This window comes from Aquarana catesbeiana, linkage group LG10 (assembly GCF_042186555.1).
Source record: "Aquarana catesbeiana isolate 2022-GZ linkage group LG10, ASM4218655v1, whole genome shotgun sequence".
NCBI lineage: Eukaryota > Metazoa > Chordata > Amphibia > Anura > Ranidae > Aquarana > Aquarana catesbeiana.
Window position 1 is genome coordinate 254,151,571 of NC_133333.1, and position 72,089 is coordinate 254,223,659.

The 72,089-nt window shown below is 45.3% G+C and overlaps 1 protein-coding gene across 1 annotated transcript; it reads left to right on the plus strand.

Moving 5' to 3' along the window:
- Positions 1 to 2,660: 2,660 nt before the first annotated feature.
- Positions 2,661 to 32,095, plus strand: LOC141109921 (uromodulin-like). The gene is made up of 9 exons (XM_073601174.1): positions 2,661 to 2,706; positions 3,153 to 3,248; positions 6,463 to 6,677; positions 10,408 to 10,550; positions 12,087 to 12,326; positions 24,034 to 24,190; positions 29,246 to 29,318; positions 29,831 to 29,869; positions 32,031 to 32,095. Exons 1-9 carry the CDS (start codon positions 2,661 to 2,663, stop codon positions 32,093 to 32,095), a joined length of 1,074 nt encoding a protein of 357 aa, XP_073457275.1.
- Positions 32,096 to 72,089: the final 39,994 nt, after the last annotated feature.

The window sequence follows — 72,089 nt, forward strand, 5'->3', positions numbered from 1 at the left end:
GCATTCATGATGGACTGAAGGCGGGATAGCCTATGTAAAGGTAAGCCAATGGGGAGGGAGTTTCAGTAGGTGAGAGATGACCGGGGAGTGAGTTGGTAGCTTTGTGGTGTCATTGGTTATGAAGGGTCATATTTTGGAGATGTTGCGGAGGTTGATTGGATGGGGGGCTGAAAGGAAAGTTTGGAGTCCAGAATTACACCAGATTTTTGCCACCAAAAAAAATCTCCAAAATGAAAAAAAAAACAGAAAACTGTCTTGCTTGAGTTGTAAAAAAGCAGAAATATTAGTTAGTTGACATTCTCAGAGCAGCTATACAGTACATTGTTGAAATGCCTCCAGGAAAATTCATCAATCAGTAATAATTGCTGTAAAATTGAACTATGACAGCTCGGGGCTAAATTCTGCCTGGGTGAGACTAATTTTTTCGCAACATAGATGCATTGCATTCCATCAGGTCCAATCAGTAGCTGAGTGATCGGTAATTGTACACAGACCCTCCACTGCAGTCCAACTTCATTTTCTAAAGGTAACAAAGTTCAACTGACAACTAACTTTGCTCACTTGTTGGAAGAACATCAAGTTGTTGGAAGCCTCTTGCAGACCCGGGACATTTCCACACCACATTTGTCTGTGAGTATAAAACTTTATCCCTAATTCTAAGTCATTTGCAGCTCCATGACAGACAATCAGAATGAAATTGTTATTTTCTAAAGTAGGCCATACAACTTACAATCTGATTGTACAATCTCCGTACAATCTTCTTAATGGAAGGAAATTTCATGAGAGAATAATGGAGACTGCCATTGGTCATTCAATAGCTGGCAGCATTGATCGAGTGGCAAAAAGCTAACAGGGTGGTTGTACAGAAGTTGATTGAGTTGGTTGGTTGAAGTAGATTGATTTCTGTACAAAAAAGTATTTAGTCAGCCACCAATTGTGCAAGTTCTCCCACTTAAAAAGATGAGAGGCCTGTAATTGTCATCATAGGTATACCTCAACTATGAGAGACAAAATGTGGAAACAAATCCAGACAATCACATTGTCTGATTTTTGAAAGAATTTATTTGCAAATTATGGTGGAAAATAAGTATTTGGTCTCCTACAAACAAGCAAGATTTCTGGCTCTCACAGACCTGTATCTTCTTCTATAAGAGGCTCCTCTGTCCTCCACTCATTACCTGTATTAATGGCACCTGTTTGTACTTGTTATCAGTATAAAAGACACCTGTCCACAACCTCAAACAGTCACACTCCAAACTCCACTATGGTGAAGACCAAAGAGCTGTCGAAGGACACCAGAAACAAAATTGTAGACCTGCACCAGGCTGGGAAGACTGAATCTGCAATAGGCAAGCAGCTTGGTGTAAAGAAATCAACTGTGGGAGCAATTATTAGAAAATGGAAGACATACAAGACCACTGATAACCTCCCTCGATCTGGGGCTCCACGCAAGATCTCACCCCGTGGGGTCAAAATGATCACAAGAACGGTGAGCAAAAATCCCAGAACCACACGGGGGGAACTAGTGAATGACCTGCAGAGAGCTGGGACCAACGTAACAAAGGCTACCATTAGTAACACACTACGCCACCAGGGACTCAGATCCTGCAGTGCCAGACGTGTCCCCCTACTTAAGCCAGTACATGTCCGGGCCCATCTGAGGTTTGCTAGAGAGCATTTGGATGATCCAGAAGAGGATTGGGAGAATGTCATATGGTCAGATGAAACCAAAGTAGAACTGTTTGGTAGAAACACAACTCGTCCTGTTTAGAGGAGAGAGAATGCTGAGTTGCAACCAAAGAACACCATACCTACTGTGAAGCATGGGGGTGGAAATAGCATGCTTTGGGGCTGTTTCTCTGCAAAGGGAACAGGACGACTGATCCGTGTACATGAAAGAATGAATGGGGCCATGTATTGTGAGATTTTGAGTGCAAACCTCCTCCCATCAGCAAGGGAATTGAAGATGAAACATGGCTGGGTCTTTCAGCATGACAATGATCCCAAACACACCGCCTGGGCAACGAAGGAGTGGCTTCGTAGGAAGCATTTCAAGGTCCTGGAGTGGCCTAGCCAGTCTCCAGATCTCAACCCCATAGAAAACCTTTGGAGGGAGTTGAAAGTCCGTGTTGCCCAGCGACAGCCCCAAAACATCACTGCTCTAGAGGAGATCTGCATGGAGGAATGGGCCAACATACCAGAAACGGTGTGTGACAACCTTGTGAAGACTTACGAAAACGTTTGACCTCTGTCATTGCCAACAAAGGATATATAACAAAGTATTGAGATGAACTTTTGATATTCACCAAATACTTATTTTCCACCATAATTTGCAAATAAATTCTTTCAAAAATCAGACAATGTGATTGTCAGGATTTGTTTCCACATTTAGTATCTCATAGTTGAAGTATACCTATGATGACAATTACAGGCCTCTCTCATCTTTTTAAGTGGGAGAACTTGTACAATTGGTGGTGACTAAATACTTTTTTGCCCCACTATATATATATATAATTTTTTTTTAATGGGTGTGTGTGTTACATAGTATATAGAAATAATGAATATTGGAACATACAGTATATAGAAGTTTTATTTTATTTTTTGAGTTATATTTTATGGGTTACTCATATAGGATGTATTTTCTAGGTTCCCTGATCACCATGAAGACAACACTTCTGCTCTCTGTACTGTGCGCTGTCATGGCGGGTGAGTGAAGTTTGTCTCCTTTTATCTTATAATATCACATCTGGAATACAGAGACAGCGATCGTTCCCCAGAAATTGGAGGGGCACCGTCAGGGACAGAGAAAGAACGAGGGAGATCTGTTCTCTAATTAAAGTGTATCTAAACACGAGAACAAAAATGTAACACTGTATATAGACCCATATTTCACCACACCCAGCCCTGCCTCCTGCTTTCTGGATTGGCAGCACTGCCTTTTGGTAATGAGCCCCTCCTACTGTGAGCTGCAATGCCTGGGAGGGGGAGCGTGTGAGACACAAATGATGGAGGATTTGGCTCAGGGAAGGTGAAGGAAGTTTTCTTTATAGTGAAAAGGATCTCGTATTACATAGTAACTGGATGTGAGATCTGTTTAGACCGCTACGCAGGAGCCTTTAGTGGTACTTGAATGTCTTTCTCTGTCTCTCCAGTGGCTGCGTCTATATCGTGTGGAACATGTGCTGATGATGAGCTTTGTGCCTCGGATACTACCTGCCAGTGCAATAACAGTCTCTATAGCAATACAGGTATAGTATTCTATAATACAATGGTCAGAATGGGGTTTGTACCTTTTAAAATCAAATGTTGCATGTTCCCATAAACCATATGAAGTTCATGTATCATACATAGTACATAGTATCAAAGTGTAACGGCCCATTCACTCCCAGAGGTTAAATGGATCACAATGGAGCGCCCCGGTGTGAATGAGCCCCCCAGGCTCGCCCCACATTTGATTGGTGGATAGCAGAGGTATAATCTGACCGTCTGCAGGCTGACTGCCACATAAACATGTACACTTGGATTGCTGTAAGTAATATGGAGGTGGGAGTGGAAGCCGTAGAAAGACCCCATTGATGTTGGCTTATCTTCTTCCAAAGAAACAATCATTGTTTAACGTTTGTGGCTTAGGGGGGTCTGTATAGGTGAACTCTTCTAAAGCACCTCTGTGTGCTTCCTATACCAGCCTTTCTCCACCCGGGCCCTGTAGAATGCCAGGGTTCCTCCCAGTGGAAGCTGGTGTTATTTTTTGGGCGGCAAACAACCACAACTGCCACCTAACCCCTCCCCCACAGCACGGCACATTACCCCCCCCCCACACACACCATTCGCTGCCCTTACACTGGATGCGAATGTTGAGAGCAACAGTGGCGGGCTCAGGGAAAGCTGCTCCGGTGTCCTTTCCTGGAGCAGCTTCCGCTGTGCGTCTCCTCCCTGCTCCTCCCGGCGCTAGGCGTCCAATAGGATCGCCTGACGTTTCGGTCAAGTGAGAAACGGGTTTCATACCCGCTTCACGATTGGCTGGGAAGGAGGATCAATGTTGCAACATCAAATATTCATTCGCTGTTGCAACACACCTGGGTGGGCTCCGGATGCATCCTCTGCGACCCGATCCCACCCTATTTTGAAGCCTATTAGAGCCTCTGGCTCTAATCGGGTGCTTTAAAAAAAAAAACCCTGCCCCTGTAATTCACGCGCCCATTGCCCTAAAAGGAGTCGGACACATGAATGGGGGGCCGCCATGGCGGCTGTGCTATGCACAAATCTATCCACTGTATAAAGAGGGTGGTGAGGAGAGAGGGGGCCGAGCCTGGGCACCCCTAATAGATGGGCTGCCACTGGTTCCTTCTGACTCTCACTAACTCTCTACTAACTTCAATGATTTTTTTTTCCAGCTCTCTGTAAAGGGAATATTCTGTCCACTGACCATCAATGTAAGGGCTTCCTTCTCCCACTGACCACCAATGTAAGAAGACACTACTACACTGACCACCAATGTAAGGGGGCACTACACTGACCACCAATGTAAGGGGGCACTACACTGATCATCAATGTAAGGGGGGCACTACACTGACCATCAATGTAAGGGGACACTACACTGATCATCAATGTAAGGGGGCACTACACTGATCATCAATGTAAGGGGGCACTACACTGACCATCAATGTAAGGGGGGCACTACACTGACCACCAATGTAAGGGGGCACTACACTGACCACCAATGTAAGGGGGCACTACACTGATCACCAATGTAAGGGGCACTACACTGATCATCAATGTAAGGGGGGCACTACACTGATCATCAATGTAAGGGGGCACTACACTGACCATCAATGTAAGGGGGGCACTACACTGATCATCAATGTAAGGGGGCACTACACTGATCATCAATGTAAGGGGGCACTACACTGATCACCAATGTAAGGGGACACTACACTGATCATCAATGTAAGGGGCACTACACTGATCATTAATGTAAGGAGACACTACACTGATCATCAATGTAAGGGGGCACTACACTGACCACCAATGTAAAGGGGGCACTACACTGACCACCAATGTAAAGGGGGCACTACACTGACCACCAATGTAAGGGGGCACTACACTGACCATCAATGTAAGGGGGCACTACACTGATCATCAATGTAAGGGGCACTACACTGATCATTAATGTAAGGAGACACTACACTGATCATCAATGTAAGGGGGCACTACACTGACCATTAATGTAAGGAGACACTACACTGATCATCAATGTAAGGGGGCACTACACTGATCATCAATGCAAGGGGGCACTACACTGATCATCAATGTAAGGGGGCACTACACTGACCACCAATGTAAAGGGGGCACTACACTGACCACCAATGTAAGGGGGCACTACACTGACCATCAATGTAAGGGGGCACTACACTGACCACCAATGTAAGGGGGCACTACACTGACCACCAATGTAAGGGGGCACTACACTGATCATCAATGTAAGGGGCACTACACTGATCATCAATGTAAGGGGGCACTACACTGATCATCAATGTAAGGGGCCCTACACTGATCATCAATGTAAAGGGGCACTACACTGATCATCAATGTAAGGGGGCACTACACTGATCATCAATGTAAGGGGGTACTACACTGATCATCAATGTAAGGGGGCACTACACTGATCATCAATGTAAAGGGGCACTACACTGATCATCAATGTAAGGGGGCACTACACTGATCACCAATGTAAGGGGGCACTACACTGATCATCAATGTAAGGGGGCACTACACTGATCATCAATGTAAGGGGGCACTACACTGATCACCAATGTAAGGGGGCACTACACTGATCATCAATGTAAGGGGGCACTACACTGATCATCAATGTAAGGGGGCACTACACTGACCATCAATGTAAGGGGGCACTACATTGATCACTAATGTAAGGGGGCACTACACTGATCATCAATGTAAGGGGGCACTACACTGATCATCAATGTAAGGGGGCACTACACTGATCATCAATGTAAGGGGGCACTACACTGATCATCAATGTAAGGGGGCACTACACTGATCATCAATGTAAGGGGGCACTACACTGATCACCAATGTAAGGGGGCACTACACTGATCATCAATGTAAGGGGGCACTACACTGATCATCAATGTAAGGGGGCACTACACTGATCATCAATGTAAGGGGCGCTACACTGACCATCAATGTAAGGGGGCACTACACTGACCATCAATGTAAGGGGGAACTACACTGATCATCAACAATCAATGTACTGTATGTAAACTGGAAGTTTTATTGGGATTTAACTCTGACTCTATGGCAGCTTTCTCCCCAGTCCCTGGTCACTCTTGCCACCCTAAACTGGGTATATATAGAAAACCCCTATAGTGTATAATGTACATCAATCACGTCATCGTCACCTTCTCATCCCAGAAATGCTGAAGGATTTTACTCTTTTTTCAGGAAGCCTTCCATCTCCAAATCTTACTTGTACTGGAGCAAAGTTCAATATACAAGTGTCAAAATGTTGGTTGGAAGCAAACGGTTATAATACGTCTGATATAAGGCTGAACAGCACCAACTCCGAGTGTTTCGCAGTAAGGGAGATTGTGGATGGAACATCGGAGATGACCCTTCATCGTCCATTGATAACCTTCGACTGTAACACTGAAGCTGTGGTAGGTTCTCCTGACACGGTCTGACTGTTTGTTATACAAGAGAAGTATTAACAGATACATTAGAGTATGTATAGACAAAAATGTTCTATGTTAGGTTTTGAATGGAATAGAGAAGGCTTAGCACCTTTGTCAAGTTTTTATTGTTGTCTTTGTCCTCAGAAGAGTGTTTTATCCTCTACATAAGTGGTTCTCACCTGGGGGGTTGAATGATGATTTGCCAGGGGTCACCAAGTCCTGGGCTGTCCCTGGAGCCTGTGGCCGCCCAGCAGGGCTGTCCCTGGAGCCTATGGCCGCCCAGCAGGGCTGTCCCTGGAGCCTGTGGCCACCCAGCAGGGCTGTCCCTGGAGCCTGTGGCCACCCAGCAGGGCTGTCCCTGGAGCCTGTGGCCACCCAGCAGGGCTGTCCCTGGAGCCCGCGGCAGCCCACTCAGCCTCTTCGCAGCCACCCATTCAGTTCATGGCATGGTTGGGGGGCAGAGACTAGAGGTCAGCTGACTGGTGAGGAATGTGAAGTGGGAGGGGCTAGAGGAGACCCGATCTCCTGATTTCGGCATAGGTGTCACCGCTACGAGACACCACAAAGTCGGAGACACAGTGAGTAACACTACCTGTGATTAGAGTTGCCATTAAAAGTCCCCACTACAGTTCTCTGATCAGCAGATGACCTTGATCAAGAGCACCTAAGTTGGCTGATCAGAACTCCCCCCCCATTGCCACTTATCCCAACTCCCCGCCAGCACTGCCACTCATCCCATTCTGCCACTCACCCATTCCCCCTACCCCCCACCAAAGAGAAGGAATAAAAATAGAGAAGACATGGAAGGGAGAGGAAGAGGGGGAGGAACAAAGAAAAAGGGAGACAAAGAATAAGAGAAAGAACAAGAAAGATGGCTAGAGAGAGGGATGAGGGGAATAAAACAAGAAATTAGGATAGAGAGATAAAAGGGAAAGAAAGGAGAACATAGAAAGTGGTATTTCCTAAAATCTACCATGAGGGGCTTTAATACTGTATGAGTGGAAGGGACTCAGGGAGCTCTAAATGTCCATGAGTTAGGGGTGCAAATTACTTGCCTTGCCTTGGGTGCTGACAACCCACATTACTAAAATAATTTAACTGTTAGGGGTCCCCACAACTTGGGAAATTTTATCAAGGGGTCACGGCACTAGAGGGGTGAGAACCACTGCTCTACATAGTTTTTTTTTTTACCTTTTGCTACCATTAAAGTAGTGTGGCAAAGTCCCGGGTCCCTTGAGGCCTAATAGTGACCTCGAGAGTTATGGAATAGCTGACATCCTTCTGTGTAGAGTGGGTTACAAGGCATGGTGGGTGTAATGCAAGGTAGATTGATGGGCGCCAGACACTTTTTGAATGCACAGAGATTTATTGTCTCTTGAACAGAACTGTGGGAGAGAGGGTTGGGGCCAGGGTACCCTTAGGTAGATACAAAAGAATTGGCAGACTCCGAGACTTCTATAGGCAGACAGCTATACAGGTGAAGGCCTCCAGCTGGACACCACTTCTGTATAGGTAGGACCGCTGTCTCCTATGTCAACAATCTTGTAGCTGTTTCTAATGGTAGTTGTATTCAACTATTGGCAACACAAACAGTTCTCCTTACCCCACAGTCACTCACTGCGGATCTTCGAGCAGCAAACTCCCAGTCTCTCTCACTAGACTTCAGATCCAATAGCCACTGGATCCCCTGAGCTCTTCCACTTTTAGCACTCAGTATCTTCCTCAAGCGTCACCCCCACTTCCCTGCTGGGTCCCTGGCTTGGCACTCACAGATACTCTTCAAACTTCACCCCCGCTGGCACGCTAGGTCCCTGGCTTGGCACCCACTCAAGCGTCACCTCTGCTGTCCCGCTGGGTCCCTGACTTGGCACTTGCTGAAGTTTTCCCATTTCTTCTCCGTCCCCGGTTGGCGAGAAGTCTGCTCTGGTACTGGCCTCAGCTTACTCACAGTGGTCTCCGGTAACAAGGTGGATGGTCCCTTAGTGGCGACAGTTTCCCCTCTACCTCCGACCACCACAGGTTCCCCGGCCGGCGGGACCGTTACTTCTGGTTGGACAACAAGCCAGCAGTCCCAACCCTATGTTGCTCTCCTGCTTCTAGATAGGCCCTCAGACAGCCTAGCAGCCAGATGTCCCCAGGATAGTCCTCAGGCTTACGGCCTAGCAGCCCGGGGCAGCACAACACACGTCCACCCAGACAGCTGTCCGGGTGGCACAGAACCCCGATCACCTGACTCCACCCAAATAAATAGGCTCTCCCAGCAGGCTAAGGAACTTAAAAGAAACCCCTGCCATATAGCTGTGACATCCCTGTCGTTCATAACCGCTTACCGACCGCCGCATGTACATATACGTCGACACAATGGCATGGACAGGCAAATGGGCGCACAGGTACGTCCCTTTAAATTTGCCGCCGTGCCATTGCGTGCACGCCGCCGGCAGCGCACTCGCCCGCCGCAAGCTCTGTGAGTGTGATTGCGGGTCCCGCAGACTCAATGGATACCCGCGATCGTCTCACGGAGAGGTAGCACGGGGAAATGCTGATGTAAACAAGCATTTCCCCGTTCTGCCTAGTGACACTGACACTGATCACAGCTCCCTGTAACCGGGAGTGGTGATCAGTGTCATGTCACACATAGCCCCTCCCCCCAGAGTTAGAATCACTCCCTAGGACACACTTAACCCTTACAGCGCCACCTAGTGGTTAACCCCATTCACTGCCAGTCACATTTACACAGTAATCAAGGCATTTTTAATCGCACTGATCGTTGTATAAATGTGAACGGTCCCAAAATAGTGCCAAAGTGTCCGATGTGTCCGCCATAATGTCGCAGTCACGATAAAAATCGCTGATCGCTGCCATTACTAGTAAAAAAATAAAATATTAATAAAAATGCCATACAAATATCCCCTATTTTGTAGACTTTTGCGCAAACCAATAAATAAACGCTTATTGCGATTTTTTTTTACCAGAAATTTGTAGAATACATATCGGCCTAAACTGAGGAAAAAAATGTTTTTTTTTTTATATATTTTTTGGGGAGATTTATTATAGCAAAAAGTAAAAAATAATGCGCTTTTTTAAAAATTGTTGCTATTTTTTTGTTTATAGCGCAAAAAATAAAAACCGCAGAGGTGATCAAATACCACCAAAAGAAAGCTCTATTTGTGGGGGAAAAAAGGATATCACTTTTGTTTGAGAGCCACGTCGCACGACCGCGCAATTGTCGGTTAAAGCGACGCAGTGCCGAATTGCAAAAAGTGCTCTGGTCTTTGACCAGCCAAATGGTCCGGGGCTGAAGTGGATAATCTGTCCTTGGTATGCCCTTGTCTTATCCAATGTCACCAGCTACAGCGCCACCTAGTGACAGAAGATAGAATTGCAGCAATTCCATAATTAGGAGATCAATTGATCTCCTGACAATTGGCCAAGGCAACTTTCGACTGGCAACTAAATTTGATAGCAGCCCTGCCTAAACTTTAGGGTGCTACATCAGTGATAAAGTTTAAGAATATTTTTTTATAATTAATAAATTCATAGCATTCTTAAATTCATAGCATGAATCTATCCATTATTCATATAGAGGGGTGGCGTGGAGAGAGGGGGCAGAGCCCGGGCGCCGCTAATGGGCGGGCCTCCACTGATGTGCAGTTTACTGTATGGCGGTAAGTTTACTAACCCTGATTAATGACTTCTGCGCTTTTTCTCTCTACAGACGAACTCATCCCATGTCACATACACAAATCACCTGTATATTTTTGCCAAGAAGTTCTCAGACCAAATACGAGATGATTTTGTCATGGATATTTCCTGCAGTGAGCCACTAAATTTGAACGCCAGTCCTAATGTGACACTTGGGTAATTATTATTACATCCTGTAACTTTGGTCTTTCAAAGATCCACGCTGGCTTTCTTTTAGGTTTGGTTTACACTACTGTAATGTGATTTTGACTCTATTTGTGGTGCGATTATATAGTGCAACGCTGATGGTTCCATTTTGAATGTGTGTTTGCATATTCTGTGGGGCCAAATCGCACCAAAGTATGCGCACCATTGCAAGCAATGTTATTTCCATTGTCATGCGATTTAGTGCATGGTGCATCTGAAATCACATCAGTGTGAAGCAGGCCTTATGATACTGGATCCCATTACTTAGCCTTGTATCCTTTAGCAATACTTTAAGCAACTTCCCTACAGGAGAAATGCAAATGAAAGGAAAGTACTTACTGGTTGAAGACCATAATCCCTTCTTAAAGTGGACCTTCAGTCATTTTTTCATCTTTCCATCTATTAAATTTTCTGCTCTTGTTGTTGGTTTAACTTTGGATAGTAAAACATTTTTTTTCTGCCTGTAAATTCCTTATACAGCCCACTTCCTGTTTCTTGTCTGGTCATTAGCCTAGGCCTACTACATCATGTACAGCTCTCTCACTCTCACTCTGGTGAGAGTTTGCCAGGAAGGGAGGAGGGATGAGTCATAAGAGGGCCAATGAGAGCTGCAGAGCTGGAGGTGTGTCTGTGTAAATCCAGGAAGTGAACAGGCAGCAGCTTTAGCTGCCCACAGTTAAAATGGTTGCAGCCAGACTCAGTGGATGGAGATTTCTGCAGAAAATTTGGCAAGTACAGAATCACGGTATATGTAAAGAAATATGCAAAGTGGTTGGAGGGAAGCTTCAGAATGGTAAAGATGTTTTTATAACAAATTATGTAAGCAGACTGCAGTTCCTCTTTAAATATAGACACAATATTGGCCTTATGTCGGGTCTTAATAAACTAAAAACAAAACCTTAGATATAACTGAGCTCAGCTCTCTGAGGACACATGGGTGTAGGCCATCTGGGCCAAGTGTTTCCAAGTGACCCTGTCAAATTGAGAGGAAATGTCCCTGCGATAGAAGAGTTTTTTTAACCCTTGTCTACTCCCTTCCTTATGCTTTAGTGCTGCAGCCAGGGCTGCTGATAGAAATCACGGGGCCCCCTACAGCCTGACAAGAACCCCCCCCCCCCCCCTCCGAAAATATCAAATCATATTTTTTTGCTAAAATGCAACTCCCATGATACTATGTTTTGCAGCCATGGCAGAAATTATACCTGCGTTGAACAGGACCCATTCAAGTGAATAACGTCACAAAGGCCACAGTGGCCATGGATAGATTCATGCTATGCATTTTGAAACCTTTGTGGTGCACTGGAAATCCTCATTTTGTATATCAGCTTCGCCTCCTCCACCAGTATACACAGAGCTGAAGAAGAGATCTAATAGATTTGCTTGTTCTTTATCCTCAGTGCAAATATCTCAGTTCTGTGTACACTCTGTATAATAACATAGATGCATGACCACATACCTACAAGGGTTTCTAGGTAGGTGACCTTCTGTTGTGTGTTTATTTTCCAGGCCCGCAGCAAAAAATGGCCTTACAGCAGATGGAAGTTATACGGTCCACATGACGGCCTATAAAGATAACCAGTTTATTACCCAGCTCTCAGATTCCGACACCCTGTATGTAGGGGATACTATCTACATTGCAGTGGTCATACCAGATCTGGATGCCAACACCTTCCATCTCAAAGTGGCGAGTATTTATGCCTCTCCGACCGATCCAAGCTCCAGCAAGTACTATCTTCTTCAGGACGGGTAAGTACACAGTACACTGGGTTAGCAATTCTGTGTGTTCTTTGTACACTTTGACTACAGAAATAATTCACTAAATGGCCAGAACAATATATCACCTTAACCACTTATGTTACATAGTAGGTGAGGTTGAAAAAAGACACAAGTCCATCAAGTCCAACCTATATTGCCTTGTTAGCAGCAGCTTGGCATTGCATGCCATTGCTGAGCCTATCATCTATTAGGACCCCCAGATCCTTTTCCATCCTAGATTCCCCCAGAGGTTCTCCCCCCAGTCTATAGATTGCATTCAGATTTTTGCTACCCAAATGCATTATTTTACATTTTTCTACATTGAACCTCATTTGCCATGTAGTTGCCCATCCCATTCGTTTGTTCAGATCTTCTTGCAAGGTTTCCACATCCTGCGGAGAAGTTATTGGCCTGCTTAGCTTAGTATCGTTCGCAAATACAGAGATGTACCACTGTATGTTTCTGAACAGCAGATCGGTGACCATTTATTTACCCAGAGCCATTTATAAACATAATAACATAAAATAGTTATCGGGTGGCCAATCAACCAGGTGATCTCTGCGTACACAGCGGTCACTAGATGGCTGGGTAGGCAGATACACTGTGTTCAACCGATCCAAGGGGCTACGTATCATGTTATTGTTGTAATTGATCATCACATATAATAAATATAGCATATCAATGAATGCATGCCATGTACATTTCAGCTATTACTGTATATATACAGTCTCTCACAAAAGTGAGTACACCTCTAACATTTTTGTAAATATTTTCTTCTATCTTTTCATGTGACAACACTGAAGAAATGACACTTTGCTACAATGTAAAGTAGTGAGTGTACAGCTTGTATAACAGTGTAAATTTGCTGTCCCCTCAAAATAACAACACACAGCCATTAATGTCTAAACCGCTGGCAACAAAAGTCAGTACACCCCTAAGTGAAAATGTCCAAATTGGGCTCAATTAGCCATTTTCCCTCCCCGGTGTCATGTGACTCGTTAGTGTTACAAGGTCTCAGGTGTGAATGGGGAGCAGGTGTGTTAAATTTGGTGTTATCGCTCTCACTCTCTCATACTGGTCACTGGAAGTTCAACATGGCACCTCATGGCAAAGAACTCTCTGAGAATCTGAAAAAAAGAATTGTTGCTCTACATAAAGATGGCCTAGGCTATAAGAAGATTGCCAAGACCCTGAAACTGAGCTGCAGCACGAGGGCCAAGATCATACAGCGGTATAACAGGACAGGTTCCCCTCAGAACAGGCCTCCCATTGGTCCACCAAAGAAGTTGAGGTCATGTGCTCAGCGTCATATCCAGAGGTTGTCTTTGGGAAATAGACGTATGAGTGCTGCCAGAATTGCTGCAGAGCTTGTAGGGGTGGTGGGGGGTCAGCCTGTCAGTACTCAGACCATACCCCGCACACTGCATCAAATTGGTCTGCATGGTTGTCGTCCCAGAAGGAAGCCTCTTCTAAAGATCATGCACAAGAAAGCCCCCAAACAGTTTGCTGAAGACAAGCAGACTAAGGACATGGATTACTGGAACCATGTCCTATGGTCTGATGAGACCAAGATAAACTTATTTGGTTCAGATGGTGACAAGCGTGTGTGGGGACAACCAGGTGAGGAGGACAAAGACAAGTGTGTCTTGTCTACAGTCAAGCATGGTGGTGGGAGTGTCATGGTCTGGGGCTGCATGAGTGCTGCCGCCACTGGGGAGCTACAGTTCATTGAGGGAACCATGAATGCCAACATGTACTGTGATATACTGAAGCAGAGCATGATCCCCTCCCTTCAGAGACTGGGCCGCAGGGCAGTATTCCAACATGATAACCACCCCAAACACACCTCCAAGACCACCACTGCCTTGCTAAAGAAGCTGAGGGAAAAGGTGATGGACTGGCCAAGCATGTCTCCAGACCTTAACCCTATTGAGCATCTGTGGGACATCCTCAAACAGAAGGTGGAGGAGCGCAAGGTCTCTAACATCCACCAGCTCTGTGATGTCATCATGGAGGAGGGGAAGAGGACTCCAGTGACAACCTGTGAAGATCTGGTGACCTCCATGCCCAAGAGGGTTATAGCAGTGCTGGAAAATAAAATATTGACACTTTTGGTCCAATTTGGACATTTTCACTTAGGGGTGTACTGACTTTTGTTGCCAGCGGTTTAGACATTAATGGCTGTGTGTTGAGTTATTTTGAGGGGACAGCAAATTTACACTGTTATACAAGCTGTACACTCACTACTTTACATTGTAGCAAAGTGTCATTTCTTCAGTGTTGTCACATGAAAAGATAGAAGAAAATATTTACAAAAATGTGAGGGGTGTACTCTTTTTTGTGAGATACTGTGCGTGTGTGTGTGTGTGTGTGTGTGTGTGTATATATATATATATATATATATATATATATATATATATATATATATATATAATATATGGGACACAACATGTCACATGTTGTTCATCTATAACAATTGCATACTGTATATAATTCTATTCAGCTATATGTGGCTGTGGGGTACATGGCTAGGGTGGCATAGGTTGGGTTTCTTTCAATAAAGTGGGTTTCTTTGATTAAGTGGGCACTTCCGCTCTGCCTTATCTGAACATCTCTTCTCTGTCCCTTCACAGGTAATCTTTGTATCTATGCTGTTGTTTTTCCCATCCACCTGTGGGCAGGGCTTAAGGCGCCCTAGTGGATACACTGTGGAACTGCACTTGTTAATCTAAACCATAGGTAGGAGCCGTGGTCATGCAAAATCAACATTAAGGCGATACTCCACACTTAAAAGTGAGCAGTACACTTGCACAGTTAGCACTTTGTAATCCGAGGTGAAACTTCTCACACTGTTAATACTAAGCCTTCGGACACAACCTCTGTTAGAGAACACCACTCCCTAGGTTTTGTACCACAGAGCATATGCTAGTCTCAACTCAGCAGTCCCCTCACCTCCCTCCCATTTGCAATGTCCCATATGTTACTACTGGACACAGGAAACACACTTTTCCATATTATTGTACTTGTTCTGCTCCCGAGGCCTCACTCCATAATTCTTGTGATTCCCAGGCTGGGTCCGTAGGTGCTCTCTGTCATGGTGTCAGTCCTAGCATGTGGGGAAGCTAGTAAAGAGGCCAAAAATAACAATTACCAGAGCATCCGTCACCTCTGTCATGTTACTCGTCTCCCGACTGGTTGGTTTGTAAGTAGGTGCTTCTGAACGGTTAAAGCTTTTCTTTTCTGTCATACTGACTCATGTCTGGTTCATCAGGTTATCTGTTTGTGTACAAGACCAAATGTTACAATTTATCCTTCTTCAACATTTGTTCTTGGTCTACCTGCTAGGATAGTGCCTCTGGAAAGTAAGGGTTAACACTGCTGGGCAGGTTTTCCGCTCTTTTAGAAGTTTACCACCCCCTGAAGATCATACCATACAAAAGGGGCTCACCTAGTGCCCCAGGAGCTTGGTTTGGGAAAAACTGTCAAGATGTAGCTGTTACTTTGTTAGTGGTCTGTGCCCCCATTTGGGGGCCCAGTCAGGGTTCTCTATGGTGTTTTGGAACATGAGGACTACATGGACTTGTAGGTGCCAATCATGGACTTACAGCCTTTTAAGAATTACCACCAAATAATGGATGCTAAGGGATTATTTGCTACCTCTGTGGATTTAGTGCCTAAATTGACTCTTGCCTTAAATTGACTACTTTATGAACTTTGCTCCTAAATTAGGTATGGTTACTTCATGAGCACTTAGAGAACTCTGTACAGGAATGTGTGTGAAGATGCTGTTTAAGAACTGCTCCTTTGTTACCCTTAACTACTACAGTAAAGATATTTGTTGTTCCTTTAATCTGCCTAGTCTGAAGTCTCTCAAGGGGTGCATGCATGGTGTATCAAAGAACAGGGCTTACATCAGGGGAGTAGAGAGTTAGAGGAGATACAGTACATAAAGTCCAGCATGTAGGATGCTGTCTAGTGTAAGCTATATTGCCATTGCTAGGGACAACCATATTTGTATAATTTGCTAATGGCAACCAACCAGCCAGGGAATGGGTGACAGGCAAGGGTGACGGTCACTCTGGTAGTGAAGGGGTGGTATGCTTAGCCCCTTCACTAGCAACTGGCTCCCCACATACTGAGACTAACCTAGCAGCACAGAGTGCCTAGGAACTTAGCCAGGAGTCACTGGAGATAGAAATGTAGTGAGAACTTGGGAGGAGAACAAACATGTAGCTACAGTAGAAGTTTGTCTTCTGTATGCAGTAGTAACAGGTGGACATGTCACTGGGAGTGAGATGACAGGAATTGTTGTGTTGGTGGAGACTGGCACAGGCTCTGCGGCATCCAGAGTGCTTAGAGTTAACAGAATAATAAGTTGGCCACGAGTAACAAAAGAGTTAACAGTGTAAGTTACTACTCGCTTCTAAGTCTGGAGTTGTACCTTAATTTTTTAATTCACATGTCCAAAAATCTCCTGCTTAGTGTATAGGCATTAGCGAGTGCAGTTCCGCCCACAGGCTGCTTCAGCAAGTGACATAAATACAAGAAGAACACTTCTAGATAGGTTGCTAGGACGTTGGGTAAATCTAGTTATTTTTTCTTCCTGACAAATTCCACTTGTCTGGGTGGGGGTGGCTACCCCTCCCTACAGAAGTTCTACTGATTCAAGCGGATGTTCATTGAGGTCCCTTTGAGGGCATACATCTGAGAGAATCTCTGACACCCCAAGACTTCAGCTAAAGACTTCACCTTCACATGCACAGCCTCACTAGAACGTATCTGGAAAAAGCGGATTGGCCTCCCCTGGCCTCATGGGTACTGACTTTATTACAAGATCCTGGTGACTGTGTACTTTTGGGATAGCTGGATCAAATAGTTCCTCTCCCAAGGGTTCCTTACTACTAACCTTCCCTAGTCATTGATGAGGGAGAACTCCGTCATAATTATCTGTGCTGCAGTCTACCTTTACTTGTGCTGAAAAGTACCTCACTATCCTCACTGTGAGATTACAGACTGCATTATCCTAACAATTACCTTACAGTACCCAGCTGTGAGAAATAGACAGTGCCATTTTTCCTAAAGAGAAGAGTGTCCTTTATCTACTGTGTGCTTATGTATTTGGAGTATCCCATACCACCCCAAACCATATCTTGCTACAAGTTCTATAAGCAAATACACTTTAAAAAGACACTGAATGGACTGTTGCTTTGTGCCTGGCTGTGTAAGGGCTTGGACTTGAACCTGGGGATTCTGCTGTGCATGGCAATGACTCTTCTCGCTGAACTACATGAGATGCTGGTCAGCACCCTATCTGATCCATTGGACAACCCTGCTTTGTGTCTTGCCTTTTACTGAACCTTGAACTCTTTGCTCCTCTCATCAACTTCCTGATTTAAGCCCTATCACTTCCTGTTTGTCAGATTTTTGTGCTCTCTCCAGCCAATATCTTGTTCTTGTCTTCCCTGCTGCCATCCATATTTTTGCTTGCTCATCGACTACGCTTCTGCCTAATCCCAACTTGCAACCACTTGTTACCTACCTTTGACTTGTTTACTGACTACCCTTCTGTTTGATCCCAACCTGCTACTGTATATCTGCTACTGGACCCTGGCTTGCTCACCTCCTGGTGGGGCGATCCTAAGGACCACAACCTGGTACTAACACGCAGCAAAACCCATCTCCACCATCAGGAGCTCTAGTGGACACCAGTTAGTGCTTAGACTCCACACGTCAAATGAGCCCACGACATCCGCCAGGGTGACCTGCTTGTATGCCTATCCTGCTGGTCGGTGGGAGTCCCCCTACTGCTATAGCTACTGGCCTCCAAGCCTGACCCCTGATCCTGATAGGCTGCCTCTGCACAGTGTAGGGAAAGAACCTGCTAAATGCAGTGACTCCTACGGGGGTAGCGTTGCAATAGCTATATTGCCTTCTCTGGACAGCATTCTTCTCGTTAGACTCTGTACTGTGTCTTCTCTAGCCTCTCCAATGATGTAAACTCTGTTCTTTTGTTACACCTTACATGCACCTTTCGAGAGACTTCAAACCAAGCAATTTTGATGAACAATATAAATCTTTTACTGAAGTAATTAAAGGCAACGACAGACAGTTCTCAAATACATCTCCCATACTCTTTCCTGTACAAAGTTCTCTAGTGCCCCCAAATAGTGCTCCACAAGGTAGTCATACCTTAGTCTATACTCAGTCACTCTCAAGACAAGAGAAAATAACAGGCAGTAAATCCACAAGAGGTAGCAATAATCCCTTAGAGTCCAGGAGTTGGTAATAATCCACAAAAGGCAGTAAGTCCAGCAACCATTTGCTTAAGTCCATAGACAGGGCCATCTTTAATATTGATTGGACCCCAGTCAAACATTGCCTTTGGGACCCCCCCGACTCAAAATCAGGTCAGATAGCAGCTGAGATTGGTTGCCATAGGTTACAGCATATCATTACTGCTCATTGACTGGATGTTAGAGGTTACAGTAAACATTACGACTCATCGATTAGTTGCTAGAGGTTACAGCACATCATTTCTGCTAACCGATTGGTTGCTAGAGGCTACTGCACATCCTCACTGCTCACTGATTGGTTGCTAGAGGTTACATGTTTACCGCTCACTCATTGGTTACTAGAGGTTACAAGTTTACCTCTCACTGATTGGTTGCTAGAGGTCACAGCACATCAATACAGCTCACTGATTGGTTGCTGAAGGTTACAGCACATCATCTCCTCACTGCCTGCACACCATGGACTGGAGAGGTGTGGGGACCCGCCAATAGACAGAAAAATCTTAGAACCTGCTATTAGCAATGAGCAGAGCACACACAGCTATGAAGGTTAACTGAGCGCAGCTAGGAACAAAGCCCAATAGGAGCAGTATCCCTGAGGACAGGCTGCCAGAAATAAATGACTAGTTAGGCCACCTGCAGTAGAGTAGTGTGGAGGAGTGAGCTACGTACAGAGTGCAGGGTTAAGGGGTGTGCTATGGACAGAGTGCAGGATTGAGCTGTGTACGGAGTGCAGGATTGAGGGGTGAGCTGTGTACAGAGTGTAGGATTTAGGGGGGATCTATGTACAGAGGGCAGGACTGAGGGGTGGTCTGTGTACGGAGTGCAGGATTTAGGGGTGAGCTGTGTACAGAGTGCAGGATTTAGGGGTGAGCTGTGTACAGAGTGCAGGATTTAGGGGTGAGCTGTGTACAGAGTGCAGGACTTAGGGGTGAGCTGTGTACAGAGTGCAGGACTTAGGGGTGAGCTGTGTACAGAGTGTAGGATTTAGGGGTGAGCTGTGTATGGAGTGCAGGATTTAGGGGTAAGCTGTGTACTGAGTGCAGGATTTAGGGGTGTGTTGTGTACATCCAAGTCTCCCTTCTTCCAAGCACAGAGCTCTCCTCTCCCCAAATTCCAGTTTGGAGTTCACCCCCGTCAATACACAACATTCCTCTGGCATCAATCCCCTCCCTCCTGTTTTCTCTGCTCTCTCAGAGATTGAGGATATGTCTTGCAGAGCAGGGGGCCACTGGGAGGGCAGCACTGTCATTTGTAAATAGAGAAGCAGCGCTCCTGTATTTACAAGTGACCTAGCAGGCAGCTCAGGATTTCGGAGGTGGAGGGACTGCGGCTGAAAAAAAGCCGGGGGGCAGCACAGGCTCCAGGGGCAGCTGCTTTGGGGCCCTCAACAATGGCGGGGCCCTGGGCAGATGCCCCATTTGGCCTGCGGTAAAGACGGCCCTGTCCATAGATTCCAGACTTCATTGGGAACCCCGACTGGGCTCCCACAAGGGGGCACAGACTGACAGGTTAATGGCTACATTTTGGCAGTCTTTCCCTCTTCCCTCCCAGGGCACTAATGAACCTCTATTTATATGGGCAGGGGATGGTAACCTTCCTAAAAAGAGCAGGAAAACCTAATAGGCAGCATTAACCCTTCCTTTCCTAGACACCACCAGCTCAGCAGGTCAACCGAAGCACACAGTGCAACAATTTGCTTTAACACGTAGGTAAATATAGTTGACCTAATTAACCTCAGAGTATGAATGCAGTAGAAGAAAACTTTTAACGCTTTAGAACCCTGTTGGAGGCACCTGCTTGCACATTTCAAACTGAAGCTAATTACTATCAATGCATCTATTGGCAAACTATGCATCTATACTGCTTCTTTCACCATTTGTAGCCCGGTCCATATTATTATATTTATTTTGTTCTTTATTTTCTTATCCAAATTATAGGCTGATCCTAATCTTTAAAACTCTTCCCTCTTGCTCCTCTTGTAGTTTGCTTTTGGTGTGAAAAGTTTGCTCTGCTAGCCATATGTCTTTTATTAACTCCTGATTGATTAATTGACAAATACTACCCCACCCATCATAGTATAAAACTAGACCACCTTTTTGGGAGAGCACATGGCTGGGGGGCACACAGCTGGGTTTCTTTCAATAAAGTGGGTTTCTTTAACTAAGTGGGCACGTTAGCTCTGCACGTCAGTGAATGCATAAAGAGAAAATCCACAGCAACTTCTTAATCCTTCCACTCTGTAGCATGTGCTTTCTACCTCTCCTCACAATTGTGTCCTCTCTCCTTAAACTCTTTCCTTCACCCCTCTTCTCCACCCCCAGTTTATATACTGTATATCACCCTCACTTCTGTCATCTCCTTATTACTGCAACTCTTGCTAATTCTAACCCCACAAACTAATAAAACCCCCAGGATGCTGGGGCAAAGAACTTCTGCTTCTACTAACTTCTGCAGATATATCCCCAAACTCTGTCACTTAACTGTGGGCGATGCACCCATCACCCCATATCCTTTGGTAGCAGCCGCAATCCAATCAGTTTAGTTTCTATTCCTCTTCTTCCCAAAACCATCCTCCCCTTCTCATATAGCCTTTGGAATGCCCACCCTGTCTGTAACAAACTCACCTTTGTCCATGACCATTTTACACACAACTTCTTAAATCTACTTGCTGTTACTGAAACCTGTCTTTATGAATCTGACTCTGCATCTCCTGGATCCCTCTCCCATGGTGGCCTTCTCTGGACTCACTCTCCCAGATTCAATGGAAGAAAGGTGGATTAGGAATCCTTTCAGGTTCTATACTCTGGTCCCTCTCTTCATTTGAGGCACATTGTATTTGTCTATTTTCTCCAGTTTCTCTGAGAATTACTGTGATCTACCGGCCTCCTGGACAAGTATCAACCTTCCTTGATAACTTCTTTGCCTGGCTACCCTACTTTCTCTCTTCTGAAATTCCCACAATCATTCTCAGTTACTTTAACATCCCTGTTAACACTAACACTCCTGCTACTTCTAAACCTCTCAATCTAACCTCCTCTTTTGACCTGAGGCAATCAGTACATGCTTCTACTCACTCTGATGGCAACACCCTTGACCTTGTATTCTCCTACTGTGATATGGGGAATGTTTAGCTCAATGGTAGATGTGTTTTTTTAAGTGAGTCCATGTCAGTCCAAACTTCAGTTTAAGAGCATTGCAGCCCACTGTTATTAAACAAAATAAAAGTTTCATTTAAAGTTGCCCATGCAGGGGTTTCAACTGGACAAAGCAAACAAAGAAAAATGCTGCACCACCTGGCTCCTTTATCAGCGGCACAACTGCTCTCTTTGGTCTCCCAGACCATGGGTTCTTCTGACTCACTCAGCCTTGGTTGCAGCACCTCACTGCACAGGCCTACTCCTGGCCTCTAAATGGGGTTTTCCAGCCCCTCAAGCTTGGTTCTTCCTCCAGAGAGACTTCCAGATTCTCTCCAGCTACTTGGACCCGCTAGCTACCTCAGTTTTCTCAGTCTCCCAGACCCTATCAATGGTTTTCTAGACTCATGTAGCTGTCCCAACTTTCTCAGTCCATGACCAAGGAATCCCCCTCCCAGGGGATGCAGTCTCCAGCAGGAACACCAAGCTCCTGGGACAGGGCTCTGCCTTCAGATGGCAGAAACTACACCTACTGCACTAAGCTACTCTCCGGCATTCTGGCTTATAATGACCCTGCGCACCTGTGTACTCATACATGTTGCAGGTGTCTAGGACAATCCAAACATAGGATTGCAGGTTTCATCCCACCCAAGACTCCTTTGACCCTCAAACCCCAGGCCCCAATCAAGAATTACCAAACCCAGGGAAAGCTCAAAGCACAACTTTCTCCACTTGCATTCGCATTAAAAGAGAAATAAGGGTTTTTTTTTTTTTTTCCGCCCTTATACTTACCTAGGTGGATGCAGCATCAGCCCGATGCTTCATCTGTCCCCCGGTGCCTCTGCACTGAGAACCGAGCAATTGAACATTGCCGATGGCTCAGTTCTCAAAGATCCCCGAGTGGAGAGCTGCTGACTATCAATCAGCAGCTCTCCGCTCTGCTCCTCCACGCTCACTGGAGCGCTGAGCTGTGGAGGGGACGGGGAGCGGCCGTCTCAGGCTCGCTGAGAGGCTGAGACGGCATCGGTCCAGGCACCTGGTGGATCCAAACTTTATTGTCATGATGACGCAGTACCTGGACTGATTCCTGTCACGTCAGCAGAGAGCGGACTTCAGACCGTTCTCTGATAAAAATGGGTCACAGAATTGCACTCCTGTAACCCGTAGGAGAAGCCCAGCCAAACAAGCTCAGGCTGGACTTCTCCTTTAAGGCTTAATGTGAATCCTGTGTCATTTCTGTCTTCACCACCTATGTTCACATAGTGGTAGAGTCTCTCACTGCCACACTACCTATGCACTCCATGCAATCACTCCAACAATTTTTTTCCTTTCGCTAATCACTTATTAGTTTCACTCTCTCCCTGTCTTCCACCTCCTCTCCCTCCAACCACCTAACAGTTACAAACAGAAACCTTTGCCACTTTAACTCTTCTATTCAGTATTCTCCTACTGACCACCTCTTTGACAAAAACCAACTGAAATATTTCTTTGTTCCTCCCAAGATCTCCCAAGCTAGCTCCCTTGTCACCTTCTCCCATGTTTGACACCACATCGGGACTTCCCCTAAGCCTCTCCCATCCTCTGGAATTCCCTACTCAAATTTGTCTGACTATTCTTAACTCTGCCCACTTTTAGACGAAAACCCTTACTCTTTAGAGAAGCCTACCCCGTTCTCATGGATGCAGAGTAAGGGGCTCCAGGGTTCCAAGGGGAGAAAACTGTGTTTTGTCCTGGTTTTGTAATTCCTTGATCTGGGTCTGGAGTCCAGAGGCTCCAAATAGCTTTGGGAGGGAAAAAACCCCTCTGCCCCTGTGTCCGGGTCTTGCCAGAGACCAGCACGTGTGTGCAGGTGTACATAGGCCTTATAATATAAGGCCTCCCCAGGAGTTTTTGAGGCTGCAGAGGAGCAGCCAGAGGGCCTCATCCTGGGGGGACCAGAGCAGCAGGGAACTGCAAGTGTGCAGAGCAAGCTGTAAATGGTACAGATGTTGAGGGACTATGCAAGAGGTCTGAGTCTGAGGCCTTGCATGACGTGAACCCCCCTCCCCCCCCACATATCAGAAGATATATAACATAATGGACATATGCTATATATTTTTCAACTATAATTTATATACTATAATGAACACATGCCATGTACGGTTCAGCTATAAAATATATATGCAGTGAATGCAGCGCATATATTTTTCAGCTCTAGTAGTATGTGCCAGTATTGTGTTACAATCTTTAAATTCAAGTAACTGAAAACTGATGAAAGGTTTCTGTATCCAGGTGCCCAGCTAGTGATATATCTGCTGATGATCTAACAGTGAAAAGCAACGGAGTCGGCACTGAATCTCGGTTTGCTATGAAAGTCTTCCAGATTAGCGGTTCTTATACCGCCTATCTCTATGCCGAAGTTGTACTTTGCATTAGTAATTGTATCACGGTAAGACTCAAGATACATATAGAGGGTGTTCTGTGATTTCTGTGCCTGAAGAAGCAGTCGGGGCTACTTTAGCCATATGGGCAAACAGTCAGCTGTCCAATTGGCCCACTGGAACTTTGGTGGTCCAATAATGAAGTATATAAAACAATCTCCTCTTCCTCCTGGTGACCAGATTTCAGGGAGCTGGCTGTATTTACACACAATTATCCTAGAGTCGTCCTTCTGAGTAAAACCATAGCGTAAAACCAACGATTAAAAACTTTATTTGCTAAAATTGCACTTACTCTGTTCAGATAGTTAAAAACAGCACTGCACATATAGAAATCCCAGTGTTGCCAGTAGGGTTGTCCCGATACCACTTTTTTAGGACCGAGTACAAGTACCAATACTTTTTTTCAAGTACTCGCCGATACCGATTACCGATACTTTTTTTTATGTCATGTGACAGTGGCACTAATATGCAGCACTGATGGCCACTGATAGGTGGCACTGATGAGGCGTGGACTGTGTCAGTAGTTTTTTATTTTGTTTTAATGATAAAGATTCCCCAGTCCCTTTCTCAGCAGCCTCAGCTGCACTGAACATGAATGGACAGGAGACCGAGGCTCCTCTCCATTCATAAACTGAGGCATCGTAAACACAGTTTATGATGCTCAGTTATGAATGGACAGAGTCAGTGATCACTGACTCTGTCCATTCAGAAAAGGAAGGAGTAAATTACATATATACCTTCTCCCTCCTTCTTTCTCCATCCTGAATCTGGGAGATGGATGCAAGGGGGGGGGGAGTGGTGGCGAAGGAGGACGGGGGGGACCTGAGGAGCACACAGAGGGGGACCGGAGGAGGATGGGGGGGGGACCGGAGGAGCACAGAGGGGAGCCGATGGAGGATACAGGGGACACTCAGGGATGATCGGTGCAGTGGCGGGGGAAGTTATAATCACCAATCTCCCTGCGTGGGTTTCAATAAAACAGCGGAAAGCCGCAGGAGGGAAAGGATGAGAAGCGGCACAGCAACGATCATCCCTGAGTGTCCAGGTATCGGACTAGGCATCGGGAACATTTCCAGGAGTACAAATGCTCGGTATCGGGAGCATTTCCTGGAATTGCTCGGTATCGGCACTGATACCGATACTAGTATCGGTATCGGGACAACCCTAGTTGCCAGCATCAAAAATGGCCACCATCCAGCTCACATGCGTGGTAACGTAAGCCCTGGCTCCACCCTACATGTTTTGTCAGATGTGCCATCATCAGGTGTGACAGGATATCTGCCAAAATGCGAAGGACACAGCGATCACAAAGCGCGCTGTGTGCGTGCTGCAGTGGGTGCACGAGGGGGGGTGCGCAGTTCTGGGAGGACGTCAATAGAAGCCCTCCCAGAACTGGATGACCACGCTGTGGCTGTCATTTGGCTGTAGCGCGGTCAGCAAGTGGTTAATGGCCAACTCCACACAAAACTGGAAAATTAAATAATATGTTGGCTTCTGGTATTGGGATACCACCACCAGAATTCACAGTTCTGCCCATCTGCTGCAGCCAGACTAGGCGTGAGCTAGGGTTCAGCCCAAACCCAATGTCATCCCTAACAAAGACAATTGATGGTGTCATGTTCATCCCTAAAAAAGACAATTGATGGTGTCATGCTGCCCCAATACGATGTAGAATAAACAGGTGATTGGGGAATATGAAATACATGTATAATTAGCAGCGCTATCAAACATTTTTGCATATATATAAAATGCAAAGTGCAAAAATACAAATAATGCAAATACTACCATAAATGTAAACAATGCCTAGATAACACACAAATGAATTAGTACTATGCAATCCAAAGTGCAAAAGTGAAGGTGCAAGACAAGTGAAACCAAATCAATTCATATAAAGTACAAACAGTCCTTTATAATAAAAATCACATAGATATCCAAATGTGCAGTGTGCAGTAAATTGAGATCCACCACCAGGCAAAAAACACTTGGCGTACGCCTCTTACCGAATGTGTTGGACCATAGGTTATTATAACGGTCAAATGTACATGTGGTAGAGACCCCATACACACTATACAACTTTTGTTGTCTGATTTCCTTTAGATTTGCCAAAACTAGGTAGTGAAAGGGCCTGCCTGATTGCATACAAATTGAAACTCTAATGCCCCGTACACACGGTCGGACATTGATCGGACATTCCGACAACAAAATCCATGTTTTTTTTTCCGACGGATGTTGGCTCCAACTTGTCTTGCATACACACGGTCACACAAAGTTGTCGGAAAATCCGATCGTTCCGAACGCGGTGACGTAAAACACATACGTTGGGACTATAAACAGGGCAATAGCCAATTGCTTTCGTCTCTTAATTTATTCTGAGCATGCGTGGCACTTTGTCCATCAGATTTGTCTACACACGAACGGAATTTAAAGGATCGGATTTTGTTGTCGGCAAATTTTATAGCATGCTCTCAAACTTTGTGTGTCAGAAAATCCGATGGAAAAAGTCCGATGGAGGCCACACACGGTCGGATTTTCCGACAACACGCTCCGATCGCTCATTTTCCGACCGCATGTACGGGGCATTACAGTGGTGGTAAACCCTGTTACACCACTTTTACCTACAGGTAATCCTATAATAAGGCTTACTTGTAGGTACCTTGAATATCTGCTAAACTTGCACAGTTTCGGAGATATTCAGTATATGCGCTGCTGCCGACGTCAACGTCACGAGCCGCTGGTGCCGTTTCTTCAGGAGTTGTGCCATGACCGGCATGCGTGGGAGTGACATCATCGTGGCTCCGGCCAATCACAGCGCCGGAGCCACGAATCCAGAAATAACTCTGGTGGAAGATGTCCCCGCTGTACTCAGAGGGCCAACGCCGATCCAGGGCATCGATCTAAGGTAAGTATTTTATAATCAGCTAGTATGCAATGCTAAGTAGCTGATTATACCTTTGTCTTGCAGGGGTTTTTTTTTTCCAAGGTTTACAACCTCTTTAAGTTTTTGATGGTTTTGGTAAATCTGAAGGAAAAAAATCTACAGAAAATGTGTGTGTATCCAGCTTAAGGAGCCAGCATCAACTGGACACGGATATCACTCAGCAGCGAGACCATAAAAATGTTGCTGTACTCATAAACATTTCACCTCCAACAGGTATCTTCTCCTCCATCAGGACAGGGCTTTCAGCTGAGGATAGTGAAGGTTGTTCTGACACAGCAACAGGTGAATCATTGCTGTGTCACATTTTGAACTGGTATCACAGTTTACTTTTTATTCTTATTTCTTTTACTTAGTGCAGATTTCTTTTTAAAAAAAAAATTGATTGGGGAATATGGCTTACAGAGACTGAAACCAATGTGGAAGGGGGAATGTAAATTATTCCAGGGAAGTCTCACCATTGGAGTGATGAAAGAACCTGGTGCACCCGCATTCTCCACTGTTTTCATTGTGGGGATAACACAGATAGAGGAACATGAAGTCATACAATGTAGAATAAAGAGGTGATTGGGGAATATGGTTTAGAGAGACTGAAACCGATGTGGAAAGGGAATGTAAATTATTCCAGGGAAATCTCACCATTGGAGTGATGGAAGAACCTGGTTGCGCCCGCATTCTCCACTGTTTCCATTGTCAGGATATCACAGATAGAGGAACATGAAGTCATACATACAATGTAGAATAAATAGGTGATTGGTTTCAGTCTCTCTAAACCATATTCCCCAATCACCTATTTATTCTACATTGTATGACTTCATGTTCCTCTATCTGTGTTATCTGTGTTATCCTGACAATGGAAATAGTGGAGAATGCGGGCGCACCGGGTTCTTCCATCACTCCAATGGTGGGATTTCCCTGGAATAGATTGCATTTCCCCTCCACATTGGTTTCAGTCTCTCTAAACCATATTCCCCAATGTGGAGGGGAAATGCAATCTATTCCAGGGAGATCCCGCCATTGGAGTGATGGATGAACCTGGTGTGCCCGCATTCTCCACTGTTTCCATTGTCAGGATGACACAGATAGAGGAGCATGAAGTCATACAATGTAGAATAAATAGGTGATTGGTTTCAGTCTCTCTAAACCATATTCCCCAATCGCCTATTTATTCTACATTGTATGACTTCATGTTCCTCTATCTGTGTTATCCTGAGAATGGAAACAGTGGAGAATGCGGGCACACCAGGTTCATCCATCACTCCAATGGCGGGATCTCCCCGGAATAGATTGCATTTCCCCTCCACATTGGTTTCAGTCTCTCTAAACCATATTCCCCAATGTGGAGGGGAAATGCAATCTATTCCAGGGAGATCCCGCCATTGGAATGATGGATGAACCTGGTGTGCCCGCATTCTCCACTGTTTCCATTCTCAGGATAACACAGATAACACAGATAGAGGAACATGAAGTCATACAATGTAGAATAAATAGGTGATTGGGGAATATGGTTTAGAGAGACTGAAACCAATCACCTATTTATTCTACATTGTATGTATGACTTCATGTTCCTCTATCTGTAATATCCTGACAATGGAAACAGTGGAGAATGCGGGCGCAACCAGGTTCTTCCATCACTCCAATGGTGGGATCTCCCTGGAATAGATTCATTTCCCCTCCACATTGGTTTCAGTCTCTCTAAACCATATTCCCCAATCACCTATTTATTCTACATTGTATGACTTCATGTTCCTTTATCTGTGTTATACTGACAATGGAAACAGTGGAGAATGCGGGCGCAACCAGGTTCTTCCATCACTCCAATGGTGGGATCTCCCTGGAATAGATTGCATTTCCCCTCCACATTGGTTTCAGTCTCTCTAAACCATATTCCCCAATGTGGAGGGGAAATGCAATCTATTCCAGGGAGATCCCACCATTGGAGTGATGGAGGAACCTGGTGTGCCCGCATTCTCCACTGTTTCCATTGTCGGGATAACACAGATAGAGGAACATGAAGGGGACGATGTGACCTTAGCATAGCTGGGGTGTTTCTTGGATACAATTTGCAGTTCCTTCATTAATTTCACTTGTCTGGAATTTCTGTTGAATTTCTTTTATTTCCTTACAGAATTGCAGCTCTCAATCCAGATCACTGATTACCCAGCCAATTGCAGGAGTAGCCAGTATATTTTTGAATGCAGGTAAGTCATCTCCAGTTCACAGCTTTATTACAGTAAATTTACATGTTCCTTCAAACACAGATATTAAGGCCCAACTCCAGAAAAAAAAAACTTTTTTTGTTTTGGACAATATTGGAATAGGGTTAAAGCTTCTGACAAGTATTAACTGCTGTCTTTGTTCCCCCCACTCCCCCCCCCCCCCCACTTCCTGTTCTGTCTGACACCTGTCATCTAACCAGGAAGTAAAGAGAAATGACCCAGAGGGGACAAAGCAATAGAAGCCTGCAGAGGTTCTAACCCTTCACCGTCCTAATAAAAAAATGTATTTCTTTATGTGACCCGTATATTTACCAGGCCAAAAAGGGAGCAAAATGCCTATTGTTAGGGATTACAAACACTTTAACTTCTATGGTGATCATTACACAATTATTTCAGCCTACAGTGAATGTGAATATCATACGATATATACAGAAGAATGAGTATCAGTCCGGTTGAGGTCTCCAATTAACAGATATGTTTCTCTTTATTTCCAGCTGATTTTGATTACAATTTTGGAACCAGTTCTGCCAGCGGTAAGTAAACTCTTACAAACACAAACGCAAGCCCAAGGTGTGCACGTGCATATAATCCGCAGGCGCACCATACGTGTGACATATCGCCGCGAATGTCAGAGTGAGAACAATAATTCTAGCACAAAAGCTCCTAGTTAACTCCAAAGTGATGAGCTGTAAATGCTTTTAAAGCAGTGGTTCTCAAACCCTGTCCTCAGGGCTCACTAACAGGCCACGTTTGCAAGATAACTGAAATACATCACAGGTGATATCAGCTGCTGCTCAGTGATTGCAGAATTCTAGTCTGCATCTCCTCCAAGGTAATACTTAAAATCTGGCCTGTTAGTGGGTCCTGAGACCTGCGTTTAATGAACAGTTGCGCAAATATCATGTGAAACAAATATTTGCAGCTATCACCTTTGTATTCTACAGGGCCTCTGCTTTCAGAAAATATATAAAATTCTGGGGGGGTTTAAGTAATTTTATTGCCAAAAATTACGATTTTTGAGAAAAATCTAAATAAAAATGCTCTGGAGCCGAACTGGTTAATTAAAATTAACAAAATACTTCTACTACCACTAATAATAATATTAATAATAGTAATAATAATACATATCAATTTGTGAAAAAAATCAGAGCTGCAAAAATTTGTAATTTTAACATCTCCCTGGAATTCAGCTTGAACAAAAATCTTCAATTGTTTATGACGGGTAACAGTGAAGCGAAAATAGTGTCTTCTTTTGACCCTTTGCAGATTCTTATTACTGGTCACAAAATAATAAACTTTAATAAAATTTACCATCTTGCCCCATTTCATCTTCCTAATTCTAACAATGACTGGTTATTATCCATCCATATATTTCTATGCATACATTCAGTAATTATCAAAATATTTATCGATATTAGTTTTATTACAAAAGCATTAAAGTGGAGGGCCACCCTGAAAAAAAAAAAAAAAATCACCAAAAATCCTAAAAAAAATAAAAAAAAAAATTTGAAAAAAAAAAAAATTTTTAAACTTACCTAAACCCTTGTTGCTAGGCAGTCTTCCTAATCTGCCTCTTCCTATTCCGCGGCGTGTTCTTCTCGGTGAGCGGCCTCGTTGCCTTCTGGGAACTGTGTTTGTTCCCAGAACACCACGGGGCCATTCACAGAGCGGAGCGGCGCGCCGCTCATGCGTGCGCAGTAGGAAACTGGCAGTGAAGCCGCAAGGCTTTCCCTTACTTAGGATGGCGGTGCCGGGACCCGAGAGCCGAGGGACGGGTCGGCCTCGGGTGGCCGACATCGCAGGCACCCAGGACAGGTAAGTACTTATTTAAAGTCAGCAGTTACAGTGTTTGTAGCTGCTGACTTTTACATTTTTTTTTTTCAGGCCGGAATCCCGCTTTAAGTTTAAAGCGCTGATCGAGACTTTCAATTAGAGAGAGACAGTCTGAAGGCAAACAGCTTCTGTTGTGCTGTCTGTAGAAAATCCATAACACTGTGACACCAACATCATAGATGTTTATCCTGTATGATTTTTTGGGGGGGGGACAATTTGCTCTCTGTGACCCCAATGAACAGATTTCCCTTCATTTCCTTTGTGATCAACTAAAGTAGAGGGGATCTCTCCATTATAGTGTACATGGAAAGTGGAGGTGGAAAGAGTCAAAAAGGCTAAAAAAAAACCCTTTTGGTCTTTTATTGCTAACTTGGGACATGTTAGAGAAATTTTCCCTCGCTTCCTGTCCCAGTGACAACGCTTTCACCAGAGAGGAAGTGAGAGCAATTCTACACCAGCAACACAGACAGAAAAAAAAAAGTGGAGTAGCGGAAGACTAAAAGCCGTGTCAGATTTTTAATTTTTTTATAGCTGTCTGTATCCTTGTTTCAGATTTCCCCTCACTTCCCGTTTGGTAAAACTGTTGTCACCTTAATAGTTAATGAGGGTAAATCTCTCCAATGATGCCCCAGAGCAGTTAAGCTGACAGGGGTTTTAATTATATTGCCACGCTATACAAAAATTTAAAATAAAATAGTTTTGGTTGGACAGAAACTTTCAGTTCTTACAATGTCACAATCTGGTATGAAGTTTTCATCAGACTGCAACTACAATTATAATTTAGGAATAAACAGAAGATCTTCCATAGAGAGGTGAAGCCCTTCCCGATCCATTCCTAATATCTCCTGTGTGTTGTTCCAGGTTTCTCCATGCCTTGGACTTTGTCTGCTCTGATCTTCTCCTGGATCTTGATGAAGTTGACGTAACCTCTCCTAGAACTAACCACCCCGGCACCATGAGGCTTTGTCATATGGTCAACCCCAATGCTCTCAGCAGAGAGAAGGAATCTTGCATCTAGTTCTTTTTTCTGTGTATGGTGTTGGCTGCATTATACACTATATCCCAGTCTTAGTCCGGAGGGTTCAATATTGAGTTGGCCCCGCCCCCTTTGCAGCTATAACAGCTTTAACTCTTCTGGGAAGGCCGTCCACAAGGTTTAGGAGGGTGTCTATGGGAATGTTTGACCATTCTTCCAGAAGAGCATTTGTGAGGTCAGGCACTGATCTTGGACGAGAAGCCCTAGGCTCGAAGGTGTTCTATCGGGTTGAGGCCAGTCAAGTTCCTCCACCCCAAACTCCCTCATCCATGTCTTTATGGACCTTGCTTTGTGCACTGGTCCAAATCATTTGGTGGAGGGGGGATTTTGGTTTGGGGGTTGTTTTTCAGGGGTTGGGCTTGGCCCCTTAGTTCCAGTGAAGGGAACTCTTAGGCCTCATTCACACGAGGCGGACTCCGTTTCCACGGAGCCCGCCTCGGTCCGCCGGCTCAGCGGGAGATCAGTCCGTTGATCTTCGCTGAGCCGGCGGATGACAGGTCCCTCTCTCTGCCATCCGTCTGCTTTTAGCGGATCGCTGACATCCGTCGCTCCATAGGCTAACATGGAGCGCCCGTTCAGGTCCGCTGTCAAAACTGACAGGCGGACCTGAACGGTCCGATCGTGTGAAAGGGGCCTTAAGGTGTCCGCATTACAGGACATTTTGGACAATTTCATGCTCCCAACTTTGTGGGAACAGTTTGGGGACGGCCCCTTCCTGTTCCAACATGACTGACCACCAGTGCACAAAGCAAGTTCCATAAAGACATGGATGAGCGAGTTTGAGGTGGAGGAACTTGACTGGCCTGCACAGAGTCCTGACCTCAACCTGATAGAACACCTTTGGGATGAATTAGAGAGGAGACTGTGAGCCAGGCCTTCTCATCCAACATCAGTGCCTGACATCACAAATGCTCTTCTGGAAGAATGGTCAAACATCCCCATAGACACACTCCTAAACCTTGTGGACGGCTTTCCTAGAAGAGTTGAAGCTGTTATAGCTGCAAAGGGCGGAGCCAACTCAATACTGAACCCTACAGACCAAGACTGGGATGCCGTTAAAGTTCATGTGTGTGTAAAGGCAGGCGTCCCAATACTTTGGTAATACTTTGGTAATATAGTGTATATAACGCTACCTAAGATAACCTTGGCGCTATGCATCCTGATTATCTCTTTTTGTACAGTGCTGATATCTTGCTGTTTTGGCTTAGAGGTGCCTGATTTATACCTGATCTATTTATTGTGTTGTATTTATTTTTCTGACATGTTCAATACGTTAAATTCATAACATTTTTGTTATTCGGAGATTCGGATGTATCTAAATCTCCGAATCACAATAGTAATGAATTTCAACAAATCCGAAATAAATTATAATGAAAACAGTGAATTAATTTATATTTACTCTGTCATTTTATTAGTTTGCGACTTCAGAGGGTTTTGTAAGTTCAATAACATGTGTCACACTCTGTACGGGTATAATCGGCTAAAGTCACGAAACATCAAAGTCATAGCCCATAGCAGCGGTCACCAACCTTTTTGCAGGCCCGCAGGGGGGAGCAAGAGATGGTCAGAGACTGCAGACATGATACAAGAGATGGTCAGAGACTGCAGACATGATACAGGAGATGGTCAGAGACTGCAGACATAGTACAGGAGATGATCAGAGACTGCAGACATGATACAGGAGATGATCAGAGACTGCAGACATAGTACAGGAGATGATCAGAGACTGCAGACATGATACAGGAGATGGTCAGAGACTGCAGACATGATACAGGAGATGGTCAGAGTCGATTGGGAACAACAAATGTACAAAACAACAAAATGAAGCAATCTAACATAGCAAATATGACTAAATGAAATGATTGACGTAATAAATGAAAACTAGAGAATTTTTTTATCATGCACATCTCTAGTAATAATTCAATCCCACAGACAGCAGACACACAACAGGATATAGTCAAAGGCTATGGACATGATACAAGAGATGGTCAGAGACTGCAGACATGATATAAGAGATGATCAGAGACTGCAGACATGATATAAGAGATGATCAGAGACTGCGGACATGATACAAGAGATGGTCAGAGACTGCAGACATGATACAAGAGATGGTCAGAGACTGCAGACATGATACAAGAGATGATCGGAGCAGGGCCAATCCTAGGGTCACCAGCGCCTGGGTGCAAAAATATTTCTGGCGCCCCCACATGGGCGTGGTCATCTTACCAACTCCTCCCCTTTACAAATGTTTCTATGGCAACGACTCAAACACAGAGATGCTCCCCTAAGAAGTCTTTGTTACCCTGGGATCCTCCTGTGATCTTTTAATAAAGAAAATACAGGAAGAGAGTACACTAATGAGACCTGGAGGGGAGTCTCTCTGATGCACACAGAGAGGGCTTCTGTTAGAAAGTCTGTTAGAAAGAGCCCACAGACATATTACAGAAGATGGTCAGAGACTGCAGACATAGTACAGGAGATGATCAAAGACTGCAGACATAATACAGGAGATGATCAGAGACTGCAGACATAGTACAGGAGATGATCAAAGACTGCAGACATAATACAGGAGATGATCAGAGACTGCAGACATAGTACAGGAGATGATCGGAGACTGCAGACATAGTACAAGAGATAATCAGAGACTGCAGACATATTACAGAAGATGGTCAGAGACTGCAGACATAGTACAGGAGATGATCAGAGACTGCAGACAGGATATAAGAGATGATCAAAGACCGCAGACATAGTACAGGAGATGGTCAGAGACTGCAGACATAGTACAGGAGATGATCAGAGACTGCAGACATAGTACAGGAGATGGTCAGAGACTGCAGACATAGTACAGGAGATGATCAGAGACTGAAGACATAGTACAGGAGATGATCAGAGACTGCAGACATAGTACAGGAGATGGTCAGTGAATGCAGACATAATACAGGAGATGATCAGAGACTGCAGACATAGTACAGGAGATGATCAGAGACTGAAGACATAGTACAGGAGATGATCAGAGACTGCAGACATACTACAGGAGATGATCAGAGACTGCAGACATAGTACAGGAGATGATCAGAGACTGCAAACATAGTACAGGAGATGATCAGAGACTGCAGACATAGTACAGGAGATGATCAGAGACTGCAGACATACTACAGGAGATGATCAGAGACTGCAGACATAGTACAGGAGATGATCAGAGACTGCAGACAGGATATAAGAGATGATCAGAGACTGCAGACATAGTACAGGAGATGATCAGAGACTGCAGACATAGTACAGGAGATGATCAGAGACTGCAGACATGGTACAGGAGATGATCAGAGACTGCAGACAGGATATAAGAGATGATCAGAGACTGCAGACAGGATATAAGAGATGATCAGAGACTGCAGACATAGTACAGGAGATGGTCAGAGACTGCAGACATAGTACAGGAGATGATCAGAGACTGCAGACATATTACAGAAGATGGTCAGAGACTGCAGACATAGTACAGGAGATGATCAGAGACTGCAGACATATTACAGAAGATGGTCAGAGACTGCAGACATAGTACAGGAGATGATCAAAGACTGCAGACATAATACAGGAGATGATCAGAGACTGCAGACATAGTACAGGAGATGATCGGAGACTGCAGACATAGTACAAGAGATGATCAGAGACTGCAGACATATTACAGAAGATGGTCAGAGACTGCAGACATAGTACAGGAGATGATCAGAGACTGCAGACATACTACAGGAGATGATCAGAGACTGCAGACATACTACAGGAGATGATCAGAGACTGCAGACAGGATATAAGAGATGATCAGAGACTGCAGACATAGTACAGGAGATGATCAGAGACTGCAGACATAGTACAGGAGATGATCAGAGACTGCAGACATACTACAGGAGATGATCAGAGACTGCAGACATACTACAGGAGATGATCAGAGACTGCAGACATAGTACAGGAGATGATCAGAGACTGCAGACATAGTACAGGAGATGGTCAGAGACTGCAGACATAATACATGAGATGATCAGAGACTGCAGACATAGTACAGGAGATGATTAGAGACTGCAGACATAGTACAGGAGATGATCAGAGACTGCAGACATGGTACAGGAGATGATCAGAGACTGCAGACATAGTACAGGAGATGATTAGAGACTGCAGACATAGTACAGGAGATGGTCAGAGACTGCAAACATAGTACAGGAGATGATCAGAGACTGCAGACATAGTACAGGAGATGATCAGAGACTGCAGACATAGTACAGGAGATGATCAGAGACTGCAGACATAATACAGGAGATGATCAGAGACTGCAGACATAGTACAGGAGATGATCAGAGACTGCAGACATAGTACAGGAGATGATCAGAGACTGCAGACATAGTACAGGAGATGATCAGAGACTGCAGACATAGTACAGGAGATGGTCAGAGACTGCAGACATAGTACAGGAGATGATCAGAGACTGCAGACATAGTACAGGAGATGATCAGAGACTGCAGACATAGTACAGGAGATGGTCAGAGACTGCAGACATGATACAGGAGATGATCAGAGACTGCAGACATAGTACAGGAGATGATCAGAGACTGCAGACATAGTACAGGAGATGGTCAGAGACTGCAGACAGGATATAAGAGATGATCAGAGACTGCATTTCCTATGAACGTTAGTAGATAATGGCCGATCGGCCCTCTCACCTGACCCAGCGATACAGCAATGGTTCCTCTGATCAGGAGTCAGCTCACTCTGAATTGCCCGTGGCGACTCCGCTGGGTAGAGCCCAGATCTGTATTCTGGCAATGACTCCATTCCTTTCTCTGCCAGGGATGGCGCCAGGCTTTGTGGCTTTCCCTCTGGTGGCGCAGGACAGTGAGGTTCTCTCTCTGATGGTGTTCCCTCAGCACTGTCCTCTCCCTCTGGAGTCCTGGGTGCACTTCCCTGAAAGCTTTCCTGGCTCCTGTCTCTCTCTCTCTCTCTCTCATTCAGCTGAGCATGCTGTGTGAGCTGCAGTTTCCGTGTTACAGTGGGGCTGCCAGTCCTCGGGACTACATGTCCCATAATCCTCTTCTCTGCTCCTTTTTCTATTCTGTTTCTTCCCTGGGTATATGAAGGCAGGGGAAGATACATAGTGGGCAGCTGTGCTGGCAAGCGCTGCTCACTAGTACAGCAGCGTGCGCAAAAGGGAGAGGGAGGGGGGAGAGGGAGGGGGAGGGGGGAAAGAAGAGCCCGCAGCTGCATTGGCATCACTAGGGTTGGGGTCACCCCCCCTTCCACCAACTATAGTCGCCCCTCAGTACAGACCTCCCTCCACTAAGTATAGACCCCCTCCATCAGTGCAGAACCTGCACTAAGTATAAACCCCTCCCTCAGTACAGACCTTACTCAGTACAGACCCCCCCAGGACAGACCCCCCCTCCATTAGTAACGACCCCAGGACAGACCCCCCTCCATTAGTACCGACCCCCCAGGACAGACTCCCCCTCCATTAGTACAGACCCCCCAGGACAGACCCCTCCTTCATTTGTACAGACCCCCCCAGGAAAGACCCCCCTCTGTTAGTACAGACCCCCAGGACAGACCCCCTCAATTAGTACAGACCCCCCCCAGGACAGACCCCCCTCCATTAGTACAGACCCCCCAGGACAGACCCCCCTCCATTAGTACAGACCCCCCAGGACAGAGCCCCCCTCCATTACTACAGACCCCCCAGGACAGACCCCCCTCCAATAATACAGACCCCCCCAGGACAGAGCCACCCCTCCATTACTACAGACCCCCCAGGACAGAGCCCCCTCCATTAGTACAGACCCCCCCAGGACAGACCCCCCTCCATTACTATAGACCCCCCCAGGACAGAGCCCCCTCCATTAGTACAGACCCCCTAGGACAGAGCCCCCCTGCATTACTACAGACCCCCCAGGACAGACCCCCCTCCAATAGTACAGACTCCCCCAGGACAGAGCCACCCCTCCATTACTACAGACCCCCCAGGACAGAGCCCCCTCCATTAGTACAGACCCCCCAGGACAGACCCCCCCCTCCATTACTACAGATCCCCCAGGACAGAGCCCCCTCCATTAGTACAGACTCCCCAGGACAGACCCCCCTCCATTAGTACAGACCCCCCAGGACAGAGCCCCCCTCCATTACTACAGACCCCCCAGGACAGACCCCCCAGGACAGACCCCCCTCCATTACTATAGACCCCCCAGGACAGAGCCCCCTCCATTAGTACAGACCCCCCCAGGACAGACCCCCCTCCATTAGTACAGACCCCCCAGGACAGAGCCCCCTCCATTACTACAGACCCCCCAGGACAGACCCCCCTCCAATAGTACAGACCCCCCAGGACAGAGCCACCCCTCCATTACTACAGACCCCCCAGGACAGAGCCCCCTCCATTACTACAGACCCCCAGGACAGAGCCCCCCTCCATTACTACGGACCCCCCTGGACAGACCCCCCTCCATTAGTACAGACCCCCCCAGGACAGACCCCCCTCCATTAGTACAGACCCCCCCAGGACAGAGCCCCCCCCCTCCATTACTACAGACCCCCAGGACAGAGCCCCCTCTATTAGTAATGACCCCCCAGGACAGAGCCCCCCCATTACTACAGACCCCCCAGGACAGAGCCCCCCTCTATTAGTAATGACCCCCCAGGGCAGACCCCCCCCCCCTCCATTAGGGTACAGTACATATGATAAAAACACCCGGGCGGCAGCTGGAGAGGAGAGTGTGCAGCCGCGTCGCCCGGGTGGAGAACAGAAGAGTACACAGCAGAAGTGAGAGACACAGAGAGGAGGAGAATGTGTCAGCACTGCATGGCTGGTCTCTCTCCACACAGAGACCAGCCGCTCTGCCTCCATTCTCATCTTCAGCTGGCCTGGCTGTTCTCCTTCTCTGACAGAAGGAGGGAGGGGCTTGAGCAGTGAATACAGCGGCGCCTTTCTACCAGCGGAGAGGCGCCGCAGGACACAAACAAGAGGAGGAGGGAAGGGAGCACTCTGGCGCTTCAGCGCCCCCACCTCTCTGGCGCTGGGGTGCACTGCACCCCGTGCACCCCGTCTGGGATCGGCCCTGGATCGGAGACTGCAGACATGATACAGGTGATAGTCAGAGACTGCAGACATGATACAAGAGATGGTCAAAGACTGCGGACATGATACAGGAGATGGTCAGAGACTGCAGACATGATACAGGAGATGGTCAGAGACTACAGACATGATACAAGAGATGGTCAGAGACTGCAGACATAATACAGGAGATGATCAGAGACTGCAGACATGATACAGGAGATGGTCAGAGACTACAGACATAATACAGGAGATGGTCAGAGACTGCAGACATGATACAGGAGATGGTTAGAGACTACAGACATGATACAAGAGATGGTCAGAGACTGCAGACATAATACAGGAGATGATCAGAGACTGCAGACATGATACAGGAGATGGTCAGAGACTACAGACATAATACAGGAGATGGTCAGAGACTGCAGACATGATACAGGAGATGGTCAGAGACTACAGACATGATACAAGAGATGGTCAGAGACTGCAGACATGATACAGGAGATTTGAAACAGCAAGTTAGGTTGGGACTTTATATGAGACCATGACCATTCAGTGCACAGGTCTCCATCCCTATATATATATGAAAAAATTAAGGGAAAATCAGGGAAAGGGGAAATTGGGACTTTATATGAAACACAACACTAGGGCAGGCTGAGTCATCAGGTGTAAAAAAAATATTTTGGATTTATTGATACCACATGAGAAACAGAGTGCAATAGATGATACTCACATATAATCAATAATTATGGTACAGAGTAGGTAAAACATGACAATAAGACATAATATAGTAACATAGTAGCATGTTAAACACTATAGCATAAGGTAAGTTACAGTGTCATCGGCATTACACCCAACATGTGTATACGTAATCAATATTGTATTAAAATAAAATAAAACTGATGACTAAAACACTAAAATGCCCATGGTAGATGCATATTTGTTATGACATGTCAAAAAGTAGTAAATGCTCAGTTGTAAATGCTCGACGCGTTTCGTGGAAGTTTGTCCACTCATCAGGAGCAGCTATCTGGAAATATCTAGAATATAGTGTATAGTAGTAATTAATGATATTTAATTACAACAGGAAGAGGGGGAGCAAGAACGCTGGTCCTATCACTCTTACCTGTGGGTAATGATACAGGAGATGGTCAGAGACTGCAGACATAATACAGGAGATGGTCAAAGACTGCGGACATGGTACAGGAGATGGTCAGAGACTGCAGACATAATACAGGAGATGGTCAAAGACTGCGGACATGGTACAGGAGATGGTCAGAGACTGCAGACATAATACAGGAGATGGTCAAAGACTGCGGACATAATACAGGAGATGGTCAAAGACTGCGGACATGATACAGGAGATGGTCAGAGACTGCAGACATAATACAGGAGATGGTCAGAGACTGCAGACATGATACAGGAGATGGTCAGAGACTGCAGACATGATCCAAGAGATGGTCAGAGACTACAGACATGATACAAGAGATGGTCAGAGACTGCAGACATGATACAGGAGATGGTCAGAGACTGCAGACATGATCCAAGAGATGGTCAGAGACTACAGACATGATACAAGAGATGATCAGAGACTGCAGACATGATACAGGAGATGATCAGAGACTGCAGACATGATACAGGAGATGATCAGAGACTGCAGACATGATACATGAGATGGTCAGAGACTGCAGACATGATACAAGAGATGATCAGAGACTGCAGACATGATACAGGAGATGATCAGAGACTGCAGACATGATACATGAGATGGTCAGAGACTGCAGACATAATACAGGAGATGATCAGAGACTGCAGACATGATACAGGAGATGATCAGAGACTGCAGACATGATACAGGAGATGGTCAGAGACTACAGACATAGTATAGGAGATGGTCAAAGACTGCGGACATGATACAGGAGATGGTCAGAGACTGCAGACATGATCCAAGAGATGGGCAGAGACTGCAGACATGATACAGGAGATGGTCAGAGACTGCAGACATAGTACAGGAGATGGTCAGAGACTACAGACATAGTACAGGAGTTGGTCAGAGACTACAGACATAATACAGGAGATGGTCAGAGACTGCAGACATGATACAGGAGATGATCAGAGACTGCAGACATAGTACAGGAGATGATCAGAGACTGTAGACATGATACAGGAGATGGTCAGAGACTGCAGACATAGTACAGGAGATGGTCAGAGACTACAGACATAGTACAGGAGTTGGTTAGAGACTACAGACATAGTACAGGAGATGATCAGAGACTGTAGACAGTACAGGAGATAATCAGAGACTGTAGACATAGTACAGGAGATGGTCATAGACTGTGAACATAATATAGGAATTGTTGGGGACTGAGGACATGCTTCAGGAGACATATTACATGAGACTTCTAGAAATCATTGCTATAACAGGGCAATAGGGAAACACAGATCAGAGTCTTCGGGGCCCCGATGTCCGCACAAAAAGCATCAAAGGGCCACAGGTTTGGCACCATTTCTACACTGTATCTATAGAAGTCATGGTTGTCTTGTCTGGGCTTCAGACATATCTGCCTTTACCATCTCTCTTACACAGTGGGTTGATGGGACTTGTAGTTTATGCAATAAAGAAGGTTTTTTGGATTTTCTTTTCAGCTCAGAGGAAGTGATAAGAACACCTCATTTATGGCAAGATCAGCAGGTATATTCTGTACTTGCTGAAAATGTTATAATCCTGAAAAAAATAAAAATAAACGAATGCAGCTGCCACATGTAAGCACTGCTACCCTGAATTTTTGGGTTTGGGTTTAGATACGCTTTATTTGGAACTCCAGCCTAAAATTGTATTTTCTAGTTCTGGAGAGGATGAGGAAGTGTTAATAACTCCTTTGGGTCTTTATTGGTATTTGTGTCCACTGGGGGGGACTTCCCACCAATCCTTATCTAAGAGACACAACACAAGTGGGGGCATATCTCTGTAAGGGAAAAGCCCCCCTTTGATATTTGTTATGGAAAGAGGTCCCCTCACTATGGTCAATGCTAGCGCCAGGCACACAGTGCATAGTCCTTAACCCCTGCACTCTATGCATTATCTACTCCTGACCCCTGCACTCTATGCATTATCTACTCCTGACCCCTGCACTCTATGCATTATGTACTCCTGACCCCTGCACTCTATGCATTATGTACTCCTGACCCTTGCACTCTATGCATTATGTACTCCTGACCCCTGCACTCTATGCATTATATACTCCTGACCCCTGCACTCTATGCATTATGTACTCCTGACCCCTGCACTCTATGCATTATGTACTCCTGACCCCTGCACTCTATGCATTATGTACTTCTGACCCCTGCACTCTATGCATTATATACTCCTGACCGCTGCACTCTATGCATTATGTACTCCTGACCCCTGCACTCTATGCATTATATACTCCTGACACCTGCACTTTGCGCACTGAATTCCTGACCCCTGCACTTTGCTCATTATTATATCCTGACCCCTGCACTAAGTGCAATATGTACTCCTGATGCCCACACTATGTACTATGTATGGTATGCCGTCTCTGGGATTGTGGGGACCATGGCTTTGTATAGAGTAAATAGGCAGTGATTTTATTTAACCACGCCCTTTTAAACCTCTCCCACTGACATCACAGTTTGGCCACACCCACCATTTGGTACACGCTAACTGCACTACCGTGTCACCAGTGGTGGCCCGCTCATCCATCCCCCCTAATCCATGGGCCTGGCCCGTAATCTCCATGCAGGGCGCCGGACGCATGGATTTCAATGGGTTTTTTATTTTTTTTTAAGCACAAGATTAGAGCCTGAAGCTCTAATTGGCTTCAAAAAAGGGTGGAGCACTGCGCCTGGAGCCCACCCAGTTGTGTGACAATAGCTAATTAATATTCACTGCTTTCTTCCTGCTTCTCCTCCTGGCCAATCAGGAAGTGGGTCCTGAGACCTGATTGGCCAGGGAGTATTAGGACTCTCGGCCAATCGGGTCTCAGGACCCACTTCCTTTTCGGCCGGGAAGAGAAGAAACGACCCAGTCAGCAACAGCCTCTTCCTGGAGCCAATGGTTGAAGAAAGGTTGGCCGCATTCCCAGGTATGAAGCGGCGATGATTACTTTACTGAAGATAAAAATCCATCAAGATACATCAAGAGACCTCTATGCAGGCATGGCAAGATTAACGCGTTTCATGAATCAAGGTTCGCTTAGACACTTGTAATTATGACTAAGCGAACCTTAATTTGTAAAACGTGTTAATCTTGCCATGCCTGCATAGAGGTCTCTTGGTGTATCTTGATGGATTTTTATCTTCAGTAAAGTAATCCTCATTGCTTCATACTTAGGATTGCGGTCAACCTCTCTTGATCCATCGGCTCTTATCCAGGCTGCGGACTGCGCAAGCACATGTATAGGAAGATGGTTGTAGAAATGAATGGTCTGGCGAGAAGGTCTCTTTCGGCAAGTCCCTTCCAGGATTTGTAGAAATATTCACTGATTTCCCTTTTTGGAGTTTATAAGCAGTAAGGCAACTAAGTATCATTTTCTGTCCAAACTTTCTTTCTGTACAAATTTTCAGAACTACATTCCTTGGTCAATACAACATGGCGATGGGGAAACCAACCTGTACAAGACCGGCTACTAGGGATGTCACCTTTTCTTCAAGTCAAACCCAAACACTGTAGTGGCGCTCAGAAATGTGTTTTTTTTTATAGTATAAATTATACATATATTTTGCAATTAAGTAACATTTATAATGATATGAAGTTAATCACAAGAGTTCCCCTTTACATCAGAGTCCCCAGAGTTCCCCTTTTACATCTGAATCCACTTGCAGAGTTATCTTTCACTGTAAGGGGGGACTCTGCAGACTCTGATGTAAGGGAGAACTCTGGGGACTCTGACATAAGGGATGCTCTGGGAACCCTGATTTCAGGGGGAACACTGAGAACTCTGATGTACGGAGAGGACTCTGATTGAAGGGGGGACACTGTGGCCTTTGGTGTAAAGGGGGACTCTGATGTAAGGGGTGCTCTGAGAACCCTGATTTACCTTAGTGTACTCACTCAGAGGAAGATAGAGAAGGGGGAAAGACTTCAGTCACAGACAGGGATGGATGGTGAGCTCACTTACCCCTTGACAGTCAGCACCTCTCATCCAGATGTATCTGAGGCTGCTGGACTTCAAATTTCTGGCCCCCCCACTTTCCTTTTCTGAGGCACAGCGCCAGGGATTGGAGTGCGGACAGACACAGAGGGGTGGGGGTGGGAGGAAGAAGAGCAGATCGAGCCCTCTCTCCTCTTCTGTCTGTGTGTGTGTGGGGGGGGGGGGATTGTTAGTGTTGGCTTTGTGCTGTGTGAAAGAGAGTGTAACAGACACTCTCAGCTTAGACAACTGCAGCCAGCAACCCTGCTGGGAAGCCATAGTCCAGTCTGAATAATGTGTCCGGGTTTTAGGCAGTTTGAAACCCGGGCACATGATTCCAAACCTGAACTGTCCGGGTGAATCCCGGACAGGTGGAAACCCTACCAGCTACAACCAGCAGCAGCTGAGAGCAGGGGCGGACTGATAACTCATGGGGGCCCCCGGGCAATAGGAGATTATGGGGCCACACAGTACACACACACAGTGTACAATCACACAGTATTCACACACACAGTGTACAATCACACAGTATTCACACACACAGTGTACAATCACACAGTATACACACACACAGTATACAATCACACAGTATACACACACACAGTGTACAATCACACAGTATACACACACACAGTGTACAATCACACAGTATTCACACACACAGTGTACAATCACACAGTATTCACACACACAGTGTACAATCACACAGTATTCACACACACAGTGTACAATCACACAGTATTCACACACACAGTGTACAATCACACAGTATACACACACACAGTGTACAATCACACAGTATACACACACAGTATACAATCACACAGTATACACACACAGTGTACAAACACACAGTATACACACACAGTGTACAAACACACAGTATACACACACAGTATACAATCACACAGTATACACACACACAGTGTACAATCACACAGTATACACACACACAGTATACAATCACACAGTATACACACACAGTATACACACACACAGTATACAATCACACAGTATACACACACAGTATACAATCACACAGTATACACACACAGTGTACAAACACACAGTATTCACATACATGTACACACAGTATACATACACACAGTGTACAAACACACAGTATACACATACATGTACACACAGTATACAGAGACAGATGTAAAAAAAACACAGATTTATACATACTGTCCCTGATTTTACTGAGGCTGGCAACCCTGATGGGGCCCCCTAGTGGCCCAGGGCCCTCGGGCAGTGCCCGAGGGGCTCAATGGTCAGTCCGCCCCTGGCTGAGAGTGGGCACAGGAGCTCAGAGCAGCACAAAATACCCCTTTCTTTTATATGTAATGTAAAAACGACATTGAATTTCAGGAATGGGTTGAAAGCAAAACATGTTAGGAATGAGGTCTGACCAGAAGTCCGGATCCGGAGTTTCTCAAGCGTCATCGCAATTTTGACACCTTCTGGATTTATGTATCTCAGCGGGTTCAGATACACAATGTCATAGGTGTGACCTTAACAATCACTTGACTAATACACAAAATGAAATATTGCCCAAAGCAAAAAACGTTCAGTTAGAACGATCATGGGAGGAGAAAGACGGGAGCTGCCATCACCGACATTCTTCTAAAATAGCTGGATGCCCGGTTGTCAGGGAGGCCCATCGTCATCAAGACTGCCCAAGGCAACCTGGCCTTAATGTTCAGATGAAAGCCTCGTACACACCATCGGATTGTTGGCCAACAAAGCGTCAGAATTTTGTCCGAAGGGCGCGTGCCGTCAACTTGTCTTGCATACAAACAGCACACAATTGTTGGCCAACAAACACAAACGTAGTGACGTACTGCGTGGAATTTCAGCTCTTGAGCGCCACCCTTTGGGCACCTTCTGCTAATGTCGTGTTTGGTGAGCATCGATTCCGAGCATGCGTCTTTGTACTTTGGACTTTTGTGTGACGGACTTGTGTACAGACGATAGGAAAATCTGACAACAGATTGTTGTCTGCCGAAAATTTACTAGCCTGCCGTCCAACATTTGTTGGCGGAACGTCGGACAACAATTGTCTGATGGAGCGTACTAACGGACGGATTTTAGGCCAATAGTCTGTCATCACAAAATTCCCTGCCGAAAATCCGATCGTGGATGGTTTTTCCGACGGGATTCCGCTCAAGCTTGCCTTGCATACACACGGGTCACACAAAAGTTCTCTGGACTCTCGACCGTCAAGAACGCGGTGATGTACAACACGACGACGAGCCGAGAAAATGAAGTTCAATGCTTCCGAGAATGCGCCGAATTGTTTGCGAGCATGCGTGATTTTTTGCTTGTCAGAATTGCATGCAGACGAACGGATTGGAACTTTTTCTGACCGAAAAATAGAGAACCCGCTCTCAATCTTTTGCTGGCGGGAATTCCGCCAGCAAAAGTCCGATGGAGCGTACACACGGTCGCATTTTCTGACCAAAAGCTCTCATTGGAATTTTGCTGGCGGCATTTCCGATCGTGTGTACGGGGCATAAGAGCTCATTTATATTAGCATTGGTTTCTGAAGACCAAGTATTATTATTATTATGCAGGATTTACACCCACCGGCCACTTTATTAGGTACACCTGTTCAATTGCTCGGTAACAGATGACTTGCTGAAGTTCAAAGCAGAGCATCAGAATGGGGGAAGAAAGGGGATTGAAGTGACTTTGAACGTGGCATGGTTGGTTGTTGGTGGCAGACGGGCTGGTCTGAGGATTTCTGGGATTTTCACACACAACCATCTCTCAGGTTTACAGAGAATGGTGGGAAAAAGAGAAAATATCCAGTGAGCGGCAGTTGTGTGGAGGAAAATGCCTTGTTGGGGTCAGAGGAGAATGGGCAGACTGGTTCCAGATGATAGAAAAACAACAGTAACTCAAATAACCTCTCGTTACACCCAAGGTATGCAGAATACCATCTCTGAACACACAACACATCCAACCTGGAAGCAGATGGGCTACAGCAGCAGAAGACCACACCGGGTGCCACTCCTGTCAGCTAAGAACAGGAAACTGAGGCTACAATTGGCACAGGATCACCAACATCGGACAATAGAAGATTGGAAAAACGTTGCCTGGTCTGATGAGTCTGGATTTCAGCTGCGACATTCGGATGGTGGGGTCAGAATTTGGCGGCGATTGCTGGCAATGGCAGCGTCCGAATCTGTACGACACTGCGTTTGCGGCGCTGCACCGATTCCCAAAAGTAGTTTCTGTATTGCTTTTGGCGATTTCGGGGTGCGATTTCCATTGACATCTGTGCAGAAACCTGCACGGATGTCTCTGAAATCGCCCCCCCCCCCCCGAAGTCGGGACTGACATGCGAGATCAGCTGAACTGGCGCGGTTTTGTTCCCGCAGTCAGTGTGAACCTGGGCTAAAGTGGACATAGGCTGACTAGCACAGCACGCTGCAAAGCATGATAAGGCATTACTTATAGAGTGTTGCAATACAGGTGTGTTGGGGGCCATTCTGGAGCCTCACTGTACCAACCCACCGCAGCTCCCTGGTTTACAATGAGCCCTTAGTGTGTTAGAATGCCACTCATTTTCATGGCACCCCAATGCATAGCTCCCAACTGTCCCTGATTTGGAACAAAGTCCCTCTGTCCCTCTTTCCTCCTCATTTGTCCCTCATGTTGGACTGATTTAACCCTTTCATGACTAAGCCTATTTTTGAAATTTGGTGTTTACAAGTTAAAATCCGTATTTTTTGCTAGAAAATTACTTAGAACCCCCAAACATTTTATATATATATATATATATATATATATATATATATATATAGCAGAGAATCTAGAGAATAAAATGGCGATTGTTGCAATATTTTATATCACACGGTATTTGCGCGGCGGTGTTTTAAACGCACATTTTTGGGAAAAGGGACACTTTCATGAATTTTTAAAAAATCCAAACAGTAAAGTTACCCCAATTTTTTTGTATAATGTGAAAGATGATGTTACGCCGAGTAAATAGATACCAAACATGTCACGCTTTATAATTGCACGCACTCGTGGAATGGCGACAAACTACGGTACCTAAGAATTTCCATAGGCGACGCTTTATATTTTTTTTACGGTTACCGGGTTAGAGTTACAGAGGAGGTCTAGTGCTAGAATTATTGCTCTCACTCTGACGATCACGGCGATACCTCACATGTGTGATTTGAACACCATTTACATATGCGGGCGCGACTTCCGTATGCGTTTTCTTTGCTGCGTGAGCTCGCGGGGACGGGGCGCTTTAAATTATTTTTTTTCTTATTTATTTTATTTATTTTTATATTTATAAATTGTGTTTAAAAAAAAAAAAATTTTGATGACTTTTATTGCTGTCACAAGGAATGTAAACATCCCTTGTGACAGTAATAGGTGGTGACAGGTACTCTTTATGGAGGGATCGGGGGGGTCTAAAAGACGATCCCTCCTTTGCACTTCAAAGTATTCAGATCACCGAAAACAGCGATTCTGAATACTGTGTGTTTTTTTTAAAACCGGCGCCATTGGCAGCCAAGTAAACGGGAAGTGACGTCATGACGTCGCTTCTGTGTTTACAATTAGAAGGCTGGAACGAAGCCGCTCACAGCTTCGTTCCAGCCCGCCCCCAGCCGCCGGAGGCAGCCGATTGGTCACCGGGCATCCCGATTGAACGGGAGGCCCGGTAAGAGCGGCGGGAGGCTGCGGGAGGCGGCGGGAGGCGGCGGGAGGGGGGATGTCCCCTCCCGCTCCTCCGGTATAACAGCCGAGAGTCTTTTAGCTGCATCAGTTGTTATACTCGGATAGCCGATCGCCCGCTCTAAACAACGGTACCGGGATGATGCCTGAAGCTGTGGGCATCATCCCGGTATAACCCCGGACAGCCAAGTACGCACATCTGCGTACACTCGGCCGGAAGGGGCTATACAGTAATGCACTTTTTATCTTTCAAAAAATGTTTCCCAGAGCTGAAACCTTTCATCCGATTTCTAAATCGCTGCTTTTGTCAATTTCAAAAGCCAATATAAAGTAATAGTAAAAAAAAAAAAAAAAATGTCCACGCTAACACACATAAATATTAAAAAATAAATTAAATAAAGCTGCAGCTCTACTGTGGGATACACAGACACAGAAATCAGTAAATAAAGGTAAAGGGCGCTGCGCTGACCATATACATTCAGAACTTAATTGTGCATGTATATAGAAAGTGAATGAAAGTCCACAAGATCATTAATTAGAACGATCAGTTGAGCCCATAAAGGTAAATGTCCATTGATTAGTGTTCGCGACAGGTGACCCAGGACGACGTCATCTTGCAACGAAACGCATCGGGAGGGAGGGACGTGCTGACGTCACCGCGTTGCTAAGATCCCGGAAGGACCGGGTGGTCTATGCAAGCCAGCCGGATTTTTATTCCGTGTTTTTTTTTTAATCTGCTCTTTGCTGTAAGTGCAATACCATCTATTTACCATTAAAGGTGTAATTGGTTTTACACTATATTGAGTTTTTTGTTTTTTTTTTCGGGGGTATCCTGGCTCATTGTCATTTGAATGCTGAGGTTTGAGGTGTACTCCTTGGTCCTTGTGAAAGTGGTGAGACGTCTGGTTGGCCTTTCCCGTACTGAGTGAGATCCCTTCTACCCTGTTTCCCCGAAAATAAGACCTAGTGTGATTGTCGGTGATGGCTGCAATATAAGCCCTACCCCCCCAAATAAGCCCTACCCTGTTTCCCCGAAAATAAGCCCTACCCTGAAAATAAGACCCCCAAGGACTTTAACTAGGGCTTATTTGGGGGGTAGGGCTTATATTGCAGCCATCACCGACAATCACGCTAGGTCTTATTTTCGGGGAAACAGGGTAGAGCTGGCATCAGTTTTCTCCCCAGGATAAAGGCCCTGGCTGGGTAATAGTCGCCATCTTTCCAAGCTTGCCGTCTGGTAAGCATGTTGTCTATGTGGTAGAGGAGCCCTTTTGGTGTGGTGGAATAACCCGTCACCAACATTAATCAATGGACATTCACCCTTATGGGCTCAACTGATCGTTCTAATTAATGATCTTGTGGACTTTCATTCACTTTCTATATATATGCACAATTAAAGTGGTGTTCCGGCCGAAATTATACTTTTTAAATAAAAATACCCCTATAATACACAAGCTTAATGTATTCTAGTAAAGTTAGTCTGTAAGGTCTGTTTTGTTAGTTTATAGCAGTAGTTTGTTATTTTATAAACTTACAGCAGGCCGTGGCCATCTTAAGTGTGGGCATCGGAAGCCAGACTGTATTTCTTCCTGGATCTCATCCTTGAAGATCTCGCACATGCTCAGTGCAGCACAAGCAGTGTAATAGGTTTCAGGTCAGGTTTCCATAGCAACGGCAGTGTCAGAGGAAGTTGCCGCCCCTTCCCAGAAGGCATTGCAAACAGGAAATGATGCGATGGGCCACGGCCAGGGAGGAGGAAGTGAAAAATGAATACAGCAGATATACAGGAGGTGCTGAGAAAAAAAAATATATATATATCCAATTCGTTTACAGTGCACAGTTTAGCGAGGGATGCTGACGAGTTGTAAAAGTGGGTGGAACTCCACTTTAAGTACTGAATGTATATGGCCAGCGCAGCTCTCTTTACCTTTATATAAAGTAATAGTAGTGGAAAAAAAAAAAAGCACATTTGGGTTTTATTTTTGTAAACTTTTCCAACCACTTCCGGACCGCCACACACCGATGTACGTCCCTACTTTGAGGACGGATATTGTTGTTATGGCAGCAGCTAGCTGCCTTAACCCCGGTATCTCCGTGTTCGCCCGGCACAAGATAAAAGTGGCCTCTGTGGCAGATTCACCGCGAGATCACTTTTATCGGCAGTGGGAGAGGGGGCCCCCCCTTCCCGCCGCGATCCGGTGCCCTCTGCCGCCTACCAGAGCCGTCGCCAGCGGAGGAGATGATCGGATCCTTCCCGTGGCTGTGCACGGAGACGAGGGAGGGGAATGACACTGCAGGGCGGAAGCGACGTCAAAACCTCATTTCAGCCCATAGCTCTTAAAGGGCCTTTTCTTTTTTTTCTTTTCATTTTTTTTAAATGACAATTTTTTTTTTTTTTATTGTATTTTAGTGTAAATATGAGATGTGAAGTCTCTTTGACCCCCCAGATCTCATATTTAAGAGGTCCTGTTATGCTTTTTTTCTATTACAAGGGATGTTTACATCCCTTGTAATAGGAATAAAAGTGACACATTTTTTTTTTTAAACAGTGTAAAAATAAAAAATAAAAGGTAAAATAAATAAGAAAAAAATAAATAAAATTTTTAAACGTGCCCCGTCCTGCCGAGCTCACGTGCAGAAGTGAACGCATACGTGAGTAGTGCCCGCATATGAAAACGGCGTTCAAACCACACATGTGAGGTATCGTTACGATCGGTAGAGCGAGAGCAATACTTCCAGCCCTAGACTTCCTCTGTAACGCAAAACATGCAACCTGTAGAAATTTTTAAACGTCGTCTATGGAGATTTTTCAGGGTAAAAGTTTGTCGCCATTCCACGAGCGGGCGCAATTTTGAAGCGTGACATGTTGGGTATCAGTTTACTCGGCGTAATGTTATCTTTCACAATATAAAAAATAAAATTGGGCTAACTTTACTGTTGTTTTATTTTTTCATTCAAAAAAGTGTTTTTTTTTTTTTTAAAAGTGCGCTTGTAAGACCTCTGCGCAAATACGGTGTGACAGAAAATATTGCAACGACCGCCATTTTATTCTCTAGGGTGTTAGCAAAAAAAATGTATAATGTTTGGGGGTTCTAAGTAATTTTCTAGCAAAAAAAACCCTGTTTTTAACTTATAAACAACAAATCTAAAAAAGAGGCTCGATCTTAAAGTGGTTAAAGTGGAGTTCCACCCCCCCAAAAAAAAAAAAAAAAATTAGTAATGTGCTTAAAAAAAATAAAAAGAAAACATTTGGAGAAAATTTTTTTTTTTACTCACCTCTAAATGGCTGTTGCTAGGGGGTCCCTCGTAGTCTGCCTCCTTTGGTGCCTGGGCTGGTGACATCACTTCCCTTGACGCAGGAAGGGAGATCGCCTCTCCACCCTCCCTCTTGTCAATCATCTGGGACACGTGACCGGTCCCAGATGATTACAGGACCAGTGACGGTGCGTGGTGCGGCTCGCGCATGCGCAGTGGGTGCCCGGCTGTAAAGACACAGCCGGGCACCTACAGTTAAAATGCCTGCGCCGCCAAACAGAGAGGGGGACTAGCAGGGATTCGATCCCCCGCATTGCTGGACCCGGGGGAACCCCACTTTAAGGGGGCATGGCAGGGGGGTGTGTCCTATGCCTACATACTTTGAATACTGCCATTCATTTGAATGAGCTGCCTTAACCAACACACCTGAGCAGACAAGTCTGGATGGGCCCAACAAGAACAAGGATCTTCAATTACCCATTGGACTCCGCTGACAATTACTGTCCCCTTTTAAAGAATAGGGATAATTTTCCTTTGTAAGAAATTAAACAGGTGCAAATCCTTTGGCATTCTGTTAATACTTCACCTGAGTCTATATTTGAACCATTGGAAAGTCCCCACATTAGGTCTTTATGATTTAAGACTAAAATGGGGTTTCCAACAGCGAAAAAACCTGAAAAAACCCTTTTGTAACAAAAAGTAGCAAAACTTAATTTCTACAGTAATTTAAAAGGTCACAAGTATAAATAGTAGTCTATAGCAGTGACAGCTGGTGTTTTTTTTTTTTTTTGGGGGGGGGGGGGGAGCGGCAAACAACCATCCACCCCCCCCCTGCTGTTTGACGGTCAGTCTGGCACTTACCCCATCGGTGGCGGCGGGTGGCAGACAGCGCGGTGCAGAGGCTCCGTGTCCTCTCCTCCATGGCGGCTTCCAGCTCCTCCCCTCCTCCTCCTAGGCGTCCAATCGGGTGTCAAAACCGGCCTCCTCTTTGGCCGGGAGGAGGAGGATCAGTGTTACTACAGTGTTGTAACACACCTGGGTGGGATCGCAGCGCACTCTCTGTGAACCGATCCCACCCTATATTGAAGCCTATTAGAGTCTCTGCCTCTAATAAGGTGCTTAAAAAAAAACAGCCCCCCCCCCCACACATTGGAATCCATGTGCCAATGTCCTAAAAGGGGCCGGACTCATGGATGGGGGGGGGGGGTAGGGTTGCCACCTCATCCCTTTAAACCCGTACACATAATAATTACACAGGTTCTGTGGCTGATTAAGGTGGTAATTAAACTCACTTGGTGCCTTATCTGCATTAAATCAGCCTCAGAACCCGTGTAATTCATATGTGTTCGGGTTTTAAGCGATGGGGGGCAGCGCCCGTGCGCCCTTGATGGACGCCCAAAATGACCTGTCCTTAGATGTGGTGGTCTTTGTGGTTTTTTTTTTTTTTTTTTCAGGCGAAGTAAATTTTCTGCAAGTACAGAAAAGTACCTATTGATCATATTGAATGGTTTTGTGTTCACACCGTAGCGATCCTGGAACCAGCTCAGTTCCAACGCCGGGTCCCGCATCGCATCTCTCAGTTCTCACTGCCCTCTGAAAACCACTGCGGGTGTCAATTACAAAGGTAATGACACCCCCCAGATCAGTTCGCAGATCGCAGTTAGAACTGTGAATTCGGACATGGAATCAGATCGCATGGGTGTGAATACCAATGTGATCCAATTCCAGTGCAGGGGAGGGGATGGTTCCTGCTCCTTTTTGGTGCAAATCCAATGCGAGTTCAGCCATACAACTGTATAGCTGAATTGGCATTGCACAGACATCACATGTGGCAATGTGGCGTTAATCACATGTCTGTGTTGGCAATAGTGTGAACCTAGGCTGAACCACAACACAACTCCCCTCTACGTAGTGGAAGTGTGGGGGGGGGGGTGTTTATAGTCCAAATTTGTGGAAATGCATAGAAGGACAAAGTTGTTCCCTAATAAACAGAGTGCTGTCACCCAAGGACAGGAAGTGTGTTACTGGCCGGATTACCAAACATAAAAAAAATAACAAATGCAACCACCACATCTATTGTTAAGCTGCAATATACTACATTTTTTGGGGGGGATGTTAGATACACTTTAACCAGTTGTGGATAAATGGACATGCTATATACACCCAGAAAAAAACATTATTGAAATACACAAGGCATGTGTAGTACAGTCCGTCCTTCTGCCCCTTTGCTGCTCTCTCCTCATACTAGCTGGCAATTTCCTACTGTCAAAATGACAGCCGGCAGTTGTTTTGTAAATACAGCAGCTGTAGGAGTTTCTGCTCCACAGTCCTTTTCACAAGGGCTGGATTCCATTGCGATCAGCGGGGGGAACTGTGAGCTGATCCTCTGCTGATCGAAGCAGAGCGGGCAGATGATACAACCATGTTCACTGAGTATCTGCAGGACGAACATGTGCAGAGCCCATTCTGCCTGATTGGCACCTGGGAGTGCACTGGTTACACCCAGCTACCTCCAATCCGATCTGCCTAAACTGATTTTTTTTTATAGCTGGCCTGATCGGACCAAGAGGTAGATGGGTGTAAACAGACACAAGTCCATTTACACGCCTGTCCATAGGGGTAAAAGGACCCTCCAATCAATTCACCTGAAAAGCAGACAGGAGGACCTCATTGGAACCCCCCCATCTGAAAGGGGCCTTAAAAAATGGACCGTCTGACTGTGTATATAAACATTGTTCAGGCAGGAGATGGAGGCATACAAAGTAAAAGTGTTTGCAAACGTTGTTCAGACAAGAGATAGAGGGTGCGCTCACACTAGCATTTTTAACTTGTCCCAGACACAGTTCAGCCCCCTGGGCCGGTTCGTTTGGGTCGTGTGAATGCTCCCAATCATGCCGGGGACTTCTTGGTGCAGTTCACTTGCGAAACCAGTTCAGTTTGCTGCAGTGTGAGTGCAAACTGTCCTGGAGCTCAGTTCTCTGCATAGAGAGCTGTGCAGTAAAACAGGGATCCCTGCTACTGCTTAGCAGGGAAGTGCACCCTTGTAAGTGTTCCTAGGCCAACCTCCTTACAAAACAGTGTGAGAGCAGAACAGCGGGGGAGGGGGAAGAATCCATTGTGGGCATGGTTCACTTTAACTGGACCGAGTGTGAGTACAGCCAGAGAGATACAAAGTAACATTGTTGATAAACATTGATCAAATGGGAGATAGAACGATACAAATTAACATTGTTTATAAACATTGTTCAGGCACAAGCTAGAATGATACAACTTTACGTTGTTTATAAAAATTATTCAGCCATGAGATAGAAAGATACAAAATAACATTATTTAAAAAAAAAAAATCATACATTAGATAGCGACGTACAAAGTAACATTGTTTATAAGCATTGTTCAAATGGAAGGTAGAGACATGCAAAGAAACATTGTTATTAAGTTACAACAAGGAAGAGGGGCGCCTCTGAGTATATATCAATAATCATTTATTTACAACAAACAATATCCACTCACATGGAAGACTGTAGTATTGCGTTCCGGTGCATCTCTGAGTAGAGAAGCTGGAGGACCACAAGTCTCAGCAAGTCCGTGTAGTGCTGGTCCCACATCAGGTCCTGGCAAGGATGGATGGTGGTGACTGGACACGGTAGGGGCTCCCTCAGGTCTCCAGATGGCACTTCCGGATTAGTGGTGGGTTTAGAGTGGCATAGACCAACGGTCTGTGGGTTCCAAGGAGGGGGTAAGGGGACGCCAAAGTCGATCGCCGGGCGCGCTGCCGTCTAAGGCTCGTACGGCTCCGTGAAAGAGATGGTGACGGCCGTACAGGGAGCCAGAACGAGGCCTGGAAAGCAAGCACAGCGCGGCGCCGGGCCGTGACGTCACAGCTATGCGACGCGTTTCCGAGTCTGCGCGCTATTGGTGACAGGAATAGCGGCACTCCTTTCTCAAGCATGAGGGGCGGATGTTATGGCAGTCATTTTATAGTCTTTGGGAGGGGGGGGGGAGGGGGGCGGGGCTGAGGATGATAAGCAATATCCGGATACACTGCAACTGGAGACCTGAGGGAGCCCCTACCGTGTCCAGTCACCACCATCCATCCTTGCCAGGACCTGATGTGGGACCAGCACTACACGGACTTGCTGAGACTTGTGGTCCTCCAGCTTCTCCTCTACTCAGAGATGCACCGGAACGCAATACTACAGTCTTCCATGTGAGTGGATATTGTTTGTTGTAAATAAATGATTATTAATATATACTCAGAGGCGCCCCTCTTCCTTGTTTTATCTTCCTCAGCCTATTGGACCTTGCTTCTGGTCTTTTCTTGGTGGCAGCCCTGATTGACTTCCTCCTGTATATACATCTATATACACCAATCCTACCATTGGACTATTTAGGAACAGTTATGTGAGGTATACCTGCTTTGCACCTTTTTTACTTGTTTTTTGTTATTAAGTTACAGTACATAGTTGGTAAGATTGAATAAAGACACCAGTCTGTTCAGTTCAACCTGAGTGTGTGTGACTATTTTCCATATCCCTGTACATTCTGTTCATAAGCAGGGCCGGTGCTACCACTAGGCAAACTAGGCAGCCGCCTAGGGCACTCTGCTGCCTAGGGTGTCCGGCCACTGGCGTTATTACTCTCCTCACTCTGCAGCAAGCAACTAAGTCTCAGCATCAGCAAGCAACCGCCGCTCCGTTCGCACATTGTGTGAGAGGCGCATCGGCGGCGGAGGACTGTGTCTGTGTCCCGACTCCCGAATGAATAGAAGCAAGCAAACATTCATTGGTGGGCACTGGTGGGGCTGCATTTGATGGGTGCTGGTGAGGCTGCATTTGATGGGTGCTGGTGAGGCTGCATTTGATGGGCGCTGGTGAGGCTGCATTTGATGGGCACTGGTGAGGCTGCATTTGATGGGTGCTGGTGAGGCTGCATTTGATGGGCGCTGGTGGGGCTGCATTTGATGGGCACTGGTGAGGCTGCATTTGATGGGCGCTGGTGAGGCTGCATTTAAAGGGGGCTGGTGAGGCTGCATTTGATGGGTGCTGGTGAGGCTGCATTTGATGGGCGCTGGTGGGGCTGCATTTGATAGGCACTGGTGAGGCTGCATTTGATGGGCACTGGTGAGGCTGCATTTGATGGGTGCTGGTGAGGCTGCATTTGATGGGTGCTGGTGAGGCTGCATTTGATGGGCGCTGGTGAGGCTGCATTTGATGGGCGCTGGTGAGGCTGCATTTGATGGGCGCTGGTGAGGCTGCATTTGATGGGCGCTGGTGGGGCTGCATTTGATGGGCGCTGGTGAGGCTGCATTTGATGGGCGCTTCATTAAAAAGGCAGAGTATACATGGGCAGGGCAAGGGGGTGGAGTCAGGGGTGGGGCCAATGGGGGGCGAAAAAATAAGGTTTCGCCTAGGGTGCCAGGAATCCTTGCACCAGCCTTGTTCATAAGCACATATAAAACATTTTTTAAATGTATCTACACTCTTGGCTGACACTACAACTGTGAAAGAGAGTTCCAGAGAGTTTTTTGCTATACAGAACTGTGCACACAGGCAGAGCACATAAGAAAATGTACCCCAGCACTGCAATTAAAAGAACTCAAGCATTATTTGTTAATCTAGATGTAAATTTGACTACTAAGATCACATGCAATCATTTTTTTTTTATTAATGGCTAATTTTCATGAAAACACCAGGTGGGTCTATTGATAGAAAGTTTCTTTTGTGGGCATTGTATGTTATGGGTGGCAGTATTCTGCTTCATCTCCCACTACCTGTAAATCCCCCTGTGCCCTCTGAAAAAAAACACATGTAGTCCGTTATCACTGTAGTGAATATTACCAGGGACAGGCTGCAATGAAGCTGTTGGAAATTAGCAGATGTAACAAAAGCTAATGCAAGGTAAAAACCCCTTCCCTCCCCAAATTATCCAAGATGCACATTACCCACGGGACATTCAGTAAAGGTTTACATCTATGTAAAGAGACCAGTGCCTACAAGGCCCAATCCACTTTATCAGCAGCACTTCCTATTCTTTTTCTTTTACAGCTAAATCAAATTATCAATATGACTTCTTTGGAACCAACCTTTAATACTGAAGGAGTGTTAAAAGTGGGCAAAAGCATTGGGGCCCGCTTTCTTGTAACTGGAGCCACCTGGCCCCCCTTTTAGGTGGTAAGGGGTTAAGTTAGGTATGGGTAAGGGTAGGCGGTGCTGTCCCCTTAATTAGCCCAGGTACAGGTGGGGGCTATCCAATGGGGATGCAGGGAAGGTTCTGGTTCCCCAGGAGAGGCTATTTAAGGGCTGCAGAGGGTCCAGGACGTCCTCCGCAGTGGTCCAGGAAGAAGAAAAAAGAACACCCTCCCTTCCCGTCGCAGCATCTTATGTGGTAGGGTCACCCCGGAATCCGTGGGGGGACATATTCGGTGTTGTTACAGTGAAGCTGCCCGAGTTCAAAAAAACTGGGCAGAGATTATGTGGTGATTTATGGTGTTATTATAAAAGTGTTTCAGTTATGGTTGTATAAATATGTGGTAAACCAATAAAGTGCCGCGCTCATTTCTGCCAAATAAACTTGGTTTGGTGTTTGATGTGTGGGTTGTACCTGGGGGAATAGGTGGGGGCGGGGGTGGCCTACAGTCCCATTGAGCTATCCAAAGGCCCCCTTATTCTCCGTTCTAAGTGATCTGACATACGTTCAAAATCCAGAAAGTGCATTACCTTTAGTTGGTCTCTATAGCATAGAAATCCCACATTAGTAGGGAAGGTTCACAAACCACAAACAGGCACCTAAACCCATGCATGGGACTAGAGTGTATAATTCAAAGAGTGCAGGGAGGAGGAGGAAATAATGTCAGGACTATGTAGCACACAGGCAATGTACAGATAGCAACCAAAATCTGCCCCCACCCCACCAAGCACAGATCTCTTTTCCCCAATTCAGATATTTCCTTGGCCTCCGAACCCAAAGATCCTGCCTGGCAACATTTTCTACCCCACCTCTCATACAGATGTCTCCCTTTTCTCTTCCTCTCTGAAAATCACTCACCAGGCCTCAGATACAGCAGCAGTTCAGAGTCAAGGGAAGCCTCCCATCTGCTTTGTCATGTGACCAGAAGAGAGGAGCTTAGTGGAGTCTCCCTAGGCTTTAAACGGTGTGTTGAATCTCAGGTGTGGTATTTGAACTTTAGGTGTAGCACCCTCTAGTGTGCTAGGGTTGTAAGTGGTTTTGTCAGTGTAGGCAAATTTATGCAGGCTTGGTTGGCAGCCAAGCCTGCTTGTGTTTGTTTCCTGGGTTTGGGCAGAAATCCAGGGAGAGCTGGATGACTCCCAGGCAGCATCACTCCCGCTTATTTACAGAACATGCTGGAACCTTCTGGAAAGATAGGAGGAGAGGTGAGGTGGAGCTGGAGTATTCTGAGGGCCCTGACCAATCTCCAACTTGGATTGGCAGGGGGCAGACCCCCTCAAATACTCAGGGTCTGCCCCGCTGGGGAGAAGTTGTGTTCTGGTGGAAGCTGTAGAGGGAGTGTTAGGCTGACGGGGCCTTCTAAAAACCAAAGAGGTGTCCTGGCCAGGAGGCACTGGGAGCAAAGAGGACAGCAGGAGAGTACTGCCAGGCAAGTCTCCAGGAGGAACAGCAGGAAGAGCCAAAAGGGCTGGTGAGTGACACAAAGTCAGGAGGACTGGGAGGCACGCCTGAGAGCACTGGGTGCAAGCAGTGTGGGATGGGTGCAGTAAGAAGGACTGTGTTGGCACGGGCAGTGAAAAGGGGCAGCTGCAGCCAGGAGGGCTGGCAGGGCCTGAAGAGGTGGTACTGGGATCAGTAGCCACGTAGGACAGCTAGCACTAGGACTATCATTTTTGCTACACCATAGGGGCCCACGGTCCCTGCCTGCAAAGGGCATCTACTTTGGGCCTGGCTGAGCCAATATCAGGCCTTAAAGTCAGTGCTAGCTGGTCCTGGGAGTTGTAGTTCTACAAGCAAATTTGTGCTGGAGGTAGAAGAGGAAGAGTGTACAGTATATATACCGGATGTATTCAGTCGTGTCCCTAAAGAATTCCTATTGATCCAGTGGGCATCCCATAAGTACCCTATCCCCATCCAAGTTTTATTTCCCTAGTAAAAAAAAAAAAAAACAAGTACAAGGACTATTTCTTGACTGCTGTAAGTCTGGAAATTCGGGTGCCTGGCTGTGCAGGGTGAGAGACGGACCACGACTACCAGCAGCCCCTATGTGGGTACCGTTACAAAAGTGAAAGCAAAAAGGAGATAGCCGTGTCTTTAGGAGCCAGAACACCTGACTCAAGATGCAGGCACATGCTCTGTACTCTGTGTCCAACTTCCCATGTACCAACCCACAGCTTCATCTAATTAATTTACTGGCCTCCCGCCCACCCTGACCTCAGCTCGTATCCTGGATCCTCTTCTGCCTCCTGCCACCTGTACTCTGCACACACGAGTGGTCTCTGCAGCGTTGGCTGGGAGTACCTGGGGGGGGCTGTGACCTGGCTCCAGTCTGCTGAAAGTCCAACCCCACCATCAAGGACCACTGGTGAAGAAGAAGACTGCGGCTTGCCCTGGAGGACCCTGAGTTGGCTTTCTACAACGGTTTACTACCATAGAAACCTGATCATTTTTTTTCTTACTTCGTGTTGTTTTTGTCATGTAGATATTGGTGGGAAGTCTCCCCAGTGGACACACCTTACAAGAAAAAAACTTGTCAGAGGTATTAACACTTCCCCACCCTATCCAAATCATCCAGAAATGTTCAGACTGGAGTTCCAGTTAAATCATAGATACAGTGTAGAAATGAGTGTAGCCACAAAGGGACGTGAAAAGTGTTATTCACAATAAAAGGAAAAGACCTGAAATAAGAACGATGCAACCATTACATCTAAGGATTGGTGGGCTGCAATATGTTCAATCCTATTTTTTGGGTTTAGATATGACTTGGGATGTTCCTTTTCCAAACCATAACTTCTTCAATGACTGAATATACAGTATATGCAAAGAAACACTTTGAATTACATTACAGGCGGTCCCAGGGTTACAAACAAGATCGGAACTGTAGGTTTGTTCTTAAGTTGAATTTGTTTGTAAGTCGGAACAGGTACATTTTTTAAGTGTAGTTCCAGCCAAAAAAAATGATTTTTAAGCTTTTTGGATAGCATAGGGAAGGGTTATCACCCCTATAACATAGGGAAGGGTTATCACCCCTGTATCATTTGTTTTGCTGTCTGAGCCCCTGTTCAGAAGATTTCACCTTACATTCTGTCTCAATGACAATTAGATTTTGAAAATTTTGGGTTGTTGTGGTACGAAGCCTTGGTGATAAAGCATCAGTGGAGACACCTTTTTCCCATATTAACTCTTACAGGAGAGAATTTCCCTTCCTATCGGGGTAGATTTCCTCTCACTTCCTGTTGTCTCCCTCCGTTTGTAAGTAGGAGTCGTTTATCAGTTCTTTAAAACCTAGCTATGAATAAGCACCTGCCTTGATGGTGTGAAACGCGTTAGCTGTTGCTGTATGGATTCATATTAATAAAGAATTCATTTTTCATTGCAGTGCGGGCGTCTGGACATTTTTTCTTGCATATGGTTGCATATCGAGCCGTACCCACACCTGAAGAGGGAGGAGATAGTTGAAATCAGACACCTGGAGAGGGTCTTTCTTTTTTGCTGTTTAGGAGTCGTTTGTAAGTCGGATGTTTGTAACTAGGGGACCGCCTGTACTTTGCAGTTTATTATATGTAAAAGAAGTACAGCGTGTGCTCTACAGGGATACAAATATATAAAAATATATATTATATTGTCTACTACTCTACTCCATTACCTATTCTTAACGTAAGATAAATACAACACAATAAATAGGTCCGGTATAAAGCAGGCACCTCCAAGCCAAAAAAGCAGTATATCTTCACTGTACAAAATGAGAGATAATCGGGAGGCATAGCGGCAAGATTATCTTTGGTAGCGTTATATATGATGCAACCAACACCATCCACAGAAAAAGAACTGGATACAAGATTCCTTCATAACTTCTCTCTGCTGAGAGCATTGGGGTTGATGTTGCGACAAAGTCTCATGGTGCCGGGATGGTCGGTTCTCGGAGGGTTTACATCAGCTTCACCAAGATCCAGGAGAAGATCAGAGCAGACAAAGTCCAAGGCATGGAGAAACCTGGAACAACACACAAGAGATATTAGGAATGGTGCTGGAAGGGCTTCATCTTCCTATGGAAGATCTTCTGTTCAGTCCTAAGTTTTCATTGTAGTTGCAATCTGATGAAAGACAACTTTTATACCAGATTGTGACAATTTAATTCAAAGTGTACGTCCAACCAAAATGATTATTTTTCATTTTTCGATAGTGTGACAATAAAGTTAGAATGGGGCATGGAATGGGGCTGAGAGATTTAGCCTAATTTCCTGCCATGGTGACAGCAGTTTTACCAGATAGGAAGGGAGGGAAAATCGGCAACAAGGACACAGACAGCAATAAAAAAAAAAAAAAAAAAAAACGGGCTTCTCTCCTTCCCCTACTCTACTTAAATAGATGGTTTTACTTCCGCTTTAACATTTTCAAAAAACAGTTACAAATTCCGGCATGTGTCGAGAATGTAACTATCACATTGGTTGCCAACCAACTGTCAAACCATCCAATGGCTGGTGTCATAACTGATCGCATGTGCGGCATCATGGCAGCTGAAGATTAAACAGACACCAAGATGGCGGCTTCCTTGACTGAAAACGATCGGAGGGTTTACTTCCCCTTTAACAAAAGTATTTTTAATTCTGCCAGTGTTGCTGTTGGAGCTTTGCTCTCACTTCCTGTCTGGAAGAACGGGAAGTATTTGTCCTTCACAGAAGCTTTAGCCATTTTCCCCGCGTTTTTTCAAAACAGAGAAGAAAAAATGTTTTGTCTGAAGTTGGGCTTTACGAAAGGAACATGTAGATTATTGTAAGAAGATTGTGAACATGAGATGACTTACCTGCATCCAAAAAGAGACAGACCCTTCCTGTAAAGTTCTGGATATTATCTGGATTAAGGGCTGCAGATCTGTAAGGAAATACAAATAATTTAACAGAAATTTCAGACAAGTGTGTAGGCGGGGCTTAAGTTGGGTACCTTGTATTGGGAGGAAATACACACATTGTATATGGTACTAATGTCTTATATATAACTCTTACATGGTTGGTTTGCAGCAACAGATAGCTGATCTTCTGCACTGATATCAACAGTTTGGGGAGACTCTCAGCATTTACAGTATACGTTACCAAAGGATGGCTTCCATTATCAGAGGTAGTGTTCCTTATAGGCATTCCTGAAGACTACACCAGCTGCAAGCCTCCTCAGTACTCACAGAAGTGTGCATAGAGAAAAGAAGGAGCCTTCCCTAAGCTATCCCTCCTCACCAGGAACCTGCTAATCGCAAGCGCGTTCCTCTCCCTATCATCCACTCACCAGAAGCATGCCAAAATGATGGGGATCCCTTATGTAAAAGGATTCCTCACCCAAGATGGTTGCCTAAGGTCGCTAGAAGTCACAGTGTCCAATCAGACACCTTCTACCTCTGCTGATTATCGGCATTGGTTGGAATGACCCTTAAGGACTTCCATTGACCACTGATTATCGCCATTGGGTGGAATGACTAAAGTCTTGTTTTTTATTTTTTTCTAAATAACAAATATGCTATACTTACCTGCCCTGTGGAATGGTTTTGCACAGAGCAGCCCAGATCCACCTCTTCTCGGGTCCCTCTTCAGCTATCCTGGCCCCTCCCTCCTGTTGAGTGCCCCCACAGAAAGCAGCTTGCTATGGGGGCACCCAAGCCGAGCCACAGCTCCTTCTGTCCATTCAGACACAGAGCTTCGCCTAGCCCTGCCCCATTTCTCTCCTCATTGGCTGACTGACCTTGACTGATAGCAGCAGGAGCCAATGGCACCACGCTGCTGTCTCGGCCAATGAGGAGGGGAGTCCCAGGCAGCCGAGACACTCCTGCAATATTGCTGGATAGAGCTGGGGATAAGGTAAGTATTAGGGAGGCTGAGGGGGGGCACTTGCACACAGATGCTTTTTATCTTAAAACACACAATGTACCTACAATGTACTGAACTCTAAAGCACATAAGAGTGAAAAAAGCCTGAAAATGCCCCACTTTAGTAGACCTCGGGTCTCGGTGACTGAGAATGTAGACTTTCATGTAAAATCCACCATTCCTATGTGTAAGAACCCTGGTGGCCCCTCGTTAATCATCAGAAGAAGACTCTAGGACAATTGTGTGTACATACAGCCCGTCTACTGAGATCTGAAGTCTGGTCACAAGGAGGAAGGGAGGATTGTTATAGATACTTCATTTTTGGACTACCAAAGTTTTAAAAAAAAGCTTTTCCTAACCCCCGGACTTGGCACACTCAGGGTATTGCCAGCTCACCCAGGGCTAGAAAATGTCTGGGGCTTTGACCAGTGGGTCCATTGGGTCGCTGACTGATTACCCATATGGCTAAAGAAGTCCTTACTACTTCCTCAGGCACAGAAATCACAGAACATCCTCTATGTGAGTCTTACCGAGTTACAATCACCAACACAGAGTTCAACTTTGGCTGAGAGACGGGCGGCGTTAGACTTGGTAATCTGGAAGACTTTTGTAGCAAATCGAGCTTCATTGCCGACTCCATTGCTTTCCACTGTTAGCTGGTCAGCAGATATATTGCTAGCTGGGCACCTGGATACAGAAACCATTCATTAGTTTTCCATTTATACAGTAATCTAGATTAAAACACAATACTGGCACATTCAATTAGAGCTGAACAATATATGAGGTGTGTTCATTATAATATACAGTGCAGTAATTCCTCAGATTGCGAGTAACGCGGTTTACGAGCGTTTCGCAATACGAGCTATTATTATTTTTTAAATCCTGACTAGGTTTGCGAGCGTTGTCCGGCAAGACGAGCAGAATTCAAGCCAATGGGGTGTGCAGTAGCGCATTTGGCCAGAGGTGTCACTCGGAGCCACTTGGATGCACTCTGAGCCGCTTGGAGACACTCGGAAACATTCAGAAACACTCCGTGTGCATCCAATCGGCTCCGAGTGTTTCCGAGTGTCTCTGGCGCCCCCCCCCCACCTCTGGCCACATGCGGTACTGCATACAATAGCAGTCACTGTGGAATGAATTATCTGAGTTTCCATTATTTCCTATGGGGAAACTCGCTTTGATGTACGAGTGCTTTGGATTACAAGCATTCTTCTGGAGCGAATTATGCTCATAATCCAAGGTACCACTGTATATATTATAGATGAACAATATATGGCATGTATTCATTATATTATTCCTGTTACTCAGCATCAAAGTCTTCAATTCCCATTGTAATTGGTGGGATCATTGTGCCATACACAATAAATGAATACATGAGATGTGACCCTTATTTCTTCACACCTCTGACCTTCTCACACCTACATGATTTTCTCCTCGATACATTTTCCATTGAGACAAATGAAATACCTCAAATTGCATATTATTAAATATATTGCACTCTGTATAAATGCAGCACGCTCCATTTTCACCCAATGCACACCGACACATGAACTGGAAATGAGCCATCAACTGGTCTTATTGGAAAAAATGGATTGTCAATGTGTTGGACCTCTCCTAAGCAAAGCAGGCCTTCAGAGCCAGCTGATATTAATGGGCCCTTTAATGGAAAACATATCAAGCAGAAATGTAAAGCCTTGTTAGGTAGGTATTGTTTGCTGTCTAAAGTAGCTGCAAAAGCCATACACAAATATCGTTGGATTGTTCACCACCAATCAGCTTCCAGTTTTTTTTTGTCAAAGCTTAATTGAACAAGCTGAAGTTAGAAGCTGATTGGCTATCATGCACAGCTGCACCAGATTTTGCACCCTCCAGTTTTAGTAAATCACCCCCCTCTGTCTTGATGGCCCATCCACTCAGTTCTAGACCTGGTCTCCTAGGAATGAGAAGAAATTGAATCAGTGGAGCCACAGACATCTCACAAGGGTCCTAACCAGTATCAGCCCATTCATTAGGGGCACCGGAGTGCTGCCCCCTCTATCCACCCTCATGCTCTATCCACGGCCGCTATTTTGACTGGACACCGCCACCCCCTATTCATGCGTTCGGCCCCTTTCAGAGGCTCTAATAGGCTTCAAAATAGGGTGGGCTCATAGCGCAGAGCATTACACCAGTAGCCCACCCAGGTTTTACAACAGCGAATGACTATTTGCTATTGAAACACTGATCCTCAATCCGGCCAATCAGAAGCAGGTCTGAGACCCGTTTTCCGATTGGCCGAAAAGAGAAGACTCCCAATAGGCCGCCGAGGAAGAGGGGGGAAACAGAAGCCACCACGATGTCCGTGGAGAGCAGGGGAGGGGAAAGCCAACTGACCAACTGACCAACCAACCAACCGGGGGGGTGGTACTGTTTTCTACCCCCCCCCCCCCACAAAAAATTACCACCGGCCGCCACTGGTCCTAGCCTTCTATGCAGATAGCGGAGGAATGAAGAAGCAGACAGAAATGACACTTAGTGCTCTGGATTGAGAGTACACACTATATAGAGGGATATGCTGTGTTCATATTTTATATCTGAGGTTTACACCCACTTTAATGCCAACCCTACAGCAACCTACCTCCTAATGTGATACATTCTGGCCATTTAGTGAATTATTTCTGCAGTCAAAGTGTACAAAGATCACATAGAATTGCTAATCCAGTGTACTGCGTACTTACCCATCCTGAAGAAGATTGTACTGGATGGAGCTTGCATTGTCAGGAGAAGCATAAAGATTCACCACTTTGAGATTTAAGCTTTTAGTAACCAGATCTGGCATTTGCACTGCAATGGGAATAGAATCCTCCACATTCAGGGGGTCTGAGTGTGAGAGAGTGGTCACAAATTCATCTGGATAGTCTATTATGTAAATGGAATAACTGACATTTGCTGTAGGGCTGTTTATTTCTGTGTGCCTGGAAATGAAACACACAACAAAAGGTTACCTACCTAGAAATCCTTGTAGGTACAGTATCTCACAAAAGTAAGTACACCCCTCACATTTTTGTAAATCTTTTCTTCTATCTTTTCATGTGACAACACTGAAGAAATGACACTTGTCTACAATGTAAAGTAGTGAGTGTACAGCTTGTATAACAGTGTAAATTTGCTGTCCCCTCAAAATAACTCAACACACAACCATTAATGTCTAAATCGCTGGCAACAAAAGTCAGTAAATGAACGTCTGCCCTAGTCTCAAGTCTTTTGCAGACTCTAACAGGTTTTTCCAACACAAAGTGGCTCATAATTGTGAAGTGGAAGAAAAATTATAAATGGTTTAAACATTTTTTACAAATAAATATGTGAAAAGTGTGGGGGGGACATTTGTATGGCGCCCCCCGGAGTCAATACTTTGTAGAACCCCCTTTCTCTACAAGTCTTTTTGGGGATGTCTCTACCAGCTTTGCACATCTAGAGAGGGACATTTTTGCCCATTCTTCTTTGTAAAATATCTCAAGTTCTGTCAGATTGGATGGAGAGCGTCTGTGAACAGCAATTTTCAAGTCTTGCCACAGATTCTCAATGTGATTTAGGTCTGGACTGTGACTGGGCCATTCTAACACATGAATATGCTTTGATCTAAACCATTCCATTGTAGCTCTGGCTGGATGTTTCGGGTCGTTGTCCTGCTGGAAGGTGAACCTCCGCCCCAGTCTCAAGTCTTTTGCAGACACAGGTTTTCTTCTAAGATTGTCCTGTATTTGGCTCCATCCATCTTCCCATCAACTCTGACCAGCTTCCCTGTCCCTGCTGAAGAAAAGCATCCCCACCACATGATGCTGCCACCACCATGTTTCACGGTGGGGATGGTGTGTTCAGGGTGATGTGCAGTGTTAGTTTTCCCCACACATAGCATTTTGCCTTCAGGCCAAAAAGTTGAATTTTGGTCTCATCTGACCAGATCACCTTCTTCCACATGTTTGCTGTGTCCCCCACATGGCTTCTCACAAACTACAAACAGGACTTCTTATGACTTTCTTTCACCAATGTCTTTCTTCTTGTCACTCTTCCATAAAGGGCAGATTTGTGGAGAACACGACTAATAGTTGTCCTGTGGACAGATTCTCCCACCTGAGCTGTGGATCTCTGCAGCTCCTCCAGAGTTACCATGGACCTCTTGGTTCTTCTCTGATGAATGCTCTCCTTGCCCGGCCGGTCAGTTTAGGTGGACGGCCATGTCTTGGTAGGTTTGCAGTTGTGCCATACTCTTTCCATTTTCCGATGATGGATTGAACAGAGCTCCGTGAGATGTTCAAAGCTTGGGAGATTTTTTTATAACCTAACCCTGCTTTATACTTCTCCACAACTTTATCCCTGACCTGTCTGGTGTGTTCCTTGGTCTTCATGATGCTGTTTGTTCACTAAGGTTCTCTAACAAACCTCTGAGGCCTTCACAGAACAGCTGTATTTATACTGAGACTAAGTTATACACAGGTGGACTCTATTTACTAATTAGGTGACTTCTGAAGGCAATTGGTTCCCCTAGATGTTAGTTAGGGATATCATAGTAAAGGGGGCTGAATACAAATGCACTGAATACACTTTTCACATATTTATTGGTAAAAAAATGTTGAAAACCATTTATCATTTTCCTTCCACTTCGCAATTATGTGCCAATTTGTGTTGGTCTATCACATAAAATCCCAATAAAATACATTTACGTTTTTGGCTGTAACATGACAATATGTGGAAAATTTCAAGGGGTATGAATACTTTTTCAAGGCACTGTAATATCCCCCCTCACCCTTGCCCCCTTTGTTGACTTCTCCAAAAAGATCGATAATACAAACTGGGTGTAATCCTGTACTGGGTGTAATCCTGGACTCAGACCTGTCCTTTCAGCCTCAAATCCATTCACTGTTGAAGTCTTGTAGACATTACCTTCGTAACATCTCCAAAATAGGCCCTTTTTAGCCAATGAAACTGCCAAGCAACCTATTTACTCCCTCGTTATCTCTCACCTTGACTATTGCATCTGCCTCCTCTACACATGATATCTCCCTTCAGTTTATCATGAATGCTGCTGCCAAACTCATCCACCTTTCCAACCACTCAGTGCCTGCCACCCCTCTCTGCTGATCCCTCCACTGACTTCTAATTTCCTACTTAATAAACTTTAAAGTAGTGAGGACCACATACAAAGCCACCCACAACTCTGCCTGAAGGTACATCACCAATCTTGTCTCCAAATACCACCCCAATGTCCTCTCTGCTCCCAAGACCTCCTGCTCTCTGACTCCCTCATCTTCTTCTCCCATGGTGTCCGCCAGGACTTCTCCAGAGCTTCTCCCATCCTCTGAAACTCCCTATCCCAATCTATCCAGCTATCTCCTATGCCTTCACCCAACAACTGAAGTTCAATTCTCCCATCAGCTCATCCCTGACATTTATTACCTTTTGTACCACATGCCCCACTCTATTAGATTGTAAGTTCTCGGGAGCAGGGCCCTCCTAAATCTCTTGTATTGAATTGTATTTTAACTGTGTCGTCTCCTTTTATAATCTAAAGCACTGCAAAAACTGTCAGTGCTTTATAAAGTAATAATAATGATATTGAGACCTAATGTGGTACCTGTAATTAAAAAGGAATTAAGGTCTTCAACTGATAACGACAGACCTACAAGGGTATGCAATGGAATCCAATATCATTATTAGAGGTCGACCGATATATCGGCCGGCCGATATATCGGCCGATATTTGGCGTTTTTTACTTAATCGGCATCGGCCGATTGTGCTGATAAAAAAAGCCGATTGTAACTTCAGCCGTGACTTGCAAATGACTTCTGTAATAGAAGTTAATGCAAGTTTCCTTAAGTTATCTGTGAAGTTTTCTTCTCTCCTCTCTGGGCAGCCTGCCAAGTCTGATAAGAAGATACATTTGTATCTCTTTCAGGTTCTTTTTATCAATAGACTGAACTCCTTGTGTAGAATTTCTCAGTTTAACCATTTAAAGACTAAATCTTTTCTGACACTTGTTGCTTACAAGTAAAAATCCTGTATTTTCATGCTAGAAAACCACTTAGAACCCCCAAACATTATATATATTTTTTTAGCAGAGACCCTAGGGAATAAAATGGTGATTGTTGCAATATTTTATGTCACACGGTATTTGCGCAGCGGTCTTTCAAACGCAATTTTTACAAAAAAAAAATACAGTAATGAATTTAAAAAAAACCTAAGCAGTAAAGTTAGCCCATTTTTTTTCGTCCAAAAGTTTTGATTACCTGTTTTTGTGTATTTAATATTTAAGATAGTTTTTTTTTTTGTTTTCTAAATTATACATACAAGTGAACTGATTGGAGGTTTGTTTTGTTTAATGTTTAAATGAAAAAAAAATTCTGTATTACTTAAGGCTGCTTTCACACTGGAGCGGGCATGCGTTGATGGTAAAACGCTGCTAGTTTTAGCGGCGCTTTACCGTCATTTTAGAGGCGCTATTCGGCTGCTAGCGGGGCGCTTATAACCCAGCTAGCGGCCGAGGAAGGGGTTAAATGCGCCCCTGAAGCGCCACTGCCAAAACGCTTTGCAGGCGCTTCGGCTGCGGTGCGCATTCATTTTAATGGGCAGGAGTGGTGGAGGAGCGGTATACACCGCTCCAAAGATGCCGTTTGCAGGACTTTTTTTTTAACATCCTGCCAGCGCATCGCCTCAGTGTGAAAGCACTCAGGATATCACACTGAGACTGCAGGGGAGCTGTTTTACAGGCACTTTACAGGCGCTATTTTTAGCCCAAAAGCCCCTGAAAAACGCCCCAGTGTGAAAGGGGTATAACTGTTAGATTTTATGAGATGAAGGGAAAAAAAAAAAAAATCGGCCAAATATATCGGCCCAAAAAAAAATCGGCATCACATATCGGCCATCGGCCACCGCAATTTCTAAATATCGGCATCGGCATCGGCCAGAGAAAAACCCATATCGGTCGACCTCTAATCATTATAGCCGGCATAGATTTCTGAAAGACCAACATTATGGAATACAGTAATAATTACCCAACTATTGTGTGCACTGTCACATTAAGACTGACATTCAAAGGCAGCGGGTAGGTGCAGGAAATATTCATGACAAAATCATTTACTATTTGGATTGGAAACATATTTGCAAAAATATACAGCAGATTTGTGTATGTGACGTGGGTTGCGTTTACCTGTAGAGAGAAATACAGAAGTCATTAGACAAGGTCAGAAAACTTACCACCATACAGCAATCTGCATATCAGAAAATAGTTACTATTATTATCAGTGTGTTCCCTGACAGGTCCAAAAGGACGTCTCCAATAGACATGTGCAATTCGTTTAGTTCCGAATTTGTTTTTTAACAAATTTTGACAAATTAGTTAATTCCAAAATTTCCAAATTTTTCAATTTCCGAAATTTCGAATTTCCTAAATTTCGAATTTCTGAATTTCCAAATTTCCGAATTTCCGAATTTCTAATTTCCGAATTTCCAATTTTGCAAATTTTCAAATTTCCGATTTTTCAAATTTTCGAATTTCTGAAAATTCAGAATTTCAGGATTTTGGAAATTTGGAAATTCGGTATTCGAAAAACTTCAGAAACTCGAAATTTCAGAAATTCTAAATTCGGAAATTCGTAATTTGGAAGTTTCGTAAATTCGTAAA

What these genes read in the sequence shown, in the direction of transcription:
- LOC141109921 (XM_073601174.1), top strand. Translation starts at nt 2,661, where the DNA reads ATGAAGACAACACTTCTGCTCTCTGTACTGTGCGCTGTCATGGCGG. An exon ending in ACTGTGCGCTGTCATGGCGG is followed by an intron (nt 2,707 to 3,152) that starts GTGAGTGAAGTT and finishes CTGTCTCTCCAG; the next exon opens with TGGCTGCGTCTATATCGTGT. An exon ending in TACTATCTTCTTCAGGACGG is followed by an intron (nt 12,327 to 24,033) that starts GTAAGTACACAG and finishes TTCTGTATCCAG; the next exon opens with GTGCCCAGCTAGTGATATAT.